The sequence below is a fragment of the Cricetulus griseus genome, chromosome 2 (genome assembly GCF_003668045.3).
Source record: "Cricetulus griseus strain 17A/GY chromosome 2, alternate assembly CriGri-PICRH-1.0, whole genome shotgun sequence".
In the NCBI taxonomy this organism is placed as follows: Eukaryota; Metazoa; Chordata; class Mammalia; order Rodentia; family Cricetidae; genus Cricetulus; species Cricetulus griseus.
In genome coordinates this window covers 150591262-150649069 of record NC_048595.1, presented here as the reverse complement: position 1 = coordinate 150649069, position 57808 = coordinate 150591262, and the positions used below count along the sequence as shown (strand labels likewise).

At 43.8% G+C, this 57808-nt stretch overlaps 1 protein-coding gene across 1 annotated transcript; it reads left to right on the top strand.

Moving 5' to 3' along the window:
- The first annotated feature begins 21253 nt into the window (after positions 1-21253).
- Positions 21254-47650, top strand: Vxn (vexin). Its single transcript, XM_027398874.2, has 6 exons — positions 21254-21320; positions 25976-26031; positions 33107-33260; positions 40028-40089; positions 43680-43771; positions 47467-47650. Exons 1-6 carry the CDS (start codon positions 21254-21256, stop codon positions 47648-47650), a joined length of 615 nt encoding a protein of 204 aa, XP_027254675.1.
- Positions 47651-57808: the final 10158 nt, after the last annotated feature.

The window sequence follows — 57808 nt, the reverse complement described above, 5'->3', positions numbered from 1 at the left end:
TCTCTCAGAAGATATGACATTTTAAGCTTTCCCATGTTTCCACATAATCTTCATGAACACTACTTTAAATAGTTCACAGGCTAGAATTTTACTAATTCAAAAGGCAAGTGAAATGACCTCCAAATTTTCATTCCCACCAGTGCCATAGCAGGGAGCAGATGATGGTCATGTATGTGGAGTTTTCATTTTTCAGTTACTTTCTTAAGTTCAGTTTTCCCACACTGAATGTTTATGTTTTAAGCATGAACTTTTGATTTACATTAAAGCATGAATTTTTGATATATATAATACTTCACCTGAGGTATTGTTTCCTTGTTTCTTTCCTCTTATTTCTCTTCGTAATAAACCCAAGAACAATGATAAATGCAGTGGGGTTTCATTCACATGCATGGACACACAGAAACCAACTGTGATTTTTCTTTTTATGTCAGGAGAGTATACACTTGGTATCCATGGAGTTTCCAGAACACTCCTTGGAAACCAAAAATCCTAAGATGCTGAAGTCCTTTTTATATTCCTTTACTTATAATCTTATGTAATTTAAATCACCTGGAGATGACATACATTGTGTGATACGGTGTAAGAAGTTACTTTGTGTTGTTTAGGGAATGTCAAGAGTAAGGAAAGTCTATATATGCCCAACACAGGTGTGTGTGTGTGTGTGTGTGTGTGTGTGTGTGTGTGTGTGTGTGTGTAAGAGATAGACAGACAGACAGACAGACAGATGTGTGCTGAGGCCCTCCAGGGCCAATTTGACTTCTTGCTGCAGAACACCAATAACTGTACTCTAGAAGCTCAAATATTGGTGTTAAAATCCTATTTTTTCACACTGAGCACATGAAGAGGCCTCTGCACAGTAAGGATTCTGTGAACTTACGATCACATCTTTTTCTCTAGCCATGTCATACTCAGGCATCCTCACCCGTTGGCTGATACACAGACAGCATCTTAGAACAAGCCACAGCATAGGCAACTCCTCCCTTGTCACCCCTGCTGCCATTATCTGGCAGTCCGTGAGCTGGAGGTGGCAGAAACAGGCTTCTGGAGATGCAAGGTCTAGGGCTACATCTGGTGATGGTCTTCAGGCTGGAGAGACCTGTTGGGGCACAAAACACTCCATCGCATGGACAGTAGTGTGTGTAGGTGTCAGGTGCTATTTTCCTCTGAGTATTTTTGATCTGTGCTTACTTGAATCTACAAAATACGTAGAGATGGAGAGAAGACTACATAGCCCAAGCACTGCCTATGGGCAGACAAACTCAAATAAACTTACAAAACTTACTTTAGTGACATGAAAGAGAAACTACAAATCACTAAATCTTTTTATTTACCTTGTACATTATTATGACTATGATTATTTTAGTTTTTTATTTTTGCCTCCTTGGACCCTCTTGTAGTAGACCCCGGGTCAACAGGTCTGCATTATCACAGTCTATGGTTTGTATGGCTGTGTGCTCTTTTTTATAAATCATCCAGGACTGTTAGTGCATCACATTATTGTACATTGCATACATCACATTATTGTGCATTGCATAGATTACATCATTGTAATTACATGCATTACATAATTGTACATCACATACATCATTATAATTACATGCATTACATCATTGTACACTGCATTCATTACATCATTATAATTACATGCATTACATCATTGTACACTGTATTCATTACATTATTGTATATTACATGCATTACATCATTGTGCATTGTATACATTATATCATTGTAATTACATGCATTACATCATTGTGCATTGTATACATTACATCATTGTGCATTGCATGCATTATATCACTATACACTGCATGCATTACACCACTGTACATTACATGCATTGTATCATTTGCTAATTAAAACAGCTTAATGAAGCAGCACTTACATCCTGCTGTGGATGATAAAATCAGGCCTCAGAGAACTCATGTTATTTCACCAAAGTCACACCGATGACACATGATTTGGCCCCACACACAGATCTTGCTTTGGGTAACCACCTTGTATAAACTGCTATGCCAGGTTCTGGAACTACGGAGATTAATAAGACACAGTACTTCCCCTTAAAGAAGCTCACCATCTATCTGAGGAAGCAAATCAGCATCATTTGAATAGTAGAAACAATTGCTTGCTGCCTTAGAGACCCTCAAGAATGTGTGGATTGAACAGTTAAGTGTAAGAAGAGGACTGTGACCCTGGCTCTTAGACAGATCTAATATTCTATCTTATATAGAAAGTAGTGTTCTCTACTTTCTAGAATTAGAATCCCTTAAACCCAGTGATCTCCCTGCTTTGGTCATCTTCATCAGTTTTCACAACTGGTACTGTGTGACAGTTACTAAAAACTATGAACTGGAAAGGAGCCTGCTATATCATGGGCTATCAAGTTAAGAGATGCTGGCACCATGTCATCCACAAAGAAGAGCAAATTTTTAGTTGTACAGACTATATAGGCTTAATGAGAGGCACTAAACAGACAGGCTTTATGTCTAGTATCTGTGATCACTCTGTCTCCAGGCTCCCACCCTGTCATTTGGCCTCCAACACCAAGGAAGGTTTTCTGTGGCAGAGACTCCCTAGAGACCTTTGAAGGATGCTGTCCATCCCTCCCACATCCTTCCCTCCCCATCTGTAACCATCTCTCTCCTTTCAGTCTTCCTGGTTTTCCATTTTGTTCTCTACATCCACCAGGATTTATTGTGGGCTGCATATTTGTATCTTCTCTGGCTCCCAATGCTGAAGCTAGATCTGCAACAGTTTTTGTATTTGGAGGTGAGATCTTTGGGTGATGATTAAATTTAAATGAGATCAAAATAGTGTGGTCTCCTTAAAATAAGATAAAGAGGCTAGAGCTCTCACTTTCCACACATGAGCACACAGTAAGAAATTGAGTACCTTCCACTCAAGAAGACACCTCTCTCACCTGAAATGACTCTAGATGGCATATGCGTGTTAGCTTTCCTAGTCTCCAGAGCCATAAGACATGGATATTACACCCAGCCTATAGAGATTTATTATATAGTCCATGATGGAAAAGATAGCCCCAAGAAGAAAAATATGAATTACATTGAGGTAGGATTACTATTCTTAGTGCTTAGAATAGAGTACTATTTATACATTTCCATTGTTACCTTTTCAACAATATTATGAATTATTATTATTATCTTTCTCACTTTCTCATGAACACACACATCACTCTCTCTCTCTCTCTCTCTCTCTCTCTCTCTCTCACACACACACACACACACACACACACACACACACACACGGCACACACTCACTCACGTGCCCACACCACTCTTGGTTCAAAACCCCACCTCATGCCTTGGTTGCAGCCGTCACCTTCCTAATGGTTTTCCTTCTTCTGTCTCTTGACATCTTAAAAGCATTCTCTTCCCTGCTCTAGAATGATCTTCATAAAATACACCTTCGTCAAAATCTTTCAGTAGAGGATGGCTCAATGGCAGAGCATCTGAGTAGCGTTGTAAGACCCTGGGTTTGATCATCCATGCTGCCAACAGCAAAAAGGAGAAGAGAAAAGAAAGAATGGAGGGTGAGGGAAGAAGGAGGAAGGAAGGAGGAAGGGAGGGGGAGGGAGGGAGGAAAACCGAAATCTCTCAGTGGCTATCCTCCTCCCTGAAGAAATCAAGGAACCCTTTATTTGAGGTGTCCTCTGAGCTCCAGAACATACTCTGTGTGCCTGTTATTTATTATCTGCTCCATTATCCCTGAAGTTCTCCATCATTTCCCTTCAGAGCCAGTATCCACAGCAGTCAGCTGGCAATGTGTATTTAAAGGATAGAAACAGAATAATAATAAAACAGCTAGTCTAATTTTTTTCTCAGACTATATTTTTGTTGACCAAAGTTTCACATTCTGAGTGAGAAAGACTTCATGTCCAGATCCTCATCTTCTGTGGACGAGTGTTGGAACCAGCACCTCTTTCCCATAATATCCTATTAGAACAAAAGGTAAGAAGTGTTCTAGAGTTCACATTCAGAACCAAGATTCCATAGTCTGCTTCAGATGCTAGGAGGTCAGCCCAGAGGAGCCACAGAACTACCAGATCAATGTAAGGAGAACCTGCATGCTAAGCCAGAGCTCTCTGAGGAGCAAGTGGCTAGTTATTGACATACAAACTCACAACAGCCCTGACGACATGCAAACTCAGCAGCCTTCCTGTTACAAGCGGACATTTCCTCCTTCTTCAGAGCCCAGTCTGAGTGTTTGTGAATTTTAAAATGACATAATAAAGTCATCAGCACATAGTGAAAGCTATGCAATGTTTATAATTAAAGGGGGGGCTCTAGAGTATTTGTGTTCAAGGAAAAATGAGACAGTGTGCCTTCCCTTTCAAATCACTTGATCCTTTGGGTTTAGGATGAGAGACTCAAATTTTTCTCTGGGGGGTCTTAATTTTTATGTGGCTTCTTATTACATCTTTTATCTCTTTTAAAACTCTAAATCCCTTCAACATAGCTTCATCCCTTCCACAGCTGAACTGGCAGCAGGCTGATCTTTTTATTGGTGGATAATGGATTTAGTCTGATTGCTGACATGGGAACAATGAAAGGATAAACAATTCCATTTGTGACCATGAAATTCCCCATCTGTTGAGTGCATTCATGACTGAAGAGTGCAGGAAAGGGACAGATGAATGAACCTGCCACGCTGATGTTAATGACATCGTCATACAACTGAACATGTGGCTTCATAAATCAAGAGCTAATGGCAAAGCTGGTTGCTCATGTCATGAACAAGCCATCCAATTAAATGCCTAAGCATTTACTTTGACATTGGGCCTGATGACCTTACTTTTATTTCTGATATCACCATAAAACTCTAGGAAACAGCATATTTGCAGAAGCTGCATATACTGGTTGAACAGTTGTCTGGCATGCATCTGGCTTCAACCTGTAGGGTTACAACTAACAAAGAGATAGTTGACTTAAAACTGGCTTCAAAATCAAATTTTGGTGGTAGTTGAAGCAGTGGTAAATGGAAATAAAAAGTTTATCATTGTTAAAATTGAGTGACAGGTCCTGGGGGTTCATTATAATATAATCTCCACTTTGAATACATTTTGAATTAGTATTATTTTTAAAAAAATTGCAAAGAGGAGATAACAGGAAAAATGGGAGCATCCATCATTTAGTATAAGCATTTTTGTAGATTTTTGTTTCATTCTGTTGTTTTTGTTGGTGGTGATTTTTTTTGTTTATTGTTAGAGTCATGGCTTCTCCTAGCTGTCCTGGAACTCACTCTGTAGACCAGGCTGGCTTTGAATTCACAGAGATCTGCCTGCCTCTGCCTCCTGAGTGCTGGGATTAAAGGCATGCACCACCACAACATGGCTGTAGTTTTGTTTGTTTGATTAATAAAAAGTAAAACTTGCTCACATAACAGTTTAAACATTTAGTAAGGCAAGCAGAACTTTGTAAAACATTTCACAGGCAGGAAATCAGTTCCACTGGCTGCTGTTTTCCTGGGATCCACTCATCACCACTCACCACAGAGGCCACACACATGGCCTTTTCTGGAGCAGGAAGGTAAGTATGTGAGCTACAATGAGTAGAACACCTAGTTCAATGAGTAATCTTGGTTGCTGACTTGATACACCTGAGAAGACAGAAACATCTGACAAGTGCTTACAATCAGATTGGCCCATGGACATGTCTGTGAGGTGTTTTCTTGATTGCTATTGGTGTGGGAGGGTCCAGCCCACTGTACTGGTGTCATGCCTAGGTAGGCCTGGGCTATGTAAGAAAGGTATCATAGAAACAAGGAAAGCAAAAGGGCATGGGGAAGGAGCTCTAGAAAGGGGACTAGGCTGGACTTTAGTAGGGTTAAGGAGGGACAGTACAGAGGGACAAGGAAGGAGGAGGAGTAGATAACACTGAGGATGTTTGAAAAAGCCATAAGTAATCATATTTTTTGTTTACCTAAAATTACAAGTAATATGTAAGTATATATGTAACACATATACAGATAGATAGATAGATAGATAGATAGATAGATAGATAGATAGATAGATAGATAGATAGATTGAAAGAGTTTAAATGAAGTTACATCACTAAGGGTAATACACCCCACAACAGCCACAGTCTATCCAACAAAAATCCCAGCACCAGACATGAGAAACATTCTTCGAAGTTCAGGGAAGTCCAAGAGACTCTCCTCCCAAATATAGGCTATTGCTACTGCATTGGTTACCTATGGAATTTGAAGGTAAGTCCTTCTTGCTGACACTACATACTTGGGATATAGGACTTGGAGGAATTTAACTGGAACTAACTTGGAAGCCTTCTCCCTGAGAACTAGCTCTTATATTCTAGAAGGTGCTATACAAGCTTCTGAGGGAGAAAAGCAACTAATAGCCCTATTCATCTATAACCCCTATGACACCCAACAAAGGCCAGCATAGTAAGATATACCCACCCAAAAGTACAATAGTGGCACTTGGGGATAACAGATGTCTAATTAGACTTATGGCCCACCCAACAGGAGGGAATTAATGATGGAACTACAAACCTAGCCAACTGCCCATGGCTAGAGGAGAACCTACTACTGCTGATATCCTAAATCAGTATATTTTTAAACTGCATTCTAAATACTTATACACACAGTTAAGGGTAGCTCTCACCCCTCATCAAAGAAAGCTTCTTTTTGTAACAGATAGAGACCATCGCAGAAATTTATAATTGGTCAAAATGCAGAGAACAACTGACCATGGGGAGCCCAACCCAAATTGACAGCATCTATAGCACAACTCCTATATCTAAGGGTCATGTCAGGTAACACCATGGAAGAGGAAGCAGAAAGATTGTAAGAACCAAAGGACCAAGACGTCTGCTAAGAGACTATGTGTTATACTGAATAGGAAAGCGGCATCCATGAAATCTCAACAACGTGGTAACCTAAGCAAAACCTGAACAATGACAATATCAATTGGCATCCCAACATGGATGTGGGAAATTTCACAAGGCCCCACCCCTAAATGAAGAGCTGTAGGCAATTAACAGCTACTGAGAGAGAATCAGTCTTCACCAGGCATGAGCTCCTCCAATTGGTTATCCAATACCAGTGGTCAGCCATATATATTTATAAATGTGTGTATATATATACATGTACATATATGTATATATATATATATCACTAAATGAATTCATCAGGTAGTTTCTATATATTTATATATATCTATACATGTAACAATAATAATTAAAGAAACAGAGATCACACATAAAAATAATAGGAGGGCATGGAGTTAGAGGGGGGAGAACAGTGGGAGTGAGGAGCAGGATATGATAATTGGGTATTCAGGATATGAAGATAACGAAAGTATAGTATATGTATGCATGAAATGTGATGAAACCCAATGTTTTGTACAATTGGCAAATGATAATAGAAATAGAAGAATAACAACAAAGGAAAGGTAGCTGAGCAAACCAGCAAGCAGCATTCCTCCCTGATCTCTGCTTCAGTTGCTGCCTCTGGGTTCCTGCCTAGAGTTCCTGCCTTGGCTTCCCCAAAGGATGCACTGTAACCTGCAACCCAAATCAAAATAAACTCTTTCATCCCCAAGTTGTTTTTGCTCAGTGTTCTATCAGAGCAACAGAAACCAAAGTAGACTACTTAGCCTGCCTCAAGGATTGATACTGGCACCAAAATGTCAAATACAAAGTCCAGGAGCTCATGAGACTCAGCGTCGTTCAATATGGTGGCCCACAGCCACATGAGCCATTGGAATGTGCTCTCCTTAGGAAATACACACCATATTCCAAAGACAGCATGAAGAATACACAGTGAATCAAAATTAACTGTTTTGTGAAAACTTGAAATAATTCAGCTATCTCATTTAATGATTTTTTTTATATTGGTTACATGGTTAAAATGAGAATATTATGGTATTTTATTTTTTTAAGGCATCCCCTAATTGATTAGTATAAGCATAAATAAAATGCCTATGTCCTGGAAGAATTAAGTGTATAAATGTACAAAACACACCAAAACAACTAGTATGCCAGCAATTCTATTGTTATATTTTTATTCCATCTTAGTAATATTTTTATTTTTTTAATTCTTTAGTTACTACTTACATTTACATATCCATCCCCCCTATTCCCTTGCCCTCCCATCCTCCCATGTTCCCCACCAACCTTCCCAAACCACCCCCCAACTCCTCCCTAGGGATGGTGAGGCCCTCCATGGGGGACCTTCAAAGTTCATCATATCATTTGGGGGAGGACTTAGGCCCTCCTTGCTGTATCTGGGCTGCAATAGTATCTGTCCATAGGGAATGGGCTCCCAAAGTCTATTTGTGCTCTAGGGATAAAGACTGGCTCCACTGTTTGAGGTCCTGTAGACTGTCTTGGTTTCCTAGCTGGCACTCACATTCAGAGGGCTTGGTTCAGTCCCATGCTGTTTCCCCAGCTTTATGACTAGGGTCTCTGTGCTCTCACTAGGTCAGGTCAACTGTTTCTGCGGGTTTCTCAAGCCCCATCTTGGCTGTTTTACTCATCCCTCTTCCTTCTCCACAACTGGATTCCAGTAGTATGGTTCGGTGCTTAGCTGTGGGTGCCTATTTCTGCTTCGAACATCTACTGGATGAAGGCTCTAGGAATGGTAATCAAGGTAGATATCAATCTCATTGAATGGGAATGGCATCAATGACATTTTCTCCACCACTGCTTGGATTCTTAGTCGGGGGTCACCCCTGTGAATCCCCTAACATTTTCCCTGTGCCAGACCTCTCTTCAAACCTGTAATGTCTCCCTCTATCAAGGCATCTCCTTTCTTGCCCTCCTCTATTCCTCCCCTGTCTCAGTCCTCTTGAGTAAATTTTTAAACCTCTTTTCATCTGAATTTGTGGCTTTTTTCTATTCTTTATAGGTTTTTCTCAATGTTGGGCAGCTAACTTAGTATCTTTCACAGACTAAACAAACCTTCTACCACTAAACTACACACTCCATGAACTTGCAGCTTTTTAATTTATACCCAACTAGCTTGTCTTACTATTTACTTCACCTATTATACCTAATGCCTATGCAACTAGGCAAGAATTCTACCATGGAACTCTTTCTCAGATATATATATAGATATATATATATATCTATATATATATATGTTACACATATTTTTAGCTTTGAAGTCTATGTTCCACATACATTTCTATTTTCATCCTTTCCCTCATAGATTAAAGTTTATACATTTTTAATATATGGAGAACATTCATTCTTCATTCACCAAACTTCCTTGTCCTAGAGGCAACCGCTTTTAACTTCACAGTTAGAAATACATCCCTAGATATCATCCAAAGATCTCCAATTTGACTTCTAAGAATTTATCGTACTGATAGACCTGAATGTGTGTGCAAGTTAGTACTAGAAATGACTACAGTAGTATCTCAACTTTCATTAAGTATTTTGTGACACACTCAAGCCAAACCCACTGATGAGAGTGCCATAGAAACTAGGCATGACTGTGCACAGATGCCACCCTGATTGGGGGATTTGAAATTGTGAGTTAAAGACAGACCTGGTAAAAAGTACGACCTTGTATTTAAAAAAAAGTCAAAACAAGGTAGATTTACTTGTACTGCATCAATTTCAGAGCCCTTAGGTTGCAAGTTATAGAAAATCTAACATCAACTGGTTAAAATATTAGGAAATACATATTGTATAACATAAAATATTATTAATGCACACACTCACATGATATACCATATACAAATATTCAAATTCATTCTTCCTGTTTCTTTCCACTACTGAAGTGTGTGCACTTCTACATTTTAAGTTGGGTGTGTGCTTAGCATTGGATTTCCCCATCCCCAGCAGATACTCTTCTCCAGATGTTTGCAGGTTCCCTCTCTCACTTGACCTATTTGTCGGGATGATATTTTTGCTTGTTTTATTTTTGGTTTTGATTTTTAGATGGAGGCCATGCTACATTGCCCAGAGAATCTTGAACTGGGCAATTGGGCAACTGAAGATCCCTTGTTTTTGTTTTTTTGTTGTTGTTGGTTTTTGTGTGTGTGAGTGTGTGTGTGTGTGTGTGTGTGTGTGTGTGTGTGTGTGTGTGTGTGTGTGATTTATGTGTGTGTTTGTGTGCAGGTGTGTGTGTCCATATACATGTATGGGCACATGGAAATCAGTGAAGGATATCTATTTCTTCCTGTACTGGTCTCCACTGTATTCCCTTGAGACAGAGTCTCTCCCTTAACCCAAAGTTCACCAATCCCATTTTACTGGATAACCAATGACTTCCCAGGATCCACATGTCTCTGCACCCCCATGCTGAGGTTAGAGGAGCATGCTGCCATGCCTACCTTTTACATGTCTGCTAAGGATTCAAACTCAGTTTCTCATGCTTGCATGGTATGCACTTTTACCCACTGAGTCATCTCCCCAAGCCCAGGTACAGTTTTCTCCCGGCCTCTACATTTTAATTTTTCACTCCAATCCTTCATATTTTCTCTTTCTCTTTTTCTATGTGTCACTGTCTACTATACCTCATATATTGCTTATCTTACCATTTGCCTCACTCAATGGCACATAAAAATCCACAAATTTACATCCTGTTATCCCCAAGGCCTGATGCATAGCACATTTTCAATAAACATTTGTTGAAAATTATGAATGAGGGACTGGAGAGATGGCTCAGTGGTTAAGAACACTGTCTGCTCTTCCAGAAGATCTGAGTTCAATTCCCAGCAACCACAATAGTGGTTCACAACCATCTGTAATGAAATCTTGTGCCCTCTTCTGGCCTTCAGGCATACATGCAGGCAGAACACTATAAATAATATATAAATCCTTTTAAAAATAAGAAAGAAAGAAAATTATGAATGAAAGGAACATGAATAAATTTTAAAATATTGTGTTAGGTAAAAGAAAACAGACACAGATAGTCCCATTTATACGATTTCAGTTATTCAGGAGGTAAATCCTTAGCAACAGAATACAGACTCATGCTTTCTGGAAGAAGGAGTAGTAACAGTTTTTCAGGTGGCATTAGTTACAGTTTCATTGTTCTAATAAAATACTTGACAAAAGCAACTTACAGTTTGTTTTAGCTCAGGTTTGAGAGGACACTGCCCTTCACGGTGGTGAAGACATGCAGCAGGACCATGAGAAAGAAGAGCTGATACTTAGTTGGTGTCCTGCTTTTCCTTTTTATTTAGTTTGGGACCCTTTCTGTGGGATGGTGCTCTCCATGGACAGGTCTTCCCTCCTGAGTTACACTTCTCTGTAACCATCCTCATGCACACTCCAAAAGTGTGTTTCCCAGGTGACTCCAGGCCTCATCAAATTGACAGTGAAATTATCAGACATGACACAAGCTTTGGAATTAGATAGTGGGGAGCAGTACAATATTATGATATACTAAATTCTGCCAAATACATACATCAAAATGGGTGGTTTGTGTTACTTGAGTCTTATTTCAAGGAAGAAATAAAGCAAAAAGAAAGGAAGAAAAAAGAAAGAGAGAGAGAGAGAAAGGAAGGAAGGAAGGAAGGAAGGATGGAAGGAAGGAAGGAAGAAAGGAAGGAAGGAACCATTTTTGGGGAGCAGTGAGGCATGGCTGTGTGATATCTGTCTAACGCAAGGCAGGCTGGGCACTACATTAAAATCCATTCTCTTTTACCAGGCACAGCGATCGTCCCAGCTGCTTAGAAGGCTGGAGCAGAAAGATCACTTGAGTTCAGGAGTTCAAGAGTATCCTAGGCAACATATTGAAGGACCATCTCAGAATAATAGTAATACCAACAGCAATCCATTTTCTTTAAAAGTCAGGGAGAACACAGCCCTGTAGCAAGTCAGAATTGGCTTACTCAATGTAGCAATTTTGAAAGTTAGCCAGCTCCTCCACAAGAAGAAACTTATTCGTGATATTGTAAACCTGGTCAGAAGCCAATGGCTAGAGGAATCATAGGCCCCAGAAGAGATGTCACTACTATTTGTTTTACTAAATGCATATGTTACCAAACCACCTTCTAAATATCTGTCTTTATTCGTATAGATTAGTGCTGGGCTCAGTCATGATCAGAGAAGCTTCTCTTTGCAGTGGGTAACGGTCATCACTAAAGAGATTCAAACCGTGAAAATGCTGAGAATAAATGGCTATTGAGTGCTCAGCCCTAAACTAGGTATCTGCATCACTTGTTCTCCCAGCTGCCTCAAGACTCCGGAAACACTGAAGAAAGGGAGGAGGGGGCAGAAGGAATGCAAGAGCCAGAGTTGGGGAGGGGCACTGGAAGGCGCTGTCCTTGGAAACGACATGGCCGGTACCCTCATGAACTCACAGCAGCTCAGCTCTGGTTACCTGCAAGATCAAGCCAGTCAACATTCTAGGACCTGTGGGGGAGGGGCTTAAGAGAGCCCACCACTATCTAAGGAGCAATTGCAATAGATGGCTGTTAGGGGAAGGTGTACTCTTGGTGGGGGATATGTGGCCACTGGTAGGTTGTCCCTGCCCCAGTGACTAGCCACACATCTATGCACATACAAGCAGCAGTGATTAGACTCAGAGGGTTACAAAATATGTAAAACAAAAGAATAAAACAGGACATGAAAGTGGGAGGGGAAGTAGGGGGAGGAGTCAGAGGGAGGATTTGGGTTGGATATAATCAAAATACATTGTATACTTTTATAAAATTGTTCAAGAATAAATTTGAAAACAGCCAGTAAGCTTTAAATTTCAGCAGTGAACGATAAGTAGTTTTTGGTGTAAGTGACCAATGCATGCTTACCGTTTTTAAAACCCTATTTGTTTTTGTTTTGTTTTGTTTTGTTTTTGTAAAGTGAACTGACCTGGGTAACCTTTGTCTGACCACGCTACTCTCCAAGCACCTGCTGTGGGATCATGTGTCTTCTTCAAATCCAAAAGAGCATCAATTTGCCTAAGTTGAAGACTGAAGCCTCTTTGTCTTAGAGGAACTGAAAGGAGAATATCGCACCTGCTCACATTATAAATGCATTTCACAAAGTTAGCCCCTAAAGACGCTCCTGAGGGCCCCACAGCATGGCTGTAACTCACCCAAGTCAAGCCCCGCCCCCTGCAATGGTGAGTATGCCTTGGCAGCTTGTTGGGCTCATGTCTAAAGTATGGATGTAATGGGGTCTGATGCATGAGAGGTAAGTGGATAGGCACTATCAGCACAAGCCAGAGAGTGGCACACAGGCTACCATTCAGCCTGGAAGCTGCCATCTCTGTTCGGCCAGAGTCGGTGCCCCCTGTTTCTAAAGTCACGTATCCATGGGAACAACTTCAAACTTTGGAATCAGAAAGGTGTTCAGGCATCCGGAAATGTACCAAGAGGTATCTGCCGCCAGAGACAGTTGAACCACAAATCCAAATCTTGGAGGATGGCTCTGTCGGCAGTGCTGCGCTCTCCTCTGTGTACCAGAGGCTTTCGACTTTGTGAGGAAGAGCATCCCCTGGAGAGCTGCAGAGCTTATTCAAGAATACTGTGGGCCTCCACCCAAATCAGAGTTTCTACTTGGTGGGCAGGAGGGACCTGAGAAATTTGCATGTCTAACAAGCTCCCCAGAGATATTGCTGCTTCTGTGTGGGGACGATCTGAGAACCACTGTGGCACATCCAGGGCTCTCAACCCTAGCCTATTTTAGTGGCCAGAACATTTTCAAATATATCCCTTGGTTATAAATAACTGGATTTATTTTTTCATATGTATATTTTTATAATTGGTTTTAAACCTCCTCTCAATTTTAGTGCACTTAGGTTACAAACTCATCTAATGCTGTATGTTGTGGTACACACCTTTAACCAGCATCCAGGAAGCAGAGGCAGGTAGGTTTCTGTGAGCTTGAGGCCAGCCTGATCTACACAGTGAGTTCCAGGCCAAGCAGACCCTGCCTTGATACATAAATAGATGGATAGATAGATAGATAGATAGATAGATAGATAGATAGATAGATAGATAGATCTCTCTTTAGGTGATTTCTGCTCTGATTCTAAAATATACCCTGGAACCAGCACCATCCCACATTAGACCATTGGAATTGTAATCTGCATTCTAGGAAGTGCTTTAGGTGGTTCAGACAACTGCTGGAATCTCAGCCCAGCCTTGGTATCACCCTAAATGCTGTTTCATCAGAGAAGGACTCTCATAGCACTTTTAGTGGGTGAACTAGATCTCTGGAGCCCTTGGGTTAGAGAGAGAGAGAGAGAGAGAGAGAGAGAGAGAGAGAGAGAGAGAGAGAGAGAGAGACTCTACACTATGAAGTGTCTCTCATTCCCCATTAGGTAGCAAGCATTTCTCAGAGCATGAAAGAAAGAAAATCTTCCCCTGATATGACTGCCCTTGGAGTAACTACAGAGATAAAATGTATATTTTTTTAAAAGTCACCAAGTCAACTCCCTGTATAATCATGGAGGAAGCCTCATGGTGATTCCCAGGCCTTAAGAGGAGAGGTTTGTACTCAAGCCATAGCAGGTCTAACTATGTATAGCTTCATTCTGGGCATGGGTTGACATTAAATTCATAGGTGTGATGCATGCTTACTGTTTCATATGGATTATACCATTTGCATTTCTAAAACGGCTCAACTATTCACCCCTCCTAGGATTGTAAAATGTCAGGCCCAGGAAGATCCTATATTGTGGGCTCTGAGCACAGAGACCAAATAGGAATGTTTAAAAAGATGCTCATACAAGTATACACTGTGTAGTATATTCCCTTTTAATGAGTGTGTGTGTGTGCATATGGATACATGTGCCAGAAGACAACCCCGGCTTCATCCTCTGCATTACCATCAGCTTCCTTTGAGACAGGATCTCACTCTTGCCCAGTGCTAACCAATTAGGCTGGACTGACTGGTCCAGGGATCTCCCTGTATGTACTGCCACAGTGCTGGCATTATGAGTCTTTACCACGTCTGGCTTCTTATAAGAGCACTAGGGATCAAACACGGCTTCATGACTGCACAGCAAGCACTTTAACCAGGGGCCATCTCTCCTGTGGCTTGTTCCTGATTTTTAAAGGAGAAATAAGCTATGGAAAGGGATGCATGGGTTCTTAGAATACAGAGGTCTCCTACATAAAGGACAGGAATTGTCTATGTTGGCATTTGTGCATATATAGTATAACTCAATATCTGTTCTTAAAAAATTCACAATATAGACATATAAATAAACGTGAAATCTGCAAATATAGCCACCAATATATACAGAGAACACTCTTTGGAAGTAAAACTGTGTCACAGGAAACAGGTTTTGATTTGTCAGTAGACCTATTTACAGTGTTTGTATTTGATATAGCAATCACGTGTTACTCTTTTTCTATATAATTTATTTATTCTTTTGAATTTCATTTTGCATTCCAACCACAGTTCTCTCTCCCACCCCTCTATCCACCCCCCTCACCTTCCTCAGTCCAATCCTCCCCATGGATAAGGGTTCCCATGAGGAGTCAGCAAAGTCTGGCACAATAGGTTGGGGCAGGGCCAAGCCCCTCTCCCATACATTAAGTCTGAGCATGGCATCCCACCATAGAGAATGGGCTCCAACAAGCTAGCTCATACACCAGGGGTAGATCCTGGTCCTACTGTCAGAGGCTTCTCACATAGCCCAAGCTTCACAACTGTCTCCCATATATGGAGGGTTGAGTTCGGTCCCATGGAGGCTCCACAGCTGTCTGGAGTACATGGTTCAGCTGTCTCTGTAGATTTCTCCATCATGATCTTGACCTCCCTTGCTCATATATTCCCTCCTCCTTCTCTTTGACTGGATTCCTGGAGCTCGGCCTGATACTTGGTGGATCTCTGCATCTGGTTTCATCAATTACTGGATGAAGGCTCTATGATAATATTTGGGGTAGTCACCAATCTGTTTACAGGGTAGGCCAGTTTGGGCATCCTCTTCACCATTGCTAGGGGTCTTAGCTGGGTCATCCATGTGGATACTTAGGAATTACCCTAACACCAGGTTTCTCCCTAAACCCATAATGGCTCTATTAAGATATCTCTTTCATTTCTCTTCTACCAAATCCTTCCCCAAGGTTTCAAATAGATACATATCTATCACCATGCACAAAACTCAAATCCAAGTGGGTCAAGGACCTCTACATAAATTTAGCTACATTGAACCTAATAGAAGAAAAAGTGGGAAGTAGCCTTGAATGCACTGGCACAGGAGACCACTTCCTAAATATAACACCAGTAACACAGACACTGAGAGCAACAATCAATAAATGGGGCCTCCTGAAACTGAAAATCTTCTATTTTTCAGTTTATCTTCAATAAGACAAAATGGTAGCTTACAGAATGGGAAAAGATCTTCACCAACCCCACATCTGACAGAGGGCTGACTCCAAAATATATAAAGAAATCAAGAAACTGGACATCAAAATACAAAATAACCCTGTAGGGAGACACCCTAGCCCCGCCCCAGGCAACCGGGACAGGTGCCAGGTATACCGGGACACGCCCATGAGGGCGGGGTGAAGGGAAGTCGGGGGTGATGTAAGGGAGGTTCTTAGAGGCTGCACGTGGAGACCCAGCCCTTCTCTCTTCTGCTTCCCCGGCTACCTGCTACCGCTACTGGTGCTGGTTCCAGCTCCCTCCCTCTCGCTTGATTGGTGTATCTCAATAAAGAAAACCCTAGCACTATCTGCTGCGGGCTGTTCACTCTTCATAACCCAATTGAAAAATGCGGTACAGAGCTAAAGAGAGAATTCTCACCAAAAGAATCTCAAATGGCCAAAAGACATTTAAGGAAGTGCTCAACACACTTAATCATCAGGGAAATGCAAATCAAAACGGCTCTGAGATACCATCTTACACCTGCCAGAATGGCTAAGATCAAAAATACTGAGGCCAGCTTACATTGGAGAGGATGTGGGGTCAGGGGAACACGCCTCCACGGCTGATAGGAGTGCAAACTTGTACAGCCATTTTGGAAATCAGTATGGCAGTTTCTAAGAAAATTGGGGATCAATCTACCTCAAGACCCAGTGACATTCAATCACACCACAAGGACACTTGCTCAACAATATTCATAGCAGTGTTATTCATGATAGCCAGAACCTGGATACAACCTAGATGCCCCTCATCTGAAGAATGGATAAAGAAAATGGGGTACATTTACATAATGGAGTATTACTCAGCTATAAGGAACAGTGACATCATAAATTCACAGGCAAATGGATGGAACTAGAAAAAACATCCTGAGTGAGGTAACCCAGACTCAGAAAGACAAACACAGTATGTACTCACTCATAAGTGGATATTAAATGTAAAGCAAAGAATAGCCAGACTATAATTCACAGCTCCAGAGAAGCTAGGTAACAAGGAGGACCCTAAGAGGGACACATGAATCACCCTGAAATAGATAGGGAAATAGATGAGATCTACTGGGTAAACTGGGGGCAGTGGGGGTGGTGTTACAGGGGAGGAGTGGGGGAATGAGATCACATGTGACTCTTATTAATTAAAAATGTCTCAAACAAGAATGATTTCTTCAGAACTAGGTTTTCTGAGTGTTTTCCTACACCAGACCATTCAGTAACATATTTCAGGCTCATTAACTAGATATAGCACAATATACTCTAATGGATTAGGTTTGGCTTTTCTTGGATAAAATCTAATCCAATTTCTATCCCTTGGAATTAGATCTAGTATAATCCCCCACGTTCTTAATATTTAGAGATTTGCTCTATGAGTGTTCTTTCTCTCTCTGTCTTTCTTTCTCTCTTTCTTCATGTGCACACTCATGTATGTGCATGCAGATGCCTCAGCGGTCAAAAGAAAGCATCACATCCCTGGAGCTAGAGTTAGAGGAGCTAGGAAACCCCTGGTGTATGCTGGTACCCAGACTCTAGTCCTCTGCAACAGCAGCACACACCCTTAATCACCAACCACCAAGCAACCTCTCCAGCCTCAGTTTCCTCACTGTGTATTTTAGCACCTGCACTTTAATTTTGCTACTTATTAAGCTTATGGCTTATTAAAACCTCAGATTACTTATTAATAAATTAATAAATTTGTTACTAAATCAAAATCGGCTGTTTTTACAAATATAAGGCCAGATGTTTGTTTCTTTCTGCTAAATTCCATCTAGTGGGTTCTGGTCAACCACTCAAGATTGTTAAGGTAATTCTGCATCTTTTATTCTATCCCAGTAGATACTCCTCTAAGTTTGACAGTATATGAAAATTGAATCACTGTAAAGGTCATAAAATGTATACACAATAAATACCAAGTCTTTCAAACAGTCAACTTTTCAGTTGAAAATGGCTGAAACCTACTTATTCATACACCAAAGGAAAGCTCTCGTACAAAGACTGGGTATCTTACTGAGACCAACAGAAGAAAAACACTGGGCCCAGAGGCAAGGCAGGAACAGCTGGTAGTTGGTAGTTTCTTCTTGTCTTTTTTTTTTTTTTTTCAAGACAGAGTTTTGCTATGCAGCTTTGTAGACCAGGCTGGTCTCAAACTCACAGAGATTCACCTGCCTCTGTATCCCGAGTGCTGGGATTAAAGGCGTGTGCCACCATTGCCTGGCTGTTTCTTCTTGTCTTACCTCTGCTACTTTATGCTCCACCTCGACCCCAACCCCCAACACACACTGCCTCAATCCTAGATGCCTCCTACACTGGCCCTCAAGTGATTGTGTGCATGACCACACGCACAAGTATGTGTCTTTATGTAAACACTAGCCCTCCTCAGCTAAATCTCTACTTTACTCGGTATTTAGGGCCCAGGCCAAGTCTGCCATTGCTATTATTTTATTATTGTTGTTGTTGTGTGAGAGGGAGTGTGTGGGTGCATGTGGACGTCAAAAGACAACTTTAGGAGTCTGTTCTCTGTAGCACAAATAATATAAACCCAGAGACAGATATTGGGGTTCAAGATGAAGATCAGAAAAAGCAAAGCAGCCAAGCCAAAAGAGAGCTCTTTCCTTTACCAAGACTAGAAGGGGGATCCTGTCCTCCATGTGGATGGAGACTAATTCCCAGAATCCAAGACCCTGCTCCTATCTTATATACCTCCCTAGTGCTGGGATTAAAGGCGTGAACTCGGTTTCTCTTAGACTGATTTACTCTCTTTGTAGCCCTTGATGGCCTTGAACTCACAGAGATCCATCTGCATCAGTCTCTTCAGTCCTGGGATTAAAGGTGTGGCCATCACTATGGCTAACTAGTGTGGATGACCTTGCATTCTGATCTTTGGCTGCTTTATTGGATCATAAACAATATATCACCACAGTCCTCTCCTTCTACTGTGGGATCTGGGGATTAAACTCAGGTTCTCAGACTTGTACAACAAGAATTTTTCCCTCTGCAATATCATGATGGCCCCATCTCAGTTTCTTGTGTCCTGCTTTGTCTTTGAGACAAGGTCTGTCTATGTAGCTCATTCTGGGCTTGAATTATATTACCAATGCTATAATCCTCTTGCCCTAGTCTCTACTGTTGGGATTGGGATTTACAGACCCAAATCATACCTCTAGTATTGGAGTTCACACCTTTCTTCTGGCTCCAATCCAAAGCCTCATTGCAGTTACTCTGGAAGCATCGGGTAGGATTAGCCATCCACCTTGGTCCAATCAAATGTGCCACTGATGTAAGTCCAGGCTGAACAAGCATGGCTACCCAGAGGCACCCTCCATGAGAGGTGCAATTTTCAGAGAAAGAGCTGAAGTGCTAAAAACTACCTAGGGAACAAGTGCGCCAAATGTGCCCAGTATAGAAATATTAGTGGACATAACTCTATGTCTAAAATGTGAATTAGGTTCATCCAAGGTCAAAGAAGGGCAAGTCTTAAGAATAGAATAGGAAAAGATGGTTCAGTGGTTAAGAGTGCCAACTTTTCTTCTAGAGGACCAGGGTTTGATTCCCAGTGCCCACATGTCAACTCACAACCATTTGTAACTCCAGTTCAGGGGATCTGATATCCTATGCAGGCAAAACACTCATACGTATTAAATAAATAAAATGTTTTTTTTTAAAAAAAAAAAAAACAGAGCATGGTTGTGCATACCTGTAATCCCTACTGGACAGGCCATCATTTCAGGGCCAACCTGGGCTATAGCATGAGATCATGAGATACATATACACACATACAGAGAGAGAGAGAGAGAGAGAGAGAGAGAGAGAGAGAGAGAGAATTTGAGGAGTTAATATATTACATTTTCAATTTTTTGACACAAATTATCTTTTTTAATCACCAGAAAAGCTAAAGTCTTCTTACTTCAGCTTTCTTAAGTATACCATGGTAAAATAATAAGTGCCTAGTCTATTGGTTAGTTACAGATATTAAATGAAATCATATGGTAAGCTGCCTGGCTTGTAACAAATATTTAATAGGGCAGCTGTCATTGTTAATATCATTATACCTCATCAATATTGTGAAGTAAAAAAAAAAAAGTATTGTGAAGTTACAGCATAACGAAAGGTAGTGGGATTGGATAAAATGTATATGCTTACATATGTTTATGAAATGTATATCAACCATGACATTCGTTTGCATATATATTGGGAAAATACAGCATATTCCTAGGATATATAACATAGAAAGAGAAGGTAGTAAATATCCAAGTACAGAAGATAATAAAAATATAACTATCCTATAAATGGGTCCTAAGTGTGTGCACTGCCTGTTGCACAGCTGTGCACACCTGTAGGGTTGTGCAAAGAAACACTAAATGTTCCCCTCCTGAAATGTAAACCTTGTTGTCATAATAGATTGAAGCAAATAGGTGGTGGAAAAACAGTCCTTTTGTTTAAAATAGAAACTTTGAAGGGAACCAAATAAACACACGACAAACGAAGATCCAGTTCCCCTGGAGGGAAAAAAATGTTCTTCCTTTCTGGAATGAGACCCGGGCATGACTGATAGCAAAATTGATGTTTCCTCTTCGGTGAAATCCTCCAGTCAAGCTGGGCGCTAATCGAGTAGGCGATTTCACTTCGTCACTTCACAAAAGACTTCCAAATTCACTGCAGCAGACACTGCAAAATAAAAAATGTTAAGTACATCCTAGCTGGGGGGGAGACGGAAGCCTTCGTGTTCAATCAAAGGTTTGCAATAATAGGATTCATTTAAAAAAAAAAAAAAGACAGATGGGATTAGGAAATGTTGCGGCGGAGACTGTCGTGAGAGAGGCACAGGCAGCCTGCCTTTTGTGGACCTGCACAAAGATCCCAGAACCAGTCTGGCTTAGGAAAGCCTGGGACTAGGGCTCCAGAGAGAGGCCACCGGCTCCTGGACACCCTGCAGGGCAGGAGGCTGACACCATGCATCAAATCTACAGCTGCAGCGATGAGAATATTGAAGTCTTCACCACCGTGATTCCCTCCAAGGGTGAGTAACAATCGTCCTTGGAGTCCCCTACTGTGGCATCTCATGCGGGAGGTGACCGATTGCTTTGGGGCTAAGGTACACTGGTGCGTGGTATCCACGGTCCCGAAGTCTGCTGGTTTCTCCGTTTTGAAGGCTTTGATGCCCCCACTTTCTGAAGGGGGAGGGGGTACAAGAATAAACATCAATCACAGGGAAACAATCTATCGGGGGTGAGCGATGCGTAAGCCCTTCCTGCTTCAATTAATGCAATACGGGCAACCTAGGAGGCTCAATGACACGGGCAGCAAGTGACTATTAGGCAGACAGAGATGGAAACAAAATTTCCAGGCTAGCCGATAGGCTTTTTCATTGTCTACAGTGAGAAAGCAGGTTCTGAGAGGAGAATCAGCTGTCCCAAAGCCAACTCTGTCTGACTTGAGTGGGGAAAGGCCCCCCGTGGCCTGACACCCAGAAAGGCAATGAAACTGGGCCCTGACCCAGGCTGACTTCTCCACAGAAACCCAGGTCACCTCACCCGGTACCACCCACCAAAAGGTACCACCTGAGAACCTTGACTGTACAGGCTCTGGTTCCTGGCTATAGTTGCAAGGCCCTGGGAAGGGCTTATAAGACTACATTCCAGGGGAGTGCTGGTGACCCAGTATAGAGCCCTCTGTCTTGGCATTGCTCAGACCCTGCAGCCCCTTGCCTTGCTGTGTGTGGCACAGGCTTACCCCTGATGTTACTGTGATACTTGGCTGAAATGGTCTGAATGTTGGGTGGTGCTGTGAGCCCACCTTCAAACAATTCTTTTCTTCCTTCCCACTAATGTCAGCCACAGACAGGGGCCTTGCTTGAGAGTGGGGGGAGGGTGAGACTCAGCCTGGACATAGACAGATAGCTGAGCATAAATTGAGCTCTCAGCATCTACTACAGAGGGAGAAGGGATGGAAAAAGAGGGGTTGGGAGTTTGCCCATGTGTAGGAGTTGAAATTTTCTCTGGAGATTCTGAAAGTCAGCCCATCTGAAGAGGAGTGACTAGATCTGTGTGAATAGAAATGACCTTTCCATTTATTTTATCTCTGCCGTTTGTTTTGTGGGTTTTTTTGGGGGGGAGGGTGCATTCCTAGTGGTGAACCAGGAGCCCATGAATGGGAAACAAGTGCTGTACCACAGAGCTACCTCACAAGACCTGTAGATGGATAGTGAGAGAGAAAGAAAAAGCAAGCTGAAAATGTATATATGCTCCATAACATACTTGGGACCATAGATAATTCTGTATAGTGTTTATGCACACATTTTTGGAGCAAAGTATAAAAGCAAGACTAGAAAGACCATTCATGCAAAACAACAACAACAACAACAACAACAGCAAAAAAAAAAAAAAAAAAAAAAAAAAAAAAAAAAAACAGTAAGCCTGGCGGCCCTGGAGAAAGGTGGAAGGAGAATTAAGTAAAAGGGGGCCTAAAACCTCATTGCTAATTTTTGGGAAGCAAAAATATTAGTATGTCTGTTTTCACTGGAAAGGGTGGCTCATTTTTGTAGCCCAAGAAAGCTGAGGCCTGAGGAACTCAGGACCAAGGTCAGCTGGGCTTAGAGCAACACACTGTCCCAAAAGGAAAAGATTTTAAAAGTACAAAGAAAAAGTCCTTGATAAAGTGCTTATGAGATTTCTGCCATTTCTGTAGTGTGTGACCTTGGACCAGCTACTTCTCCAGGCATGGGTTCCCACTTCTGCAAAAGATAAACAAAATATAGCTTCCAAGGTTATCATGGAAAATAAATGGATTGATACATAGAACAATGGTAATGGAGCTGGCATGATCACACAGCATCAAATATACCACATACAAAATGATTAATGTTTTCAGCCTGCATGTGTGGCCATGAATATGTTCATTAAAGATTAAGTGTTTGGCCCTATATTCTTTCTGTCTTCATCTGCCTTAAGCTATGTATTCATAGACACTTCACTGCTAGGGACTGATCTCCTAGAGAGGATTATTTGTGGCTTTTGTAGAGGCCTCAATGGATGAAGCCTATCTCTTTCCATGCCTTGTTTCATTCTGGGGCCTCCTGAGAGCTTTCAAGCAGAAGGCACCCATGGAGAGGAGCTCATGCTCTCTCAATTCTGAGTCACCACATATGAAAGCAACAAATTACCTGTATCCCAGGTTGACTACAGAACTGCAGAACGACAAGTTTGTTGGACTTTGTGTAACGGGGTCTGAGTCCCCTGACTGGGCTATTTCCCAGAAGCTGTGCATGAGCTGTGGGTGCCAATGAACAACAAATCTCCCCAGATTAGGCTCAGCATCACCGAAAGTATGGGCTAGATATCCTAGTGGTTAGGAGTGAAAACCCTAACCCTGCTGTGGTGGTACAATTGGTGGTCCCAGCCCTTGAGACGTTGAGGTGGGACCTCCACCTCATGAGCTCCAGGCAAGCCTGAGCTAAATAATAAAGCCCTATTCAAAAAAAAGTGGAGGCTGGGCTCAGAGAGCAAAGTGCCTTCCTCACAAACACAAGGAGCTGAGTCCAAACCTTTAGAACCAGGTAAAAAGCTAGGCAAGTGGTACCCGGCTGTAACTCAGGAGGGCGAGACCGATAGATCCTTGAAGCTCAGTGGCATCCAGCTTAGCACAATTGATGAACTATGAATTAATTGATAAGGTCAATAAGAGACCCATCTCAAAATAAATCATAAAATAAAGACAGATACCAATGAAGGAAAGCCACTCAGTGTCAACCTCTGCCCCCGCACACACGCACAAGCACACACACAACACACAGGTCCAAACATCATGACGTACATGTACAAACACACTAACAACTATATACACCACAACACACACACTAAAAAGTACATATGTGCTAGTGGATAGATGTAACACACACACACACACACACACACACACACACACACACACACACACACACACCACACAGAGTGTAGCCTCCATTCTTCCATGACCTGAGTGAATGTTGTGTGCCTTGAAACTCAAAACGCAGTAGGACCCATGAAGCATGACAACTCAGAGTGGAGATGAGGGTGACCAGCCATCACCACCAGGCTCAACTTGAGGCACTATCCTATCTGTTTGCTACTTCTCTTTCCAATGTATGTGTGTTGGCATCAGCCTGATAGCTACATTGTCCAAATGAGCTGTCTTACTACCTTGTAACATTTGGCAACAGAATATGTTATGGTGTTTCTAACATATTTTTATAAATGTGCATTAGTGTTTTGCTGTGGGAAGTTTTGGGTCCCCTGAAACTGGGGTTACAGACTGTTGTGAGCAGGCATGTAGGTGCTGGGAGTTGAGCCCAGATCCTTTGGAAGAGCAGTTAGTGCTCTTAAAATAATAAACCATCTCTCCAGCCCCATTTCTAATGTATCTTAAAAACACAGAGCATAAGCTAAGCCCATGTGTGTCCTCTTCCATTCTAGAAAGAGCCGTTTCAGGAAATATGTGTTAGAGACACATGGTGTTAGAGAATCATGGTGATTTCATGAGATAAAAGCTGTGTTTCACTCAGACATTGCACCAGAACTTACCAGAGAACAGCAGGAGGCAGTGGGATAGGCAACAGGAAGAGTTCCTAGCTGAAGCAGGAGCTGTAGCCTTCCATTGGTGCTATCTTCCTCCTGTATCTTCCTCCTGCCTTTATCTGGCAGAAAAGTTTAATGGACCACACTATTTCCTGGGTACCTGCTCTTGGCCAGGTTTTGGGCAAGGGCTTTGTGAAGGCTGGTTCATTTACTCCTTGACATAGCCCTCTACTGTAAGTGCTACTATTATCCTTGTCTTTCACATGAAGAAAATGAGGCTTTGAGACAGTGAAAAATTGCCTAGCCTGTCACATTCATGTCCACACCCAACTGGAGGAAGTAGAATTCCTGGGTATCAGATAGCATGTTGAACTCCAGGCTTCATGGCTACAAGGGCTTTGTATAGAACAGGGACAGCTCTCAGCGCTCTCTCTCTCTCTCTCTCTCTCTCTCTCTCTCTCTCTCTCTCTCTCTGATTTTTCGAGACAGTGTTTCTCTGTGTAGCTTTGCAGCCTATCCTGGCACTTGTTCTGTAGACCAGGATGGCCTTGAACTCACAAAGATCTCCCTGCCTCTGGCTCTGGAGTGCTGTGAAAGGCATGCACTACCACTGCCCAACTGAGACAGCATGGATCTCCTGATTTTTTCATTAGCCCAAACTGGAACTCTATGCCAATTAACAATAATGCCCCACCTCCCCAACCTCCTAGGCCCTGGGAATGATCATTCTACTTTGTGTCTCTATGACATCAGCTGCTCTAATTACCTCAGATAGGTGCACAGAATAGCTCTTCTTTGTGTCTCGTTTAACCTAGCACAGTCTTTCAGGGTTTATGCATCTTCTCTTTAATTTTTAAGCCTGAGCAGTGTTCTAGTGTGTGGCTATACCATATTTATCCATTCATCTGCTGATAGGCACTGGATTCTTATCAACCTTTTAGCTATTGTAAATGATGCTATAGAAATTTTGTTGTAGTCAAGCCGAGTGATGTCTTAATTTGCAGTGGAATTCTGCTTTTCTTTCCACCCCTTTCCCAATAACCCTCCAACCAGGACAAAACATTCTCAGGTCTGTACCGCAGCTTTCAGGCATTTTCTAAAACCATTTCTTTATCTCTTTCAGTGTCCAGTCCATCCAGAAGAAGAGTCAAAAGCTCTCAACATCTCTTGACCAAGAACGTAAGGAAACTCATTTAGTTAGTTTTTGGTAGTCTTTGACTTTCAGTGCAAAAACAATGGTGGCTTCTTGACTCCCAACCCCTCCCCTGCTCTCAAGGATGAGGAGGCAAGGGTGTCTCATATGGTTGTTCATTTAGCAAAAATAACTGACAATACTGACCATACACCAAAGAGTTCCCCTAGAGATTCTCACTTTTTGCCATTTTCCCCAGGCACAGGAGAGACCTCACTCTGCATGCACACAGAGTTCATGATGCGGATGTAGCATCCTGATCTATGCATCTGTAATGTTATAGATTCTCACCATGATAGACAGCAGTGAACCACTCTTATCACATAGACCTCCTAGCTGAACGAACAGGTAACAATAAGAACACATCATCCATCTGCCCACCTATCCATCCCTCTGGTATTTATTTGCATTTCTGGTATGCTAGAGAGGTTGGTGAATGTACAGAGTATGTGAGTAATTTTGTTGCTGGTTTTTTTTTTTTTCTTGCTTGTTTGAGATCGTCCTTGTGTAGCTCAGGCTGTCGTCAAGCCTACCAGACAACCCAAGCTAGCCCAAAACTCGAAGTTCTCTTGCCTCAATCTCCAAAATTCTGGGACCACAGGAATGCTGTTTTAAAAAAAAATGCCTTTTGCTTACAGGTTTGTCTGGTAATACCAGAAATTCTGAATAATTCAGGAGTGTCCAGCCTTGCTCTGTCCTTTTCCTGCAGCCACGTTTTGAATTTTAAATTGTGTTTTTATTTTTAATGCAGTAAAGTTGTTTACACACTCTTAGAGGCTAATGATGCTAGCACTTTTCAACTTACATACATATTTATTTGTGTCAAAACTATTAATTTATCTGCACTGTATTTCAAAATGAAGAACTATTGGTTCCTCTTGATGATGTAGAGTTGCTATCACAAATTTTGGATAATGCTATTATGGATTTTTAAGGATTGTAATTTTTAAAAAATCTTTTCTCTGTTTTAAAAATATGTGTTTTTTTAAGTTAAAGGGGGTTTACTTGTTGTTCCTATAAACATCCTTTATACTTTTATTTTAAAGTACACAGGTACTTTAATTACCCTGAACAGGGCAGAATGGCCAGGCAGTAGCAAGACCATTGCGTACAGCTTTGCTAAACTCCAATTCCAAATCAGCATGTATCTACTACAAAATCTCAAACACTGCAAGGGTTCTCAATTTAGTATCACAAAATTCTGAGATGCTATATAACAGAGTCAAAGATGTAGAGATTTTATAATCAAATTGCCTATGTGTAAAGCCCAGCTCCATCAGCTTCTATTTATTTGAGTCAGTTGCCTAACTGCCCCGAAATTCTACTTCCTTAGCTCTAAGATGAGGTTATTACAAACACATATACCAAGGACAAGAGACAAATGACTCAACACACAGCAAGTATCTGGCTCAGAGATTGTCACATATCAAGCATTCAATAAATGTTGGTATGGTTTTGGTGGGGGAGGTTATTTTATTTTATTGAGACAGGGAGGGACTCAGTCTGTAGTTTTGGCTGGCCTGGAACTCTTTATGTAGACCAGGATGCCCTTGAAGTTGAAACCTTTAGCTGATGCACATGGATATCATAAAAGTAGCTCAAGAGAAGTCACCCACACATTCCAAGATAATAGAGCCTTTGGTAATAAGCAAAAAGGCTGACAAGGAGAAAATCTATCTACCTCTGCCTTCCAAGTGCTAAATTAAAGGTATATGTCACCATACCCAGCTGTCTTAGAGTTTTATTGCTATGAAGAGACACCATGACCATGACAATTCTTATAAAGGAAAGCATTTAATTGGGTCTGGCTTACAGTTTCAGAGATTTAGTCCATTATCATCATGGCAGGAAGCATAGCAGCACAAAGGTAGACATGGTATAGGAGAAGAAGCTGAGAGTTCTACATCTTGATCTGCAGGCAGCAGAAAGAGACTACTACACTGGGCCTAGCTTGAGCATATGAGACCTTAAAGGCCATCCCCACAGTGACACACTTCCTCCAACAAGGTCACACCTCCAAATAGTGTCACTCCTTATGGGCCAAACATTCAAACACATGAGTCTATGAGAACCATATCTATTCAAACCACCACACCAGTCACTGGTGTGTTTTTAAGTGAAAAATTTCCATATACTACTGGATAATTATGCTTATTGTCTAACAATGAACTATTTTATTCAATTAACAATAGATCTTGAAGAGCTTTCCATTGCCAAAAAATATGTGAATATCTATGTGTGTAATATATGTGTGTAGGATGCGTGTGTGTGTGTGTGTGTGTGTGTGTGTGTGTGTGTGTGTGTGTGTGTGTGTATCCTTCTCTTAAAAACTGCATAATATTCCAATATATGAATCACTGAGTCAAATCTGGAGTTTTTAAATTCATTATCCAAAGTCATCAATAAATAGCATTTCTCCACTTTTTCTATTAAGATGATGCCCCAAGGAAGTTTCTTGAGAATATTGTTATGTTCTTATACATCTTCCAGGGTAAATTTGTAGATGTGAAGATACTGGTCAGGAGGATTAGAAGACTTTTATATTTGTTTCCAAAGTTCTGCAACCACCTCTTTTCCAGAACACCATGTGAATACTGTAGAATATTCCTGTTGTTAAGCTTTCATGGGCTGATAGGTAGAAATGCCTTATCATTTTATTTTGTATTTCTTCCATTTAAATGTAATTCATTTGCTTCATAGATTTATTGACCACTCAATATTTTTCCCTGTGGGTTTGTTATTCATCTCCTTTGCCTGCTTTTATGTCAGTTGTAAATCTTTTTATAAGAACTTTTGGGAGCATTTGCTATACTAGGAAAGAGAAGGGTTGTGAGTCATGAACTCCTGATCTCACTCATAATCCCTGAGAATTAATAACCTACTTCAGAATGGAGATGGAAAGGATAGGCTTGTTCGCAGATAATTCAGAGTCAGGAACCTTCACTTGAGGGTGTTAAGCCTTGGCCAATAGCTGCCCAGCTCCCCATTCTGTTTACAATGCTCAGGCCTAACCACAGAACACACAGGCCAGGCTGGGCAGGGCAATTCAATCCTGAAATCCCTGTCTTGGTAAGACAGGGGTTTCTGTCCTCTTCTCAAGGTTGGTAGCCTGAATGTACCACAGGAAAAACCACCCTATTGTGCACAGATACTAACATTTACAGAGTTCTTTGGCTCTGAGGGCTCATTTGCATCTTCTGTCACTCCTTGGGCTGCCATGGGATGGAAATGCATTTTCTTCCTCCTCTATGAATACCACTTTCCTCTCTGAGTCACTTCCTCTTGGACATCACTTGAGTTGCATTGTCTTCCAAATCCTAAAGCACATTCACATCTCCAGTGTGCTTTCTCTCCCCCCTTCCTCCCTCTGTTTTATTGACGTCCCAATCATCCTGATGCCTGTGGATGTCATAGAAATATCTCAAGAGAATGTGCCCACATGAGGAGTGGGTCTGTTTAGCATCCCAAGATAATGGAGCCCTTTGATAATTAGCAGGGGAGCAAGCAAGAGGAAAGGCGGAGAAACAGAATTGTAAATATCACTTTGTCCCCAGACATCTGGGTGGAATCGCGTAGCTTATGCACTAAACATCCAATTGCACTTGAAAATTCCTCACTGGTTATAGGTGCTTCTGAGGCTTTACAAAGAGCACTTACTTGGGAGGCATGAAACCATGGGACACACTGGTTCTGTAAGTACAGCTCTGTGACCTTAAGAAAGACAGAAAGCTGCTTTGGACATCCCCTATATGTAAACTTTTAGAGTCTGCTTGAACATTTCTATAGATTCCTTCTGCCCCAAGCCATGATTGTGCCCCACCATCTATGTCTCAGCTGTCTAATTCCTCATCTGACCTCCAAGCTGGCAAACAGAAGGATGGATTTGGGGTGTCAAGGGAGGACTCCCCAGCAATGTGGTAAGATAACACTTCAGTAGACAGTGTGATGTCCTAGAAGAGAGAAAACACTATTAAATTCTTGTTTTCCCTTCTCTACCCTATAAAAATCTTGTGCTCCCCATCTCTGGGATCTTAGCTCTCACTCAGGATGCTACAGACAGGAAAATAAGTCAGGGTCTCAGCAGTCAGCTATTGTCATGCTTTAGGGTACTGTGGAATATACACTAAGGAAGCAGGTGGCCCTAAGTGATGACCTGTAAAGTAACACATGCACGCACATGTGCACACGTGCACACATTTGCACACACTTGCACACACACACACACACACACACACACACACACACACACACACACAATGTATATGTGAACAAGAACTTTGCTCAGCCTACATCAAAGTCTTGCAGGAAACCCAGCAAATTACCATTTCTGAAATGCCCAGAGGAGGAAAAGGTAAGGAAGAATCCTAAATGTTCAGAACAGCCCCCAGCTTCCCCCCAAAGATGGGACTAGGTCCTAAATGAATCTGAGAAAAGTGAATGTCCTACCCCATTTAAGACCAAATTTGTGATATCCGATTTCTAAGTAAAGGGCTATTTGTGGTAAACTGAAAGAAAGAGTGATGGCTTCTCTTACGTTCCTCTATGGGAGACATGAAGATTCAGTCTTCAGAACACTTTCAAACACTTACAAATGTGACAAGTGAATGTGTACCCCGAAGACATCAGAAATCTTTGCTAATAACAGGCATTGATTCTGCCAACCCAGCAAGAGTGGGCGTGAATATCCTTACTCTGATTAACTACTGTCAAAACTGGGGCTTAAAGTCTTCGAATGTGGCTCAGTTGGTAGAATGTTTGTCTAGCATGCATACAGACCTGGGTTTGTTCCCCAGGTCAGTAGTACACATCTGTACTCTCAGCATTCTATGAGCGGAGGCAGGAAGGTCAGAAGTTCAAAGACATCCTCAGCTACATAGCAAGCTGGAGGTGAGCCTAGACTACATGAAACCCTATCTAAAAATGAAATATCTGGAGCTTGAAACTCGGGTTGGCTTGGCCCCAAATGGAGTTATCTTGTTTTTCATTGACAATCTAATAGGAGAAGGAGATTTTATTGTTTTAATATGCACTTAGTCACTAATGTTCAGAAAATGGATGGGTTTTACTCATATTTTTCCTCCATTTTCTATTGCTTGGTAAAGACTTTTATGAGAATAGGATACTTCCTCACCATATGTAATGCTATGTGTCATATTAAGCTATATTCTACTTCAGTGTTTGTTACTCAACACACAGATTTGACCTGGCTCATCACCCAAACCAAATAGAGAGGCTCTCCCCCAGTGATCTGATATTTATTCCAACAATATCATTCAAGATACAGTTTCCTCCACTGACTTGAAATACCACCCTGTTATCACGTCTTTAAAAGCCCATTTATTTTTGCTCTGGCATCTCCCAAAACCAACACTACAGTTCTGTGTGGGCAACTGAAGGGGGTCTACCAAAAGCTAAACTATCAGGGCTGAGCCCATCTGCCTCACTCACAGATGCACGGGAGCCGGAAGCTGACACAGAATGGGCCCTTGCAAGACAGCTGTGCATAGAAGGAAGTGAAGGAGCCTCAGGGAGGCTGCAGTGTTATGGAATACTGGAGCTTCTAATGAATGAGCCCCATGGAGTAAGGACAAACAGAATGAATGACCCTGTGTCCTAGAAATGGATAAAATATGCAGCATCTGCTCCCTGCCTGCCAAGAGTCCCTCCATGACTCCCCATATTAAGATAAAATGCCTGGTATTATTTGTCTCCTGTTTTTACATTTAAATTATTTCAGTGGTTTAAGTACAGCTGTCCCTAAGTACCGTCAGGGATTGGTTCCAAGACATCCACAGATACCAGCATTCACATGCTCAAGTTTCCTGTGTAAATGGCATACCTTATGCATACAGTCGTCACACATACTCCCTACTTTAAATCATCTCTGGATCACAAATTACCTAAAGAGGATGAAATGCTATGTGAACTATTGTTGTATACCATCAGCTAGGAGATAAAGAATAACCTCTGTTTGTGTTCAGTGCAGAGGCAGGTGTCTTTTAAAGCAGTCTATGAAGAATTTCATACCATAGTTTGATCTTATCTTTTCCCTCCCTCCACTCCCCACCCCCATCCTCCCAAACCCACCCAACTTCAAGTTCCTTCTGTCTCTTTAAAACAACCAATTATGGGATCAGATCAGTGTTGGCTGACAACTCCTGAGCAGGTCACCTGCTCTGGAGTGTGGTTGATATACCCAGTGTCACTCTGTTGAAGAAAACTAAGTTTTTCTCTCCTAGTGACTGTCAGTTGTGAACAGCTTCTGGGGGAGGGGCTGGACTTCATGCCCATGGCTCTTCCTCCATGCTGGGTTTGTCTGGCTTGAGCTTGCACTTGCTGCAGCAGTGTCTCTAAGTCCATGTGCATCTAGAAGACCCTGCTTCCTGGAAGTCACCCATCACCTCTGGTTCTTACCGTCTTTCGGCTTTCTTCACCGCATAGGCAAATATAATCTTTTATTAATTATTTTCATACCATATATTTTGATCAAATTTACCACGCTCCTCTTCCTAACTCCTCCAAGATCCGCGCCACCTCCCAGGGTCGTGTCCTTTAAAAAAAAAAATCGATTAAGTCCTTCCTTCGTGCTGTCTACATGCTTATGGGTGTGAGGCCATCCACCGAAGCATGGTTGACCTACCAGAGGTGACATCGTTGAAGGAAACAAAGTCTCCCTCCCCGAGAAGCCATCAACTGCCCATAGCTTTTGGGCTGGGGATGGGGCTCCTGACCCTTCTCCCTCCATGCTGGAATGTGGATTGGCTTGATCCTGTGCGGGTAGCCATAGCTGCTGTGAGTTCCTCAATGGCCCCTGAGTCCTAGGGTCAGGTTATTGATGAACTATTTGGGAATGAGCACTAGCAGACGATTGTAATGAAACCAACTTAGCTTTTAACACTCTCTTCTGAGTTTTTGCCATCACCCCTCAGTGAAAATTCACTTCCCTCCACCCTGATCCAGGCTAGTTACAGTTCCCTTGTGGACATGAGGTGGGTGCGAGATGGCTCCGGGCACTGGGAGACTCAGGAAAGGATGACTGACTGTATTTCCTGCGCCCTGCAGGTGGTGATCGAGTCGGACCTGTACCCGCCAAGACCCCTGGAGCTGTTGCCACAACGCTGCGAGCGCCGGGACACGGGTGACCGCAGCAGGTTTGGCCGGCTGCAGACCGCCCGGCCGCCCGGGACGCATTCTACCAAAACTCCGGTCAGACCTGGTAAGTGAGTCCCTAGGGTTCTCCAGGCGCGGGAACCCCTGAGAGTTGGTGACTTTCCACCAAAAAAGCACAGCAGTGGCTCATGTGCTCTATCCTGTGATTCTCCCTGGAAGAAGGATTGAACATCCAGTTTTCAAAACAAAACAAAAAAACCCTGTTGGTGTTGAGGAAGCATCTGCTCTTGGGTCTCACCTACAGAGGCAGGACCCCCAACACCTTTATCTACATACAGGCCACCTCGCCTCGCCTCCCTGGGCACAGCGTGAGTGAGAGGCTCAGTGAAAGGCCCTGGTTTCATCCCCCAGGACCAGCATCACAGCCATAACAACCAAATTGTACCACTCCTCTCCCCCCCCCCACCCCCACACACATTTGAGTGACTTAATACTCTATAAAAAGAATTTAGGGGCAAACCTATTTGAAATCTGGAAACAGTGATGGTACCTTGGATGCTATTTTTCTGAAACGGCTTCCACTCTAAGCAGTAACATACTATTCACATTCTAGCCCTCCAGAGTTTCTAATAATAGTTTCTTTTTAATTGATAGTTTAGGCTTCTTTCTGTTGTGCCAACAACCTAAAATTACTCATGTTTTAATTCCAAAACTACATAGTTGAGAATGACGGCTAACACGTGTAACCTCAGCATTTGAGAGACTGAGGCTGGAGGATTATCATGAGTTCAAGGTCAGCCTGGGGTTGAGGAGCAGAGCCTACCTCAAAACTGAGGAACTGAGGAGATAGCTCAGTTGATAAAGTATTTGTGACACAAACATTAGGGCCTGAACCTAATCTCCAGAACCCACACGCAAAGCAGGGTGTGCATTGTGAAAGAAACCCCATGCTGAGTATGCAAGTGTGAGTGCAAGCTTGTGCTGGGTGTGCAGTGTGAGTGTAACCCCATGCTGGGGAGGCAGAGGCAGCCTAATAGACAAGCTTCAGATCCCAGTGAAAGACTGTCTCAAAACCAGGATGGATGGCAACTAAAGTGAACTTCTGGCTTCCACATGTCCCCCTGCATTTAATGCATCCACATGCACTAATATGAACACACACCTGCAACATGCACTAAAGGAAATCCAAAATGTAAGAGCTTTGGGCACTAACAATTTTGCATTCACAGGAACTGATAAAATTCTCTATCTTTTCCCATTCCATGCCCCTCCTTTGTTGGTGTTTGTTCCAAGTTTTGTTGTGGTTGTTGTTTGCTTTAATTGTTGCTTTCCTTAGGTGTCATACTAGGTTTCTTTGGTCTCATTCTGCGCTCATGATCACATAAACCAAGCTATGTTCTCAGTTAAGATCAATTGCATACATGTAAATAAGATGAAGCATTAGAAAAGCCACAATCTGCATTGCAAATTAAGAGGAGATAGCTTTTTCTCGGTGTCTATGTATAGGTGAGTGGGTGGGTGTGGAAAGAGAAAAATAGGCAGAATAGTCCTCTTTGCTCCAAAAATCAAAAAGTGAATTTAGAAGCCTTACCTCTTGAATTACTGTGTACACAAGAATGAGCAAGGGGCCTTTTCCCTGATACAGAATTTAATTGAGAAGGACGCTAGATCACCTGTGGATCCCTAGGTTTCATTACTGATGTGCTTCTAGATGGTGCTGTTCTTGCAACTACAGGGTCAACAGACTGAATAGCAAGGTTTTAGAGAGAAGTTACTGCAGTGATTTTCAAAGTGGGGGCCCAGGAACAGCACCTGGAAATTTGTGGGAAAGGCACATTTTATTTGACTAGAAATTCCAGGGTTAAGGCATATCAATCTGTGTTTTACACACACACACACACACACACACACACACACACACACACACACACACACACACACACACACACACGGGGAGGGGGGGGAGACCTTGAAATAGTTCTTATCCATGCCACAAGGGAGACTGTGAGTTTTCTAAGGCTTCCTTCCATTTGTCCTCTGCAGTCACCTTCTACCAATTGACAGAACAGAAAAACCAACCTGTAGAAATTGTTTGACCCATCCAAGGTGACATTGCTTGGCAGCCACAGAGCCAACATACAATTTCCAGTCTCCGGGTGTTATTATGCTCAGTTCCTCTTTCCCCAACTGTCTAATTTTAGGGGTCACTTTTTGAGTCTTTAAAAGACAGTATTTCATAGTGTAGTCTAAGCTGACCTCAAGTTTATGAACCTCCAGCTTCAGCATCCCAAGAGTCAGGATTATGAGTGCACCACCATGCTTGGATGCTTTCACTACTTTGTAGGTGGTTGCTGTCATCTTGTACTGCCCAAGACAGTCTTTTTTTTTTTTTTTTTTTTTTTTTGTTCAAATTAGGAACAAGCTTGCTTCACATGTCAATCCCTTCTCCCTCTCCCTCCCCTCCCCCCAATGCCCTACCAGCCCTCCATCCCATGCCCCCTCTACTCCCCAGGGAGGGTAGGGCCCTCCATGGGGGCTCCCCAAAGTCCACCACATCATCCTGGGCTGGGCCTAGGCCCTCCCCCATGTGTCCAGGCCAAGAGAGCATCTCTTCACATGGGATGGGCTCTCAAAGTCCCTTCTTACACCAGGGGAAAATACTGAACCACTACCAGGGGCCCCATAGAGTGCCAAGGCCTCCTCATTGACATCTACATTCAGGGGTCTGGATCAGTCCCATGCTGGCCTCCCAGACAGCAGTCTGGGGTCCATGTGCTCCCCCTTGTTCAAGCCAGCTGTTTATGTGGGCTTCACCAGCCTGGTCCCGACCCCTTTGATCTTCATTCCTCCCTCTCTGCAACTGGGTTCCAGAGTTCAGTTCAGTGTATAGCTGTGGGTGTCTGCCTCTGCTTCCATCAGCCACTGGATGAGGGCTCTAGGATGGCATATAAAGTAATCATCAGTCTCATTATAGGGGAAGGGCATTTAGGGTAGCCTCTCCACCATTACCTAGATTGTCAGTTGGTGTCATCCTTGTAGATCTCTGGAAATCTCCCTAGTACCAGATCTCTCCTCGGACCTATAATGGCTCCCTCTGTTATGGTATCTCTCATCCTGCTCTCCTCTATTCTTCCCCTGACTCAACCTTTCTGCTCCTGCATTTCCTCCTTTCCTCTCCTCTTCTCCTCCTCTCATTCTCCCAGCTCCCTCTCCCCTACCCTCATGTTCCTAATTAGCTCAGTAGATCCTGCCCCTTCCCATTCTCTGGGATCCATGCATTTTTCTCCTAAGAGAAAGGAGGACTCTCCTAAGAGTCTTTGTTTCCTAGTTCCTTTGGTGATGAGGATTGTAGGCTGGTAATCCTTTGCTCTATGTATAAAATTTATATGTGAGTGAGTGCATACCATGTTTGTCTTTTTGTGCCAAGTCAGTCTTTTATTCTAAAGGACAAGATCAGTAAGTTATGAAATAGTGAGTCTGCCTGACATGTGACAGTCAGCTCACACAGGGGTGTGCTCGTCAGGTTTGGATGGAAAAAAAAAATAGATTCATCTGGGCACTGATTCAATTTCCTCAGCGCCTCCAATCTGATAGATTCCAGGATGGGTAGGAGGGAGTGTTGCTGAAAGGAAGCCAAACCCAGGGCTCTCCAAGGAAAGGCTAGGCTCCAGCCCATGGGTATCAATTCTTACTTCCTCCTGTCAGTAAGCTGCATGTCTCCAGGGACCTCATGTCTAGGGGCTTGCTCTTCCTCTGAACTGTAGGATTAAGGCCTTGGATGCTACAGGTTTCTCAGATAGGGGAGATGTGAGGAAACTTGGAGATCACGGGGATACTGTAGGTAGAACCAACTAAGACATTCTCACCACAAGGTCTTAGATGCTGGAAAGAGACCATGCCCACTTCCTGGGCCTGGGAAATGAGCTGTTTGTAGGGCTTTTCCCAGAGATGACTAGCTTATCTGAACTGGCTACAAGGTGTGACTTTTTATCAGGAATGACTGTTCAGCTAAAAGTCTCCGATTTCTTCCTTAATACTTGTGTCCTCCCCACCTACATTGTACACTAATCTGACAGAGTCACCCCCAGACAGCTCTTGCCTTGACACTTTTATAACCTACCACAAGTTTCCTAGGCTCAGACCCCAACATCTCCCATATGTAGACAATGCCAGGGAAAGGCCTCAGCCCCTAAGCCCTCTCTACAAGGCTCCCAGAATGGCCTCCTAAGACAGGAGTTTCCTCTGTCATCTTTGATTTTTAACACTGCTGTCACTTCTCTCCCACTTATCCTCCAAGCCATGACATCCCATGGATACCTCCTGTTGCACTCCTGTCCTTACCATTCTGTATGGTAGAATAGCCCTGAACTGCAGGGTAATTCCCTGAAGGCCCATTCCTTTATGTATCCCTGAACCTTCACTAGTGTTCTTTCTGCAGCTCTCTTTCTTAGTGTGAAAACTCCACCTCCTCCTGACCTGGGATATGCAATCCCTTGATCAAGCTTCTCCAGGCCTATAAGAGGCCTAACACTTCCTAAAATCATCTTTATCTGGTTCTCTGTTGCTTTTTTTTTTATTGCTTTTACTGCTGTGCTAGAACACCATAACCAAGGCAACTTACACAAAGAAGGGTTCCTTTTGGGTTTGCAATTCCAGAGGGCTAGTGACCATAATGACAAGGATGCCATGGCCGCAGATAGCAAACATGGTGGCTGGAACAGCAGCTGAGAGCTCACATCTCAAACTGCAAACAGGAAGCAAAGATAGTGAACTTGAAATGGCACAAGTCTTTAAACTCTCAAACCCTGCCCCCAGTGATATGCTTCTTCCAGCAAGGCCACCCCTTCCAAGCCTACACAAATAAGCTTACCAACTGGGGACCAAATATTCAAATGCCTGAGTCTATAGGGGACATCTCATTCAAATCGCCAGGTCTGCCTCCAGATAAATGGTTATACATCACTAAAGCCTTGGTTTCCCCAATGAAAATATGTTGACTATCAGGGTCCTTCCTCTTAAGGTGACAGTAAACATTAAATGAGAAGTATCTGTTGCCAGATCAGGCACAACTGGTTACAGGACCCACTGAAGATGTCAAACTCCCTTATGTCAGGGCATAGACTTGCATATAACCTACACTCATCTGTCTTTCTGTCCACTTTGAATCACCTATATATGGTTACTTAGATACCTCATATGATATAAATATCATGAAAGTAGTAGGTATACCACTGTATTGTTTAGGGTAGGGCAACGAGGAAAATAAGTATGTACTTGTTCAATACAAGGTTGGGCTTTTCGTTGTTGTTGTTTTGCTTTGTAAAGCAGGCTCTCGTGATCCAAGATTTGCCTCAGACCCACTTTGCTTTGAACTCTTGCTTATCCCACCTTAGTTTCCCAATGCTGGGATTACATGTGTGTGTTAGCATGCATTGCTACACAAAATGCAATTTTGTCATTATTATTGTTGCTGTCACAGTGCTGGGAATTAAAGCCACAGTCTTTCCTATGCTGGGAGAGCCCTCCAGCACTGCACTACATTCCCAGATCCACAAACTCAGTATTTTGAAGTACTCTTTAGCTATGAATGTGGGGCCTACAGGTAGAGAGGCCAAACACTTTTGTGCAGTTTATGCTCAGCACAATGCCTGGCACACTTTGAAAGTGAACCACTGTTTATTCAAGGGCACCACTCGCTGTAGTTTGATCTTGGTAGTGTTAAAAGGGAATTTTCCTAGACCAACTGAATTTAGTAGCATATGTTTGTGTGTAAAGTCATAGGAAAAAAGGATTCATAAATTAGGCAACTCCTGGGCAGGTTCCTCCCTGTACCCTCCACCACCTGCAGGAAGTGTCTACAGGGAACAAAGCGGTGTCTACAGCAAAGCTCAGGAAACAACCGACTTGGCTATAACCCAGTCAATCAGCCAGTCAATTGTTTCCCATTTAACTAGTTAGTTCCCATTTAACTAGTTTCCAGCCCAACTAATCATTAAGCCATAGGCAACCATTTAAACTGGGTTACTGTGATTAAACGCTATTTGCTTGGTCTTTGGGCATCCAATCTAAGGCTGCCTACAAAATTTACAGATCTGCAGTATCACATGGGTTCCTGGCTTATAAACTCAGGCCATCAGGTCTGCATTGCAGCTGCTTTTACCAACTGAGCCACCTCCCAGATCCTAAGATTGTTTTTATACAGGCTCGTGTGTGACGAAATTAGGAAAGAGAATTCGAGAAGACAAGGAGTGATAGGGGGGTGGGTGGGTAAGAACATACATGTGAGATGAAAGCACACAAGACTGGGGTGAGGGAAGAAAGGAGACCAGCAGGAAGAGAGAGGAGACTAGGGAGGGAAGTGGAGGAGGACCGGTGAGAACAAACACCTTACTAATGGAATCAGTCCTTGAACTAATTTCTTATGAGCTGAGGTCTTAGGAGAAAGGAGGGAGTGCTGGGGCCACGTTCTAAGAGCACTACCACCTGCTGATACAGTGTTAAATGCTCTCTTTTAATTGACTTCATTTTCTCCCAGGAGCCTGGGGTCACAACAAGACTGAGCTGAAAGTACACGATTCCCTAGCTCTGCCTTCTGCCTGCACACATGTAGTCTCCTCCACTCTGAACATCCCACCATAGTGGCATGCTTGTCCTAGTTGTTGAAGTACATTGACCTTAGCTGCAGCTTCCTGGAAGAGTGGCAGGGGTAAGGGTGACCCCATTTGGTAGTTAGCACTGCCTGGCCAGCTAGGTACAAGGGCCCTGAGAAAGGCCCTCTGAGCCTGGATGGCCAGTGAGATAACTGATTCAGAAGCAGAGGGAGGCAGAACTCAGAGTACTACTGAGTAATAGCCCTTCTGTTCAATTTCACAGTGGGGATCTCTGAACCTAAAGCTTCGAGTCTGTGTGGGAATCGAGCATATGGGAAATCATTGGTAAGTAAAATAAGCCACATTCATTGTATCTGCTGTGCTGGAAACGTCTTGAAATGTCTCTCTTCTGGTGCCAGAAAGGGGGCTGGTGTCCTTTGCCCTAGGCTGAGAATCACTGGGAAAGCAGCACAGTAGTTCTTTGCTTTTGGTACTGGCCATTGACGCCACTCTGTGTACTTAGGACACACCACTGGCTGAGTCTCTTTCTCAACAAGAGCTTGGTTCACGCGCAAACAGAAGCTGTGACTTGCTAGCATCTCAGGCAAGGGGGAGAATTGTGAAGTCTGGCCAGACAGCAATGCCTGACTAATTCCCAGGTGCAGCTCTGGGGTAAAGTGATGTTAAGTTCTCCAGTGCTAAGAGGGCCTCCAGCACCATCCAAGCACAAAACACCAGTGTCTCAGTCAGCCTGGCTGCTATCACATACCATAGACTGGGGCACTGAGACGTGGCTCAATTTTAGAGACTGGGGAGTACAAGATCTAAGTGACAGCAGATTTGGTGTCTGGAGAGGGCCTTCCTCTTGTTTTGCAGCTTCATGCATTTCTGCTGTGTTTTCTGTGTATACAAATAGAGGCAGTACTGAAACTCTCTCTTCTTCTTAGGGCACTAATCTTATCATAGATGTCCCACCCTCAACAGCCTCATGTAAACCTAGTTACTGCCCAGAGCATCCAACTCTAAACACCATCACGCTAGGGCCTTAGCAGATGAGTTTGAGTCATGTACAAACATCAATCCATAACAGCCAGTCATTTGAGGGCAGGGTGCTTCTCAGAGCATCCCGAGTACAGGTCAGATTCACTGGGATGTGAGTACCAAGGTGTAAGATGTTTATTAGGCATCAGTACCAGTCTTGAGAGTGGCGAGGTATCTTGTGTGCAGGGAGCCACAGAACCATGATCCAGGCTTAGCACCTTTTAGTGTAGAATCTAGGGTGTGAGTTGCCTACACAGATGGGTCTCAAATGACCCAACTTTTTTCTTTTTTCCTCACTCCATTAGGGTCTGTGGGCTGTCCCAGCAAACATGTGACTCTGAGAAAGGTGGTCCCCTGCAGCAGAGAGAAACTTGCCTACCCTTTGCCTACTCTGAGTTGAATAGTTTGTCCTTTTTAAAAAGAGGAATTGGGGGCATGTCCCCTGACTTATCTCTTCTTCTCCTTTGTAGTCGTCTGGGGATGAGTGTGGGGTTCCTTCTCATTTAATAGAATCAGGGGTGGATGGAGGTGAGATCATCTCAGACATCATAGGTCCTTGCAGCTGCTATTACTCAACATGAAAACTACAAAGATGCCAGAAGCTAACTGGGCCAGCCCCTCATATGTATAGAACAAATTAGACATATATAGCTATGTATGCTCTGGCCGGGAGATCTAAACCAAGGATTTCAGTAAGGTCATTGTATTGAAAAACTATACAAAGGGTGGGGATGGGAGAAACTGTTGTTAAGGAAATCCCTTTTCCAACATGACACAGCAAATATGGTAGCTAGGCCACTGGCAGAGGGAAGGAAAACAGTCTTGAGAGTTGCTGAGCTGAAGAAAAAAAGAAAAAAAAAAAGCAGTCAAGATTAAGGAGAAAAGAGTGTCTAGCAGCCTGGAACTCCTGCTCCCAGGCCTCAAGGATCAGCTTAGATGGTGCTCTTGGTAGATATGCTGCTGCAGCAAGGGACCAAAGAAAGCTGAGGTCGTGAAGGGTGGTGATAAAGATGAAGAGGCAGAGAGAGCAGTATGTCCATGTGCCTGAAAAGCATGGAGCTATACCCATTCCTCATCTGATGCTCGCTGTCTTGGGCAAGAGAGAGACCCAGAGGCTGCCCATCTAAATCTGATTTGGTGTTGACATGGATAAGATGGGACTAATGAAGATAAGGGAAGGGGCAGACCAGGGTCTTCTTCTCCAGCTAAGAAGCCACAGGCTCACGTTGACTGAGCATTGGCATGATGGGAAGGAATAGCTAGGGAGGGCCACAAGGTGGTACAGTAACTCTGCCCTGAGCCTCCCCCGCCCTAGGAGAGAGGTGGTAAATAGTGGTGTCCTTGACCTGGAATTTTTCCAGAGGCTTCAGGAAATGTGGTGACTTGACACTTTGATGAGGCTTGGAACAGAAGAACAAAGCATAGTGTATGCCCACTGATGAAGCAACCCCTGGACTTAGCCCTGATTAGGTCATCTGCTAATTTTTAGTTCAGGATGGGGCCGTTGGAAGGGCTGGTGAGGGCTCAGCCTCATACTCTCCCATTTGTCATGCAGTCTCTCTAGGGACCAGGGCAATAAATAGAGAACTAGAAAAAAAAAAAAAAAAGGTGAGAAGGCACAATTTGTCACATAGTGCTCTGGGGACACTGGAACAAAGAAAGATGAACATGGCTAGCAGCCTAGGGGAAGACCTGGTGAAAGTGTGCTTGAAAGGCTGATAGAAATGAGGCCCTGCAAGGCACATGGATTTCATTGAGGAAACCTCAGAAATCTATAGGACCTCCTGTAGTAGTTCAGTACTTGTCCCTAGCATAGGTGTGGGCTTTGGGAGCCCATTCCATATAGAGGAAAACTCCCTGAGCCAAGACACATGGGGGTGGGCCTAGGCCCTATTCCAAAGGATATGATAGACTCTGATGACACCCTGTGGAAGGCCTCACCATCCAGGGGAGCCAAGACACGTGGGGATGGGCCTAGGCCCTATCCCAAAGGATATGATAGACTCTGATGACACCCTGTGGAAGGCCTCACCATCCAGGGGGAGTAGAAAGTATATGTGATAGGTAGGGTTTTAGTTGGGGGGGGGTGGTAGGGGAGGACGGAAGGGAGAAGAGAACTGGAGTTGTCATGTAAAACAATCTTGTTTCTAATTCAAAAATAAAAAAAGTTCCAAAAAAAAAAAAGAAAAGAAAAAAAAAAAGAAATGAGGCCCTTATCCAGAGAAGCATGAAGATGTGCAGAGCTGTGGGTCAGCAGTAGACAAGGTGGGAAACCTGCTAGAGGTAGACCTGAATCAGCTGACTCTTGCAGTCATAAAAGGCCGAGCTGCAAGTCAGTCTTGCAAGACTTCAAGGAGAAGGATGCATGAGTCTTCCAAGCTGAGGGGTTGGGATGGGGACTCCTGACAGTTCGAGAGTCCAAGTGGGACATGGAGAGTGTAGCTGGCCTGGGCATAAATGAGGTCTGAGGAGATATCCTTTGAAGGGAGCAAAAAAGCAAATGGAAAGGCTGATGCTGGTGGGGGCGGCATGCCTGAAGAAAGATTGATGATCAGATACCGGCAGAGGATGATGGTTCCTCTGGAAGACCGAATGGCTCGCTCTCACATGTCTCTAAGCCAGTAGTTCTTAAAGTAGAATCCCAGAACCAACAGTTTCACAGACTTTGTTCAATTCAGCAGCTCAGGCAATTTCCAGCCTTATAAATCAGATACTATGTGGTTCCGGCACTACCCTCAGAAGGCCCCCAGCATGCCTGATGCTGAATGAGGGAGGGCTATTGCCCAGGTTGGAGGTGGTACTTTCAGACAGCCCTCTTATAAATGGCTCCAGTAAGTGCCAGAGTGGGAATGCAGCACCATCCTTAGTTCTTTCCCCACATCCTTAAAACACAGATTTCTCCAGTGCCCCGGATCTCAGTGAAAGCTCCAGCTGTGGTGGAGGTGACAGCCAAGGGCTCAGAAAATGGAGCTGTTCTCGGAAGAGGGTAAGTATTGTGCCTTCCAGCTATGCTGCCTGCACGACTCTCCACCCGTCCCAGTCATGCAGGAGAGGAACAGGTGGCCTACATTTCTCACACTTTCTGTACCCATCAAAACCCCTGCCAGCTGTAAATGACCTTGCAATGAGGCCTGCAGTAATGTATCCAGCTACAAACACATCAACTGCTTGCCTAGGATTAAGCTAGAGTACTTTTCATGGATCCCACTTCATTAACACTGCTGTGGGGCTTTGTTGAATTAGCTGAATGGAATCAGGAGACTTAGCTGAATGGAATCAGGAGCCATATCCAGAACCTCCATAGACAGTGTCAGAAATGCCTCGTGAATTCTTTTAGGGACCCTCCTCCACAGGTACAGGGATGACTCCAATAGTTTTCAGGCTGAGAATGCAACTCTGTGGTCCAGCTCCTGCCTAGCCTGCATGAGGTCCTAGTTTGCATCTCTAGTGCAGCAAACACAAAGCAAGCAAAAACAATAGAGCTTGGGTTTTAAGACAAATTGTAACCACGGCCCCTGTTAATTCCATCTGGTAAAGAGCCAGCCTAGGGTAGCAAGAAGGTTATTCTCACAGTATGCAAAAGGCCTTCAATATAGTAAGACCCCAGAAGTGAGCGACTCAACATGGACTTTTTGTTTGGTTGGTTTTTTTGTTTTTCAAGACAGGCCTTCTCTGTGTAACAGGCTGGCCTAGAACTCACTTTACAGACCAGGCTGGCCTCAAACTCACAGAGATCCACCTGCCTCTGCCTGGGACTAAAGGCGTGTGCCACCACCGCCTGGCTCAACATGGACTCATATACCTTCCACACTGTAGGCCATGGCAAGGGGTTAAAGTGATGAAAAATGAAGGCTTTGACTCAGATCTGCTTTCTAGCCTGGCACTTGTACCGACTCTGTCTTCGAGCAAATTATCCTCAACTATTTAAAAACAGAGAAGTCAGGTGGATGGCATGCTCAGTGGTTAAGGGTAGGTACTGCTCTTGTAGAAGACCCACATTTGATTGCCAAAATCCAGGCCAGACTGCTCATAACCACTTGGAAGTTCAGCTCCCAGGGTATCCAATGCCTCTGGCCTTCAAGGACATCTCCACTCATGTGTACACAGAGACACATACAATTACAACAATAAAATAAGTCTTTAAAAAAAAACAGTTGTATATACTGCTGCATGCCTATAACCCTGGTATTTGAGAGGAAGAAACAAAGGGCAAAGCATTTGAACCAGCCTGAGCCCTTGTCTACAAACAAAGATGCAGATACACAGCAAGATAAAAGAAACCTTCCTGACTGGCTATCGTAAAGATTAGGTGAAATTGTATGTAGAGACAGATGTGATGATGCATCCCTCTAATCCCAGCACTCAGGAAGCAGTGGCGAGAGTGCAAGGCCATGTCTGGGCTACATACCAAGGTCATGTTTCAACACACACACACAAAAGAAAGGAAAGAATGGAAGAAAGGAAGGGAAAAAAGGAGAAAGGAAGAGAGGGAGGAAGGGAGGGAGGGAGGAAGGAAGGAAGGAAGGAAGAAAAAAAGAATAAAGAGAATAAACTCTGTATTACATGGTAGTACACACCTGTGTTCAGCACTAGGGAGATAGAGAAAAGAGGACCAGAACTTTATACTGAGTTTAAATCCAGCTTGTAATACATGACACCTTGTCTAAAAAGAAACAGGGTGGGGACCAGGTATAGATCATGTATGGAGAGTGTCTCAGTTAGGGTTTCTAGTGCTGTGATGAAACACCATCATCAAAGGCAAGTGGGAGAGGAAAGGGTTTATTTGGCTTGCTTCCACATTGTACTCTATCACTGAAGGAAGTCAACACAGGACCTCAAGCATATTGAAGCATGGAGGCAGGAGCTGATGCAGTGGCCATGGAAGAGTGGTGATCCTGGCTTACTCATCATAGCTTGCTCTGCCTGCTTGCTTATAGGACCCAGGACCACCAGCTCTGGCATGGCACCACCCACAATAGGCTGGGCCCTCCCCCATCCATCACCTCACAGCCAGATCTTATGGAGTCATTTTCTCAACTAAGTTTCCCTCCCTTCTGATGATTCTAGCATGTGTCAAGTTGACATAAAACCTAGCCAGAATAGACAGCTTAACGAAAACTGCGAACATTTATTGAGAAACTTCTAATTTTAAATTTCTAGGTGATTGGGAAGCAGTACATTTGATAAGATGCTCAGTACACATATGAAGGGACGCAGGCTTAAACAACATAGTAAGGGCTGGAGAGATGACTCAGAGGTTAAGAGCACTGGCTGCTCTTCTAGAGGTCCTGAGTTCAATTCCCAGCAACCACATGGTGGCTCACAACCATCTATAATGAGATCTGGTGCCCTCTTCAGGTGTGCAGGCATACATGCAGGCAGAACACAGTATACATAATAAATAAATACATCTTTAAAACAACAGCACATAATCCATAATTCTTCTGTTAGTTACAAAATACCACAGACTGGTACATTATAAAGAATAGAGGTTAATTTGGGTGTGATCCAATGCCAATGGACTGTACCCAAAGACAGCCTCTCTGTGGACAGTGGCAGTACAAGACATTTAAACAACCAGAGACAGGAAAACATATGAGAGATATATTCAAACTGGCTTTTTACGGCAAACCCACTATTAAGAAAGTCTATTAACCCAAAAATCAGTTAATCCATTCATGAGGCAAAACCCTAATCTAAAAGCTCTACCCTGGCCTTACTTCTTTTGATTTTGGGTGCTGGGACTAGTACCAGGCTTGCATGTGTGCAGTAAATACTCTACCATGGAGCTGTAGCTGCAGCCCTTATTTGATTTTTGAGGTGGAGTCTTACTGCATCATCCAAGCTAGCCTAGAACTTCAGATCTCCTGCCTCTGTGTCCCAAGTGCTAAGAATACGAGTGTGATCTCTGGTCCTATCTCTTAATATCTCAAAACGGACATTGGGTTTCAAGACAAGTTGTAGAGAAGCAGCCATAATCAAACCATAGCAAATATTGACCAAAAGAAGTAAAGCCATGGGAGTGGGACCCCACAGGATGGCGCACTTCTGAATGACAGCATCCCCCTGGAAAGAATTGTAAAAACCAAGTCATGAGCCATTTGATGCATTGGGATTTAACTGGGAGAAAGTTACTGTTCGTGTGTTTTAACTCATTCAGCTTGGATTTCATTCTGGTTAGCAAATGTTTCTGAGGGGCAGTAGCTGTTGCAGACTGCTCAGGTTGACCAGAAAGACTACACTGCATCTTGACAGAAGTCACCCATCCCCCACCTTGCCTGCCCATCCCTATGCTGGAGACCAAACCCAGACTTTATACAAGCTGGCCAAGCAGTCTACCACCGAGCTACTACCCCAGTCCTCACTTATTCCCACTGATTAAGCAAACAAGACTCAAAACAAGAGGACAGGACCCCAGATCCCATCCATGAACCACTGTGCTCACCATTACCTCTTGTCCCTCCATTAGAGATCCACCTCCAGGGGACATTCCTGTGGGTGCTCTACAGTGACCCTCCAGCTATGCAGATCATGGTCATAGAATGGAGAAGGAAAGGAAAACTCTGGCTGGTCACTCAAAGTTACAAATTAAGTCTGGCTCGGTGCAGTATTCCCCAACCACACCCTGCCCCACCCCCACCCCCACCCCATCCCCATCCCACTCTTTGGTTTTTTGTTTAGATCCAGACACCTCAAGAAGATAGCAGAAGAGTACCCAGCCCTTCCCCAGGGAGCAGAAGCTTCCCTGCCATTAACAGGCAGTGCTTCCTGTGGTGTCCCTGGCATCCTACGAAAAATATGGACCAGGCACAAGAAGAAGTCTGAATATGTGGGAGCCACCAACAGCGCCTTTGAAGCCGACTAAAGGTGACCTTTCTTGTGCGCCTTGCATTGGCCAAGGGGTCACAGGAGGAGAGACGAGTTGAGGACTGGGACTGAGCCACCCTCCCCTCTGCTTGGTTGCTAGTCCAAACACATCACCCTCCTTCACACTCTGGCATGGGGCATGGAAAGTAACGAGAAAGTAACATTCCGGGAAGGCAGGAAAGCCGTTCCCTAGAACTGCTAAAGCTATTGGTCTAAAGTCTTGTTGGGAGGTTATAAAGGCTATACCCCTGTCTTTAGGAAACCAAAAGCAACCTTCCTGGCCCTTTTGAAAGCCTCCAAGGAAAACAGAAAGCTGTTGCTCTGTCTCCTTTGTGAGTTTTCTCAAAATGTATGATTTCTGATGTAAATGTAAAAGTGTGCGTGGTTCTGAGGTACTCCTAACACAACGGTTCTTACTTTCCCTGTTTCATGTTGCTTTTGCCTTGATGAGATACGAAGCCCTTCATCTTTATTTTGTTCTAATATCTACTTAACAGCATCATCTCTTCTCTGCTTTGCTAGCCATAGGCATGGCGGCATGAGTTCTCTTCCATGCTGTTTCTCTATAGAAAAGCACTTAGAACTTCAGTGTTAATTTTGGTGTCTTCTATTTTGTGAAGCAGTGCAATTGATCAGCTTGGTGCAATGCTGTCAACCCCGAGAGTGTTTTTCCCCCTTTGTTGTCTCTTTCTACCGTCGAAAAGCCACTGTTAAGAAAACACTGTTGCTCCCAACAACAGATGGGAAGACTGGGGTCTCTGGATGTTATGTGACTAGGCTGTCACTGGGTCTTAGCTTCTTTCTAATAACTGATATAAGGGAGTTTTTAAGTGGAAAGAAGAATCTGGATAAAGGTGGGACAAAAATGTCATGTATCATTATGCCTTAGATTATTAAAATGCACAGTGTGGTAGCAGAGGACAGGATTCCGGCTTCTCAAGAGGGCTAGGCAGGATGATCACATGTTTGAGACATGCCTGGGCATTTTAGCAAGACCCTGTCTCAAAACAGCGCACACACATACACACACACAGCACAGAGCCGGGGGAGGGTGATCAGAAGAAATTGCCATTTTTGTAGATTGAAAACAGCTGAAAATCTATTTCCTGTGGCTCAGACTAATAATCACTATCATTTAAAGTGATCACATAAGAAATAATGGTAACCATAGCTATCATTTGTTAAATGCCTGCCTGTCCTGTGCCAGTCACAGTGCTGAGCCCTTCACATGAAGTACACTAGACTTCCTAACAACTAAGTTAGGTGAATTTGCTCACTGTATATGAAGATATCAATTCCAAATGGTTAAATGATTAGTTCAAAGTCACCTGACTTCGATGCCCATGTTATATCTGCTCTTTTACACAGAATAGGGAACAGGGAAGGACTGAAATCAGCAAAGAATTGTCATCTCAGTGGCCTGGGAGAGGCTGCTTGGAGATGGGGTGGAGATGGAATCCTAGGTATTAGACTGCAGAAATTGATGAGTGGTGTCTGCTTGTGGGGTGATCAGTAACACAGACCTTCTATATTTCTCCTCTGTGGCTTAAATTCTGCCCCAGAAGTCTTATGTCCTCATTAAGAGGCTTAAATTACTCCAGAAAGCAGAAGCACTGATGTAAAACTGCCCCTAGGATTATGTTGAGAATCACCATGTCTTGGCACAAGAAAGAGTTTGAATGGTTTGTGTCTCGCACTTACTCCTGTCTGGTGCCATGTGGCCTCTGTTCTCCTATTTCTGACCCTCTAAGTGAACAGTAAAATGGCAGGGGTAGGGCAAAACCCAGACTTCCAGGCTTTCACCCTGCTCACTCCTCATCTTCAACTCCACTCAGACTCCCATCATCTGACCCTCACAGCAAACACAATCTGGAATTTGGGCTTCAAGTGCTTTGTCACTAAGGGGCCAGTCCCTGTGGACTATCCCATGTTGTACACAATATTAAGTTGGAATCCAGAAGAAAGTTAGGGAACAAACAGGTCAGAGAGTCCCCAATGATTGGATTTATTTAACTTAAAATGGATATCTTAAATGTGCGTGTGGCACCTGCAGATTTATGTACAGACTGGGACTCATTTATTTATCTTTAAATACTTCATGGTGAAGCGTTTGCCTTGTGTAGAACATTTCAATTCAAATGGCCAATTCAAATCAAAATAAAGTATGCCTTGTTTGTGATATTAATAAACCACTTGAAGAATGTATCTGAAGCTCCCTCATTCAATGAGAGAAAATTTGCACAATGGGAAAGAATTATGCATTTGGGCTTTGTGTTCCTTGAAATAAGAGGGAAGGAAATATGAAACCAGCATGTTCTTTCCATCCTGAGGCAATGTCTGGGTCTGATATTATAGGCCCTGCCCACCAGTCAGCAACAGGGCCTCAGCTGAAGGGACTGGCTGAATGACCTATGCTCCCAGGGCTTACTTTTCTCCACCGCTATGGCCTTTCAGTACCCACCACAACTTCCAGGGTCCCAGGGTCCATCCCGGGTCTGCTGGCTTTTCCCCTGGCCTGAATGATACAAACTTCCTCCTCCGTGCCCACCTCATGCTTCTTGCTGGAAACTGCCCCATGACTCACAGCACAGCCACTCACAGAAGGGTGCCAAGGCTGACTACAGACAGCCGTCTGGCAATAGCCAAGACTGGAGTCTGCCTAAGCCACAGGCAGCATTTCCAGGACATGTAGGGTAATAAAGTTGCCAGTCACATATTTCAGTCCTTACTCTCTCTGGAGATAACCCACCCCAGTCAGCACCAAGGTTGCCTGGAGCCGGCAGATGGGCAGTGGGTAGGAAAAGCAAGCCAGCCAAACCCAGTTTTAAAAAGGAATCATGTGACATGTCGTCTCTGACACAAAGTTGGCAGACTCAGAGAGATAAATGAGGAAGAGCACAGGCAAAGATGAGGGGGTGGGGGAGTCAGGGTAGAATTTGCACTCCAATCTCTAATTATTCACCAGAATGCCATCCTCCACCCTGACAAGCGTACTCCTGTCCCCTCTCAAAGGACAAGGAGGCCTGCTCTGAAGACCAGCCCCCACACTTGGCCCTTTGATGTGACACGTGGGACCTGGGACAAGATTCATATCTACCTTCATTGAGAAGGATCAGGAAAGTGGAGAAAGAGCAGCAGACTGAACTTGACACTGGCACAGTCATGGACAGGGTGGCTAAGCCTATACTGGCTGCACCCTTGGCCCTTGTTGGAGTCTGTAAAAGATCCAAGCTGAGAGGCTCTTACAACTCTGTGTCCAGGTCTCTCCCCACACCCCTCAGATTTCTCAGGTCCAAGGCAAGTGCCCTTTCTGGGGTAACACACACCATCACTTACCTCTCCAATTTTCTTCAGTACTAGGGTTTAATCCAGGCCTTTCTAGCACTAGGCAAGAACTCTATTGCTGGACAACACACTCAACCCTCTCCTATCTCATTTTTAAAGTTTATTTTGAATCAAGTTCTCACCAAGTTGTATAGACTGACCCCAAACTTGCAGTCCTCTCCCATTGGACTCCCAAATAGCTGGTATTACAGGCAGGGGTCACAGGATTGAGCTCTAGGCTAGCCCAGAGAGCACATTTGCCATAAGGCAAATTCCCCTGTCTCCAGGTGACTGAGGCTTTGTTTCAACCTAAAGAAGCCATCATTTTCCAGTGGGGCAGGTGGTCTGAATCCTTCCTGACCCCCGATAGACAGGTGTCCCTGGAGTGCTGAGTGAATGCTGACCTGTATTTTGGGGTCTACCCACGAGAAACAAATTGAGTGTCTTATCCAACCACCTGAGCTCCAGGGAGAGGCCCACCTCAATGTCGTCCTGCTTTGTTCATGTCACACTCCACAAAGCTAAGCACTCTACCCACCAGGAAATGGAGGGGCTTGGCAGAGGGCTGGGGGAACATCAGTTCAGCAGCAGCTTCACTCCACAAGACACAGCTATTTGTAACAGACTAGATGCTACAGATAATGTCCCAAGAACAAGCTTGTTCTCCAGATGCCAGCCTTTAGATGAAGACAAGAGGCTGCATAAACTATGCATATCGTTTCTTGGTACCACCCAGGACTAGTTCAGACCAAAGCTAATCAGTGAGGGCAAGCTTGGTCTCAGCATCGCCATGTTGTTCCCTCTGCTTATCAACTTTCCATAAATACACACACACATACATACATACACACGTACCCTTTCTGTTCCCTTCCTTGCTTTCCCCACACACTACACCTTGACCTCTAGAAGGGCCTAAGACCCCAGGGCTCTTTGGCCACCCAGGACTCTCGTCTCTTCCACCCAAAGCCTCCAGTCTTGAGTACCCCATGCTCTACACTTCCAACTAGCAGAAACCCTGACAATGAGAACTTGGGTCATTGTGCAACCTCATGAAGACTTCTGAGTTCACTTTCTTCGTTGGTTGAAAAGAAAATGTCCTACCTTCCTCCATGTCCCAGAAATGGTTGAACAAAATCACCTGTGCCAATATGCAGCTGATTTTAGTATGGCTGCTCAGGTGAGAATCCTGGAACACTTCCACACTAGTTGAAAATGCCCAGGGCGACCCTGAGCCTTCATCCCATGTTGTCTCTGGTTGTTGGGCCTCACCGTTGACTTTTCTATGGACGGTAGTCATAGGCAATGTCCCACATGTCAGAAGCCATAATTTATGACAGTATTCACCATCACCAGTTCTCAAATTCGTGACTGTCCTCCTAGAGACAATGCATTAGAATGAGCCTGTCTTTAGACTGAAGTATAGACCACATCAGCATGAAGTGAACCAAGGTATGATGGGCTTGCCCTTTACCTTGTCACAAGTTATATAGACCTTAGAGAAAGAAGGTGATTGGAGGGATGGAGAGGAGACTGTCTTTGGACTAGAAAGTGATGTTTTAAATTCTTTGCATTCACAGTGTAACACTCATCAGAAGCAAGTGTCCTCTATGTAGAACACAGAAAACTGTTGACAGGGTCCCACCATTCAGCCCAATTGCTATGGACCCCTGACAGTGTAGAAACTACAGGCAAGAAGAATGGTGCCAGGTTGCCACCTCACTTTTCTTATACTGAGACAGTTTCCTTACTGCTTGAATATCTTTGGGCCCCTATTTTGCCTCACCTATGCACTCAAATTGAATTACCTACTTGATCCACCTCATAGCCATATGAAAACCCAGCAGAGTCCAGGCCTAAACAGGCTTTGGAAATTGTGAATTGTGCTAACATATGGTGTTGTGATGATCTACCCCATTCAGAAGAAGCAGAGCTGGGTGGGGAGAAGTGACTCAGGCAGCAAGGCAGGCGTGAGGACTGAACACTAAGCAGGGACTGAAATAGAATCATTTCCTGAGCCCAGGGGCCAGGGTTCTCAGAAGATGGTGGGCAGGGGAGGGGCTCGAGGCTGGCTGAACCCAAGGTTCCCCATTTCCCACCGTAGCATCTGGGCTAATCCTGCAGCCCCAGGTAGCCACACACTGTGCCAGGTCTGTACAGGCCAGTGACCCTTGGCTCACAAGCAAGACGTGGGTGGTGACTACTCTTTTGAATTCAAAAGGTTCTACTTGCTGCCAACTGCTGCCCTTGGCCTCTTGCCTGCATTCCCTACCAGCAAAATTAGCCTACAGCTGAAACCTACAAAGGATATTGCAGGCCCTGCCTGTGTGCTCCAACCCAGAGGAAGGAGGCCAAGCCCTGCTCATCCAGCCTCACTAGGCTTTAAGGCAGAGTCCAGGACCCTCAGGATGGAAGCACTACTGAGGGACCAAGTGTGGTGGGAGCTTGTCTGGTTGGGTATAACCAGACAGGGTTTGGTGTGTCACAGACAAGCACTCCTGAATCACATTCCTGCTATTCACCCAGGCCAAGGAAAGAAACAGTGACCTCACCAGGAGAGAAGGCTATGAAGTCTCACACACAAGCCCCACAAATCCAGGAGATTTGTGTACCATGAAAACTGCCCCCAAGAGCCCTTACTTGCAGAATAGCAGGTACGGTGTAGAGGCAGGGATGGGGTAAGGGGTGCTGGGATGGGGTGGGGGGGTACTCTCTCATCTAGAGAGACCTCCCTTTATGCCTCAGGAGTGAAAGGACCTGCCCTCTTGCTACCGTATAGACACTAGAAGGAAGTCAAAACTGCTTGTCATCTTGGTTCTCTAGCGCCTGGCCAGCTCCTGGGGCAGACTGCTCTGCAACTGCTGGGAGATGGATGCCATTGTGAAACTACCCTTCCCCTTCTGCAACTTGCTCTTTCCTAGGATGTGGCTAGAGCTGGAGCCCAGGGGAAGTAGGAAGTTGGGATGAGGAGGGATGTTCCTGTTCTGGCTTCATTATCTTATGCTCTGTTCATCCAGCCTGAGGAGGAGTGTAAAAAGCTATCCCTGGTCCCTGAACTGGGTGGAGATACCTTGATACACACAACCTGAGGCTGCATGTCATGATGGACCCGCATCCTCAGGTTGAAGCCACATATCCTTCTGTGCCCTCCACTCTGGGTTCAGCGGACTGTTGCATATGAAGACAAATACAGCTCCATTAACAGGAGCTGATGTATACCGTTTACATGTGCCAGGCTCTGAGCTAACTGCTTAAAGTACCTCCGCTCAAGTGATAGTCCAACCAAGACAGTGGGATGAGCTTTCATTGAGCTACACATGATTAGAAGGATAGAAACTCCATGTTCCTGACTGGAGCCACAGCTTCTTTTCAAAAAGAAAATGTTGCCTGTGGCTCCAGGAGGCAGGAGGCCAAGAAGGGCCCTCAGCCAGCCCATTACTCAGCAGGTAAGCTAATTGCGAAAGACAGTGGCTCAGTTGTCATCCCAATGTCCAGGGCAACAGTACAAACAGTGTGCATAACACAGGGCAATGCCCTGGCCTCCCTGACACAAAAAAACCCCTGTGGCGTATGTGGTGAGAGGGGGCAATGGACAGGGAAAGCAGGTAGGCCTCTTGATGCTGTGAGAACATTCCTCCACCCAGGGACATTTCTAACCTCTTCACTCTGCCTGAGTGTACAGTCAATAAAACCACTGGCCTGGTTCCCACCTGGGTGATTCTGAGTGTGTGGGGGAGGGGCCTCCTCCTCCACCACAAAACCTGAATTTGTGATGGAGATTTCAGAAATACATCCCCATCCAAAATTTAATGCTGTGCTTTAAATTGCCTTCTCTAGAAGAGGACAAAAAGCAAAAGTAACCTTAAAGAAATAAATTTAGTAATGTAATGAGATTGAATGAAAAAAAAAGAAATAAAAAAAAGTAAGGACATGACTGCTCCTAGGTATGGTGGAGTAGAAAGTTTACTGTAGATAAATGGGAGAGCATAACCAGAGCCAGGGGATTCTGGGAGAGTCCAGAGTAGTCACCTTGAGCCTTGTGAGAGACGGGGAAGGGAAGGGAAGGGAAGGGAAGGGAAGGGAAGGGAAGGAAGGGAGGGAAGGGAAGGGAAGGGAAGGGAAGGGAAGGGAAGGGAAGGGAAGGGAAGGGAAGGGAGAAGAGAGAAGGGAACCAGGTGCAAGCAGCCAGGAGGCCCAAAGGTACAAAAAGGGTGGGTAACCAAAATGGTTGGATTATATAGGGAAGGGCAGCCCAGCCTTTGGGCTGGGGAAGTCTAGGGTAGAGGGTGGGATATGACAGCCAGAAGGACCCTATAACAGGTAGGGGCTGATAGATGCTGGGAGAACCTGGAGTCCAGGTCCACTTTGATGTGTTAAATAGGCACCTCAGGCGTTAGTCCCAGGTATGAAACCTACCATTCTAGCCTTTTTGTTGATAATAAATAAATGATAAGGGGTGGTAGGTTAATCTTCTATGACTACTTCTTGTTGACAGCAGGGCATCATTGTTGGGGGTGCCCAAGGAAGCTGGAATGCTGGCCAAGAGCAGGCTATTTCACTGGCTGACCAGGCTGTGCAGGACCATCTGGGGTTAGAGACCTGCAGGCAGCCCTTGGAGCAATTTGTTAGGCTGGACCACCTGAACATCTGCAGCTGGCTAGTTGCTAGAGCAGTCTGTATTTGGTTTGAAATCTGCTGGGACATATAGACTAGAGCAAGAAAGTAGTTGAGGTGTTCAGGGGAAATTTTTTCTTAGGTGTACATTTGAACTGCCACAGCCCTGGCAGTTTCAAGAGGGGAGCCTCAGGACCAGGAAAGGTGGAGAGATCCCACCCTCAGGAACAGGCAGTAGGTAGGGAAACAGGCTGTTGGTGGACAGGAGTACTCATTTGGAGTCTGTTTGATCTGTGAGAAGTGGGCCCAAGTCCATTCTTTAAAGCTTACAAGACTTTTTTTTTTTTAAATCAACATATTTCTTTTATTGATTCTTTGGGAATTTCACATCTTGCTCCCCAATCCCACTCATCTCCCAGTCCTTCCATGTCTGCCCTCTACCCTTGTAGCCTTCCCCTCCAAATAAATAAATAATATAATATAATACACACACACACACACACACACACACACACACACACACACACACACACACACTTTGTTCCTCCATCTTTCCTACCTCTCCATCACATATTCACTGTGGTAGCCTTGAGAGCTGCCATGTATCTGCAATCTACCCTCTTGCCCAAACAGCTTTACTTGCAAATGTCCTTTGCAAAAAGTCATTGGTCTGGCCCAAAGCCTCTAGCTTCTGGTACAACATCAATGCCCAACCTTCACTGAATCTTGCCTATCCCACTGTTGCCCAGTCATGAAGATCCTGCAGCTCTGGTTCCATAGGACCAGTCCCTTAAGGAGCTCCAGCAGGTCATAAATGGGATAGATGGTGGTAGCTGAGTTGGTCAGTCCAGGCCCTGCTGGGACCGCCCCCTTCAGGCAAGGTTCAGGGCCAGCCCTCCCTGCTTGGTGAGAGATGGGGCCCAGTTCTGCCAGGGAGGGGAGGGGATAGTTCTCCCACACCCACAGCACTTGGGCCAGTTCTCCTGAAGTCTTAATATAACAACAGCATAGAGAGGGAAAGAAATCTGAAGCATTTTTTATAGACCTTAAACCTCTTCCTTAGACCGTTATAACTTGTATTCAGACACCTTAGAACATTTTTAGTCCCTCAGAACTTACAAAAACTTTAGTTGTTCTTTTTTTTTTTAATTCAGTAATTTACAATGAGACACGGGTGATTGGATACTGACAGCAATCATTGTAAAGCAAGTTCCTTTGAATAAAGAAATGATAGAGTTACTCTCAAACGTGTTTTGTGAGTTTATCTCATTTTATAGTCTGGGAGCAAGGCATATGTGGACTGGATGCCTAGGAACTCTCCACTGAGGTCTGATTTTTATGTATGAAGGGAACTGACAAAGCACTTGAAGCCCTGAAGAAGGATCTAGTGTGCTTGCTTCTCTTAAAGCTACAGTCAGCCCATATCCTCAGAGATCTGAGAAGTATAAATTATACCTGGAAGTATAATCTAAATGAGCTATGTATCAATTAAAATGACAGAGACCCATTACCTACATGGGTTACCTTGGTCTCCTATAGTTCATTAGAGGCAGAAATAGTTGATCTTTGTCACGCAGTGCAGCATGGCCTTTGGCTGTCAGACCCAGGTCTGAGGATTTTCCTGCAGAGGAACTTGTGAGAAATGACCTTATGTTGACCAGGCAATGTAAGGCAATCAATCAAAAAATGTCCAGTTTGAGCAGAGCCCTGGACAGGCAAGGCATGGACAGTTTTTCTCAGTGGTTAGTGTAACCACAATTCAGGTGGAGTTGTTGTGCCCCATCTATCTTTTTGGGAGACCATTGGGTTCCCATTAGGAAGGGGCATATCTATTATGGGAAGCTTGGACATTTTAAATGCCATATCCAGCAGATCTCTGAAGAGTTTGAGGACCATCTATCTATTGAGTGTGCCTGACTTTAGGCTTAACCATGAAAGCACATACAGAAGACTAAATAAGGCTTATTACTAGGAACAGCTTACAAGTTAGTGTTTATCTAAGGTTAGGAGTTTACAGTAGACCACAGGAGTTTATAGATCTTGATTATCAAATATACCTCATTTATCAAACATATGTTGTTACTTATCTAAATTTTCTAGAAGCTTGGTGTCAAACAGTTAATAAAGACGTAAATAGTTAGGTGTATATATCTAAATCAGCTTTTGTTAATCTGTGTTGATCTTTATAACCTTAAATTTTTATCAGCATACAAAACTCCAC

What these genes read in the sequence shown, in the direction of transcription:
- Vxn (XM_027398874.2), top strand. Translation starts at nt 21,254, where the DNA reads ATGCATCAAATCTACAGCTGCAGCGATGAGAATATTGAAGTCTTCACC. An exon ending in AACATCTCTTGACCAAGAAC is followed by an intron (nt 26,032 to 33,106) that starts GTAAGGAAACTC and finishes TGCGCCCTGCAG; the next exon opens with GTGGTGATCGAGTCGGACCT. An exon ending in CAAAACTCCGGTCAGACCTG is followed by an intron (nt 33,261 to 40,027) that starts GTAAGTGAGTCC and finishes TCAATTTCACAG; the next exon opens with TGGGGATCTCTGAACCTAAA.